Here is a 72,089-nt window from a genome sequence, read left to right on the forward strand (position 1 = left end):
GTAACAGAGCAGAAAATGCACTGACAGCTGTAGCACTTTGCGAATTAGTATATACATTCCCTTTGCCCTGCGAGAAAACGCAAGCCTCATTGTATTCCTGTAATTGCCACAGGCTCTGAAACTGGAAAGGCAATAGCAGTGGTGCAATTAGACTGGGAGAGCTAAAGATGGCAGGGGATACTTTCAACGTCAGATCACATGTTAAGCCTTCAATCCCATGTTTTGGAGGGTAAAGTTGATGGGAGGAGAGGTAATCAGTAGAGGTCACGTATCATGAAGACGTGAGTGGGAGTTAGCAGATATTAAACAGCATTATAGATATCTATCCGCATCAGCCTTATTATTCACGATTATCATTGTTTTCAACGTAGTAGTGACACCAATCAGAAATGCTCATCAGAAATCAATACTTCCATTTCAGCTAAGTTCTTTTCCTCTTTGTTGCCATTCACAGCGTTCAGTTTGTCAAATGACCACGAACCCGCAGTCTGACGTTTGAGCTTCACGTTGAACAATCTGACATCGACTGAACCCTTTGGGGAGACAACGCGTCCTTTGATGAACATTTTACCTTGCTATCTGACGACATTACATTCCGTATAAAACTGAACAAAATAGAACACAGAGAATTCTGTTCTAAAAATCCTTGAAAGTGTTCATCAATCTGAACTGGTACTTGGAAGTGTAGAGGTCCCTAGCTAAGATGTCCCGGAGGCACTACAAGCATTAGGAATCACAACTTATCAACTAGTCTGTCTGTCTCACATGCAGGTGAATAGCCTCAAGGCCTTCGTGAATGAATGCATGGATGATTGATGAACGATGAGGTAGACTCAACAGCTTGGACCAATACACACCAGACCTCTGTGGTCAGGTTACACGCAATGTGATCTGTCTAACAGATCTATCTAACAGAGGCTACGTCAACACTGCTAGCGTGTTAGTGTTAGCATAGAGCTAATTCTCCATTCACTACCAGTGTGTACGCTAATGCACTAACAGCGTCAAAAGTCCCCAATATGCTAACAAATAGACACCACTTTATTTGGAATGACAAGCCAGACAAAATTAAAAGGCCTATTTATATAATGAATATGGATTTGAGGGCAGAAATTATTCAATATTAATGCATTGGACCTCTCATTAAAGGCTTCAGTCATACAAAAACGATGCTTAAATCCGAACTGGTTCTCTAGCAGATTAGTAAGAATGGCTCACCCCGTGTTCAAGAATGGCCTTTTTCCCTTCATTCAGATTACAACTTCTCACTTCCTTTATTTGAAAATTAAATAATCTCCAAAACATTGCTATTTTTCCCCAGAAAGCTGGTTGCAATTTCAGTTTAATCCACCAGAAAAGACAGAACAAAAATTAGAACAAATATTATGGTTAAACTCAAATATACTAATTGATATAAAGAAAACATTATTTTGGGAGAAAAACAAACTTATACAGTGTAATGTTTGTAAATAATATCATAAATAGGAGTTATGTCACACATGCAGTTAACAAAAATATATGTAAAAGTCTGCTCTATCTAAAATGACAAACAACAGATTTTCGATGTACCGATTCCATGGCACATGGTTTATGAACTGATAAACAAAACAAAGCCGGATTCAAAACGTAGAGTTTTTCCATTTAAATTATTATACAAAATTATTGCAACCAGTAGAATGTTATATATATATATGGGGACTAAAACCGTCCCAGCTCTGCAGATTCTGCTGCGAAGAGACAGAATAATTAGATCATTTGTTTTGGTACTTCCCATACTGTATGTAGCTTGTTTATCTTCGCAGGTTCAGGAATGTATAAAAAACAGCACTGCTGTGTGATTTGAAAAGTCATAGTCAATCGACCAATAATATAATAGTACTCTTAGCAAATCAAAACTTGATGTTCTTCAGAGATAGATGGGAGGGGTTGAGGGTACTGTATCTGAAGGCTGGGACTAAAAACAAACGAAAGATAACTAATGTAAAATATGCTGTCCATAAAATGTATATATAGTATGTATAACTGGAAGTAGAAGCCTGCATTGCGTTGTTGTCAATTAGTTTACTCCAATTAGGGGAGGGGTGGTAGGGTTAGGGGAAAATAATAAAGAAGGAAAATATATTTTAAAATATATTTTAAAACAAATAGATGCAAACCGACTACGGAAAGGGAAAGCGACAATGTAAACACTTGTCTTTCCCCATATTAGATTTTCCATCATCTTCATTGTTTCTCGTGCACCAGGCGCATTTCAGACCCAGCGCTTCAATTTGCCACGCTGCCTTGCAAACTACAAGTTCATTTATTGCTGTTTATTACATTGTCATGTCAGATAAATTGATAACACGACACAACTTGTCCGCCGTCTTGTCGTCTCGTTGTTGCTATGGCAGTCTGATTAGGAGGTCAAGTGCGTTAACAGATGACAAATGTGGGAAATGGAAGATGAGATGTCATGTGTTCAAGTCTGTCCCTTGTTGCCGTTGTGGAATTAAAACTAGTACTCTGTAAAAGGTGTCATTGTAACCAGACACACCACCTGTCTTACTCTTCAGATCTGATATCCTCTTTACAAAAGACGGTGTTCTTGTTGGCATAAAGGAGGAGGAAGAGAAGAAGAGGAGGAGGAGGAAGATGAGGAGGAGGAGAAGGAAGAAGAGGAGGAGTAGGAGGAGGTAGAGGAGGAGGAGAAGGAGATGAGGAGTAGGTGGAGGTGGAGGAGGATGAGGACAAGAAGAACATAAGGAGGTAGAGGAGGAGGAGGACAAAAAAATATTAGGAAGATGAGGAAGATGTAGAGGAGGAGGACAAGGAAGAAGTGGAGGAGGAAGAGGAGGAGGTTGAGGAGGAGTAGGAGGAAGAAGAGGAGGAGGAGGAGGTGGTGGAGGAGGAGGAGGAAGAGGTATAGGAGGAGTATTGGGAAGAGGAGGAGGAGGAGGTGGTGGAGGAGGAGGAGGAAGAGGTAGAGGAGGAGTAGGAGGAAGAGGAGGAGGAGGAGGAGGTAGAGGAGGAGTAGGAGGTAGAGGAGGAGTAGGAGGAAGAGGAGGAGGAGGAGGAGGTGGAGGAGGAGGAGGAAGAGATAGAGGAGGAGTAAGAGGAAGAGGAGGAGTAGGAGGAGGGAGGCCTCAAGAATTAGAAGTGATGGTCCATGATAAAGGCTAGCAGGACACCTACAGTATTATTCTGATAATATTTGACCGCATCACCATCATACTATTCAGATACATATTTTTACTCTGAATGATTGAGAGTCAGAGGGATCTTGTTGACATGATGGAGGTGGAAGACAGTGGGTCATGGTAAAGGTTTACAGGCCAACACCATGGAGCCAAGAGTCCTACCATCATGGAATAAACACTTTCCCGCTGAGATTCATTCATTCATTCATGACCCTGACTGTTCTGCCTCCCTTGACAGAAGACCTTTGTTGCAGAAATCGTTCTTCGAGACCTGACCCTTCTCCTCGGCAAAGCGGTAAGGTTAAATGGAAGTTTGTTGATCATTGGGTTCAGGGTGTTCACAAAAGGTTGCAACCTAATCTTATGACATCAATGGCCTAAAAACATTTTGATTTAATATTCAATACAAACCCACATTTCTATGAAAACATTTGGACAGGTCGAGGCGTTGGTCAGATCTAACCCTGACCTTATATAATAATAACAGTAATGTTCCATACATTACATACCCTGTATCTCAGCATTGCAGGCCTTAAAACACTACAGGTCTTCAAACATGGCCCCCGAGCATCTCAAACCCAGGAGGCTTAAACATGACAGCAGCATTACTATACATTCACAAAGCCAGACAGTAAAATCTCCACACATAAAAGGCCGATATGACGGGGTACAGAAAGAGCTGACAGCAGTGTTCAAGCCCCCTATTTGAGTCACTTTGAAATGTTAGCGGATGCACCTTTACCAATCCTACAGGGATGAATCAACCTTGCTCTCCTATCTAAGACTGTACAACCAGCACACCTAGCATTACAATGGGGGCTACATCAAGAGACAGCCAAGCCTGAGTGACAGGTGCTTCCCTCTGCTTTAAAGCCTTGGTTCTCCGCTCATTTGCATGGCTGGGTTTCAGGTATGGCTCGTGGTGCCAGCTAGCTAATCGGGGCTCCCACCACCCCACTACCCTCTCCTCCCAGCACCCTTCCTACCCCAGGGGGACGAGGCGGGACGGGTGGTGAAATCCTCTTAATGGTGCACGCTCGCCCTCGTCTCGCGGGACGGGGGTGTGGCGTGGGGACGGTGTGTAGGGAGCGTGTGCCGAGGAGAGGCTGGTCTCTACAGGGACTGACCTTCCCCTTCACGCCGCCGCAGTCGTCCCATTAATACTGCTTTAATTACACAGAGTCAACCGGCCTCCCCCGTCTCCCCCCTCTTCCTCCTCCCCTCCGTCTCTCCCTCGCCACGGGGGAACACTCCCTCCATTACGGAGGAGAGAAAAAGAGGAGGCCAAACACTTCTCCCCCCGACAGAGAGAGGGATGAAGAAATACAATTTTCAACTCCCAGACTCTTTTCACAGATCAAATGATTTTTTTTCTTCTGTGGTGGCCGATGATGAAATGCAATCCATGAGACAAATTAGAAATGGGAGATATTATTTCTACAGGCCCAATCTTTTTCAAACACAGGGGCTGAAATCGGGAAATAGGCCTCTTGGTGCCTGAGAAGGAATGGGTGTTAGACAGATTGAACTCGAAATAAACTCTATCTAATCTGCAGAATATCCAGATGATATTTAAGGCCAACAGTCATAATTCCATCACCGGAATGGTTGGAGAGATCCCCTCTCTCAGAATGTTGTCCTTATTATGGAGAACCATCGTTAATCACAAGGCTTCCATGGAATCAGTGCTCAAGTATTCCAGAACTTTATTAGTGACCGATTACTGACCAAATATAATCAGTTAATTCCAGTGAGGAAGGTGATTTATGATTCCCAGGATTATGAAGTACAGTATATTTAACATGTGTAAGGTGATCCCTAAGCACCGCCTCTGACTCTTTGATTAATGTAGATTTAATTAAGCAGCACACTAATTAAGCAATAAATAATGACAAGGTGTGCATTTATGCGAAGATAATGCGACACCTCAGGTGAGGTGATACTCGGATAAGGCGTCCAATCAGATTGTGTGTTACTGATGAGTGTGGGGACAACAACAAAGGAAGATTAAATGAGTCCAGCAACAGTAGGCCTATGTGACCACTACATTTAAGCATGCGTAAATATTACCAGAAATGTATCTAACATGAACCTCTATTTATTTCTATTAAAAATGACCCAACTAAAGGCTAATATATAGGAGGGGTATATGAAATGTGACGTCCCACATCCCCATTAATCAAACATCTGTCCAGAACAACACAATCCTAAAAGAAGAAATAGCAATTTCCTCAGGGTTGGCGTCAGCAACATTTACACTTGTTTAAAGGAGATGGAGTCAGCTAGTCAGCTCATTGCCAAACCCTTGTTTTCTGATCAGCCCGGTCACACTTCTATTTGTAGTAAATACGCTTTGCTGCTCGTGTCAATGGCTCTACATACGTCGTTCTGATATGCGTATAAGAAGAGACCTATTTACTCTGATTAATGGCGTGTCTGGTGTGGGGCTGTGTGTAAGCGGCTCGCGTTGAGACATGGGTGACAAATAAATCTATCAATCTTAAGTGGAAGTGTAATCCCACAGAGCCATCACACAGAGCCATCACACAGAGCCATCACACAGAGATGCAACCTAAACACTTGATCAGCGCTCCCCCGGCCCCATAAACACACACCAGAGTTACCTTCTGGATACAACCTGGTCTCACTAGTTTTAAGTGAAAAATGTATGTTGATAACTGACTTTGAAATGCCAAATTTGGACGATTTTGTGCTTTCGGTATCACTCTTACCTGTCGTAGATCCACAAAGTATTTTAGGATATTGTGGATAATTATTTCAATTATGTACACACTACACTGGTCTCTCTCTGGCTCTGTCACTCAACAGCATGCAGAAATGAAGACATAGGCTACATCATGTTTCTGGAAACAGTTAAGAGAGGCCAACCAGCCCTACAACAGAGCCGCAGATGTCTAATCACTTTCATATGAATCTAATTCTCTAGCCTCAAACCTACACAAAACCACCCAGACCCATCCACCACCCAAACCCATCTGCCACCCAAACCCAGCTACCACCCAAACCCATCTACCACCCAAACCCATCTACCACCCAAACCCATCTACCACCCAAACCCAGCTACCACCCAAACCCAGCTACCACCCAAACCCAGCTTCCACCCAAAGCCATCCACCACCCAAACGCAGCTCTTCAATGGGCAGATAGCGAGTAGCAAACACTTTAAACCAGTAGCACTATGATAAATGAAGCCTCTGCATTCCTCTGCATGTCTTCCTCTGCAATAATACACCAGAGCTTTCAACGTCAGATCCAGTCCCTGCTTCCCAGTGGTCATCTGGGATTAAAAGAGAGAATCAGAGGCTCTGATCACATTTTAAATGACACGCTGTAGTAGAGCCGAGACGTATGTTTCCACCCAGGCACTTTGCTAAACTGTTAAGAGGTCCGCCTCACTACAAATGGAGGTTGAATTCAATAAAACCTCCCTAGCTGTTATTCAATTAAATATTTAGCACCCAAATTCAATTACGCAATAATGACTAATTCAGGAGCTCACTGATACATGCTACTCTGAAACAGAAAATCTGTCTCTGATATCCACCATCATTTTCAATTAAATAACACTCTCTGTTTAAAAACATCTAATTTGACCTATCGGTATGGTATTACACAATCACTATTGTCACAACAGGCTGAGAGGCAGGCAGTACATGTGAATTCCAGGAAATCATTTCATTCAACAACACACAAATTAATAGTCGCCGTAATATATTATACCGGTCGACCATACAGGGACAACGAGGGTAGAAGCGACCAATAGTCTCACGAATAAGTGATGATAAGGGAAACGAATAAGATCTCGCAGGGAAGGAAAACGATGATTATCTGGAATCACTAACCTCCCTCTAGTGGCGGCATCGCATTATCCAGCACCTTCATTCCTTATAAACATACTGTATCTATCACACACAATATGGACGCCATGAAAAAGAAGCTGGAAGCGCTATTGGTGGGGAATGCCAATGGTCTCATTACTTGTCATAGCACATTGTCAGTGGAAATTGCTTCTTTCAGGTTTTGTTTGCTCAGGCAATTACAATAAACTCTGGGCTTGACATGTTGTTTGCACAGATGTAGAGCATTAATAAACATGAGCTCTAATCGGAATTATTGAACCGCTCGCCATAATTCCGACAATGGATTTCGAACCCGGACGGACGGCCAGGCAGGGATGAGAGATGGTTGAGCGAGGAGAGGGGATGGAGGGGGGAAATAGCCGGGGATCCCAGGGACAGAGGGATGGATTGATGGAGCTCCGTTGGCTGGCCTTATCACTGGAGAATTCCTCTAATTAAATGTGCAGCCGTGGAGCGCGGCCCCACAGGTATTCCCACCACACAGCCCAGTCTGAGAGCTACTGCTGAGCCAAAGCCCCCAGCCTCAGAACCACTACCACCCCCACCACCACTACCACCACCACCACCACCACCACCACCACCACCACCACCACCACTACCACCACCACTCACAGACACACTGAGAGGAGTGACATTTGTCTACTCAGGATTTAACAAAGATGATAGAAAACTTGGGGAGGAAGAGAGAGATTTAGCATTTAACTAGGGTGGAGGCGCGTTCATATTTTTAAATGGAAGTTGTTGAAGGATAGGCCTATGCCAGAGGCCAGTGTGATCAACTCTACCTGAGAGATGGGACTGGGAGAATGACTATCAAACCTCAGCCATTAAACTTTCAAACTACAAGTCACCATTCATAATATCCTCATAATACAAGAGGCATTACAGTAGGTCTTTCTCACCCTAACAGCATGTCCTCTCCTCTCCTTCATAAAGAAAGGGTTTCCCAAAAAACCTGGAGAACGACTTCCCATGCAGAGGTGCAGAAGTGGGAATCTGGGAATATCTACAAGAGGAATGCGGGAGAGGCATTTTTGGTCTCCTTTTTTGTAAGAAGATATTGAAAGGGCATAACAGAGGGAGGGCTGGCTATTCTAATCAAAAAGTCTCCAAGGACTTTGATCACCAGCATCTTACCCAATGCAAATTACTGCACAGGGCGCCCCGACTTCCAGACATGCGAGAGAAACGGAACATACACAAAAAGCTGACAGAAAAGGAAAGCAGTCTTTTGTCAGTTCTTTGATTACAGTAAGGCTTTGTGACTGCTAAGCAGACTCTGACCACTACTACAAGACCTGAACACTGTGGGAAAGGTAGGGAGGGAGATAGATAGACGGAAAAGAAGGATAGAAAATAGTGAGATGGAGGGAAACAGGGCAGAGATAGACAAGAAGAGAGAGGGACAGATCGAGGCCACAAGTTCCTAAATCATGATCTTGGTCCCAGTGTTAGTATTTACATGAATCAATGTTATCACCGTATTAACGTATTTAGCCCATTTCACCACAAAACCAAACTCAATCACCCTCAACATAATCTGGTAGGACATGATGTTACCACACAGAACACTACACCAGCAGCATTCAGCTATTGGATGCTATTGAATGTTACGTGATAATAGTTAACATATTGAATCAACATTATGAGCCTTGTGTAAAAAGAAAAATGCTTTACACAATATGCAAATGACATGACAGGCATGAGGAGGGTGCACGCCGCTGGTGCATTGTGGGTAGGATACCACAGAAAGAGCTTCCCAGCTGAGTGTACGATATAGGCAGTCTATTGAGAGGAAATTGAATTAGCCTTTCTCAGTATTCATTTACAGTCAAGAAGATACACAATACCCCGACGCTGCAGCTATTTCTGCATCTGTCACTCATCTCTGTACCCCATACCGACACATCCTGAATGGCAACAAAGTGTTGAGGAATGTACCAGAGATGAAATCCCACTGAACATTGATTACATCGAGCATTACATTATTTAAAAAAAGTCATCATTATTTCATTATCAGCAGAGAGACACAAAGAGGTGGTTCGCAGCATCAGTTTTATGAAGACTGCTGAGGATGGGGTAGAAAGTTCTAGAAGGAACTGAGAGTAGCTAGCCAACAAAGAAGCAGTCCAGTTTGGGATGTGCTGCTAGGCAAGACAAGGCAGGGTTTCTGCTAATTGTATTGTTTAATCCCAGTATATTCCAACCTTCAAATGTTCCCTTCAAAATTAAAAGGGGGAATCAAAGAAAAAGGGAACTTGGAAATACTCCTGTTACACATTAGGAGGTACTGTAGCTTATTGTTACAACAGACAGAATGGGCTATTTTGTACTGTTTGATACAAACCACGCTTCCACTTAACAGTCCAATTAATTTTCTCCACATTATAATTTGTAGCGATATTGACTTAAAACTAGAGTCGTCAACGTACAGTCACAGGTTGTTCTAAATCAAAGTTGATTATGTGCAGGTTATTTGCATATCACTGTTTACTCCAGAATGTACAGTGAACACAGACTCCTTTGGGAGAGCCAGCTACGCAAACACCTTGGAGTAAACACAGCAACCGCCCGGTGACAATATGCAAATCAGCAAATTCATTAATTCTCACAAGCTCCGCCCCCGTGGAAGCCGCCTCGGTGCACTAGGTAGGGAATGGACTGCCATTTGGGATGTAGCCTATGTTACAGTGTCTACTACTACCTCAAAACAGCTCTCTGGCCATCAGAAGCAAAAGAACAGCTCATTTAAGTGTCCTACTTATCCAACAAGCTATCTTTCATATGATTCTCCATATCCAACGAGCTATCTTTCATATGATTCTCCATATCCAACAAGCTATCTTTCATATGATTCTCCATATCCAACAAGCTATCTTTCATATGATTCTCCATATCCAACGAGCTATCTTTCATATGATTCTCCATATCCAACAAGCTATCTTTCATATGATTCTCCATATCCAACGAGCTATCTTTCACATGATTCTCCATATCCAACAAGCTATCTTTCATATGATTCTCCATATCCAACAAGCTATCTTTCATATGATTCTCCATATCCAACAAGCTATCTTTCATATGATTCTCCATATCCAACAAGCTATCTTTCATATGATTCTCCATATCCAACAAGCTATCTTTCATATGATTCTCCATATCCAACAAGCTATCTTTCACATGATTCTCCATATCCAACAAGCTATCTTTCATATGATTCTCCATATCCAACAAGCTATCTTTCACATGATTCTCCATATCCAACAAGCTATCTTTCATATGATTCTCCATATCCAACAAGCTATCTTTCATATGATTCTCCATATCCAACAAGCTATCTTTCATATGATTCTCCATATCCAACAAGCTATCTTTCAGATGATTCTCCATATCCAACAAGCTATCTTTCACATGATTCTCCATATCCAACAAGCTATCTTTCATATGATTCTCCATATCCAACAAGCTATCTTTCATATGATTCTCCATATCCAACAAGCTATCTTTCAGATGATTCTCCATATCCAACAAGCTATCTTTCATATGATTCTCCATATCTAACAAGTTATCTTTCATATGATTCTCCATATCTTTCATATGAATCTCCTTATCCAACAGGCTATCTTTCATTTGATTCTCCATATCCAACGAGCTATCTTTCATATGATTCTCCAAATCCAACAAGCTATCTTTCACATGATTCTCCATATCCAACAAGCTATCTTTCATATGATTCTCCAAATCCAACAAGCTATCTTTCACATGATTCTCCATATCCAACAAGCTATCTTTCATATGATTCTCCATATCTAACAAGTTATCTTTCATATGATTCTCCATATCTTTCATATGAATCTCCTTATCCAACAGGCTATCTTTCACATGATTCTCCATATCCATCAAGCTATCTTTCATATGATTCTCCATATCCAACAAGCTATCTTTCACATGCTTCTCCATATCCAACAAGCTATCTTTCATATGATTCTCCATATCCAACAAGCTATCTTTCACATGCTTCTCCATATCCAACGAGCTATCTTTCATATGATTCTCCATATCCAACAAGCTATCTTTCACATGCTTCTCCATATCCAACGAGCTATCTTTCATATGATTCTCCATATCCAACAAGCTATCTTTCACATGCTTCTCCATATCCAACGAGCTATCTTTCACATGCTTCTCCATATCCAACAGGCTATCTTTCACATGATTCTCCATATCCATCAAGCTATCTTTCATATGATTCTCCATATCCAACAAGCTATCTTTCACATGCTTCTCCATATCCAACAAGCTATCTTTCATATGATTCTCCATATCCAACAAGCTATCTTTCACATGCTTCTCCATATCCAACGAGCTATCTTTCATATGATTCTCCATATCCAACAAGCTATCTTTCACATGCTTCTTCATATCCAACGAGCTATCTTTCATATGATTCTCCATATCCAACAAGCTATCTTTCACATGCTTCTCCATATCCAACAAGCTATCTTTCAGATGATTCTCCATATCCAACAAGCTATCTTTCATATGATTCTCCATATCCAACAAGCTATCTTTCAGATGATTCTCCATATCCAACAAGCTATCTTTCATATGATTCTCCATATCCAACAAGCTATCTTTCAGATGATTCTCCATATCCAACAAGCTATCTTTCATATGATTCTCCATATCTAACAAGCTATCTTTCATATGATTCTCCATATCCAACAAGCTATCTTTCAGATGATTCTCCATATCCAACAAGCTATCTTTCACATGCTTCTCCATATCCAACGAGCTATCTTTCATATGATTCTCCATATCCAACAAGCTATCTTTCAGATGATTCTCCATATCCAACAAGCTATCTTTCATATGATTCTCCATATCCAACAAGCTATCTTTCATATGATTCTCCATATCCAACAAGCTATCTTTCAGATGATTCTCCATATCCAACGAGCTATCTTTCATATGATTCTCCATATCCAACAAGCTATCTTTCATATGATTCTCCATATCCAACAAGCTATCTTTCAGATGATTCTCCATATCCAACAAGCTATCTTTCATATGATTCTCCATATCCAACAAGCTATCTTTCATATGATTCTCCATATCCAACAAGCTATCTTTCACATGCTTCTCCATATTCAACGAGCTATCTTTCATATGATTCTCCATATCCAACAAGCTATCTTTCATATGATTCTCCATATCCAACAAGCTATCTTTCACATGCTTCTCCATATCCAACAAGCTATCTTTCATATGATTCTCCATATCCAACAAGCTATCTTTCATATGATTCTCCATATCCAACAAGCTATCTTTCAGATGATTCTCCATATCCAACAAGCTATCTTTCATATGATTCTCCATATCCAACAAGCTATCTTTCATATGATTCTCCATATCCAACAAGCTATCTTTCATATGATTCTCCATATCCAACAAGCTATCTTTCATATGATTCTCCATATCCAACAAGCTATCTTTCATATGATTCTCCATATCCAACAAGCTATCTTTCACATGCTTCTCCATATCCAACGAGCTATCTTTCATATGATTCTCCATATCCAACAAGCTATCTTTCAGATGATTCTCCATATCCAACAAGCTATCTTTCATATGATTCTCCATATCCAACAAGCTATCTTTCATATGATTCTCCATATCCAACAAGCTATCTTTCAGATGATTCTCCATATCCAACAAGCTATCTTTCATATGATTCTCCATATCCAACAAGCTATCTTTCATATGATTCTCCATATCCAACAAGCTATCTTTCAGATGATTCTCCATATCCAACAAGCTATCTTTCATATGATTCTCCATATCCAACAAGCTATCTTTCATATGATTCTCCATATCCAACAAGCTATCTTTCACATGATTCTCCATATCCATCAAGCTATCTTTCATATGATTCTCCATATCCAACAAGCTATCTTTCACATGCTTCTCCATATCCAACGAGCTATCTTTCATATGATTCTCCATATCCAACGAGCTATCTTTCATATGATTCTCCATATCCAACAAGCTATCTTTCATATGATTCTCCATATCCAACAAGCTATCTTTCATATGATTCTCCATATCCAACAAGCTATCTTTCATATGATTCTCCATATCCAACAAGCTATCTTTCATATGATTCTCCATATCCAACAAGCTATCTTTCATATGATTCTCCATATCTAACAATGCCAATCTAGACCAGCGGATTCCAACCTTTTCTTTTTCAGGGACCACTAAATCACAGTCAAAAGCTCTTGAGGACCACCATTCAAGGAGTAGCTGAATGTTTTTTACATAAAATATCTAAGCGAGTACATTTTCTCAGTGTAACAGATTAAAGGCCCACTATTTACATTTTAGCCGACACTTTTATCCAGAGTGACATACAGGAGAAATTAGGGCTAAGTGCCTTAATCAGGGGCACAGACAGATTCTTCAGCTAGTCAACGCAGGGATTTGAACCAGCGACTTTTTGGTTACTGGTCCAACGCTCTTAACGGCTAGGCGACCCGCCATCACCTTTACGACACATGAATGTTTGTTAAACAATTTGCATTGTGAAAAGTAATGTACAACACCGTTAATACCCCCATCTTGCAACCCGGAGAGTGATGTTTGAACAGGTATAGAGCCAAGGTTGGAGATTTACTGCCACCTGTAGTTATGGAATGTTTGCTCACGAGTATATTTCATTGGCTGATGCCTCCTGATGACCTGGATGGAGTTATGCGATCCTTCCTTAACCCATAGGAAGTACCACTCGGTTAACTACTTCAAAACTGTGAATGTCCTCAATGGTGCTGCTCATGCTAAAACTGGCATTTGGGCGCTAAAGTTGTCTATCTAAGTCTATGGTTCCTTTCGTGCATATTTGGAAAGTCAAGATAAAAAAACTATTGTGTCTGTTCTCCAGCATTTTGGATTTGAGATCAAATGTTTCATATGAGACGAAAGAATAGAATGTCACCTTTAATTTTAGGGTATTTTTATACATACAGTACAAGTCAAATGTTTGGACACACCTAATCATTCAAGGGTTTTTCTTTATTTTCACTATTTTCTACATAATTCACTACATAATAGTGAAGACATCAAAACTGTGAAATAACACATATGGTGTCATGTAGTAAGTGTTAAACATATCTAAATATATTTTTGATTTTAGATTCTTCAAATTAGCCACCTTTTGCCTTGATGACAGCTTTGCACACTCTTGGCTTTCTCTGTATCAGTTTTACTGTTTAGAAATGAAAGCACTTTATGTATCTTGAAGAAATTATTTGGAGAAATTCACTTATAGTGTATAAAGTAGTCAAAAGTTTAGTATTTGGTCTCATATTCCTAGTACACAATGCCTACACTACATCAAACTTGTTGGATGCATTTGCAGTTTGCTTTGGATGTTTAGGATTATGTTTTTGGATCGACACAGATACATATTAGAATATTATTTTGCGCTAGTCGACTGTACCTTCACTATAACTCCAGTATTTTTCCTTCATTGCCTGTTCTCCATCTTCTTTTTAAATAGTGAGTCAATTTGTTTTCAGTACTATTATTTCCATGACTGATCAAAAGACATTTTCTAATGTTTTCTGCTGGCTCTCTCTTGTCTCTCTGCAGCAGACTTATGGTCAGCAATATGTTTGGAACATCGAATCGCAATAAAATCGCAGTAACGAAACGTAATACATAGAATCGTGAAAATTGCAAAACATATCGTATCGGCACCTACTTATATTATAAGGACCCTGGCGAATTAGCAGCCCTTGTGATAGTACTGACTGAAGCTACAATAGACGTAAAATCCCCTTTAATTGAATTCGACATTAGATTGTATTTATTAACCGCACCGATATTTACTCAGTAGCAAGCCGCCTCAGCTCATTACTCTGCTATAGATTTTCTTCTCTTGTGTGTTTACCTCTGCAACTTAATAACAAAGGCATTAGAAATTGTTTGTTTGCACCTGGCGTATAGTCATTTCTTCACGGCATTGGATTTAAGAATCGTCATTAACGTAACGAGCGGCTTTATTTTGATCAACAAAAAGTGATGTGTTGTTTCTTCCAGTGGGGGCTTCTGAGGGGAGGACGGCTCATAATAATGGCTGGAACAGAGCAAATGGAAAGGCAACACACATGGAAACCATGGAAACCATGTTTGAACCATGTTTGATGTATTTGACACCATTCCACTCCAGCCATTACCAAGAGCCCGTTCTCCCCAATTCAGGTGCCACCAGCCTCCTGTGGTTTGTTAATTTGTCAATGGTGTATATAACTGGAATATTGAATGGCTGTGTTCAGACCCCATTTGAATAAGGTGATATACAATGACATGGCTTACTTCGTTTGTATTTTGGTCGGTATTTACACGTTGTCTAGACGTCTGATATTGTTCAATAGGCCGCCGTCAGAAATCACTTCATACAATCCCACTGACAGTTTCTGTTGAGCAGAAGGGAAAATGCTCTCAAGTTGTATACTGTATAGTCGCGTCTGTTATGTGATGGCTGTGTGACTCCTGAACACTCTGTCCCAGGGGAAGATGGAGTGCGGCGAGCCTGAATAGACCAGGCCGCTTAGTTGAGTATTTGTATAATTAGCTTCTTCTGGTAGCAAAAATGCAAGGTTCACTCCATTCTCACACACGCACGAACGCGTGTGCACACACACACACACACACACACACACACACACACACACACACACACACACACACACACACACACACACACACACACACACACACACACACACACACACACACACACACACACACACACACACACACACACACACACACACACACACACACACACTTAACTTAACCCATAACTCATAACTCATCAGTGGCTGGGTCATTTATTTTCTCTGTTTTTTAATACGTTACAGCTGAGAGAGCGGCTTGCTGTATTTCTCTGCTGTTGGAGCGTTACGACACACAGGCAGGCCACTTCTGTATCAGACCCACCAACCTCCACTACAGGAACTAGTACAGCACAGAGTAGCGGATACCTGTGGTGCCTTTCATGGTTCAGGGCCTTTAATTTAAATGGGAAGTTGCACATATTTAACAGGAACATCCCTGGTAGGTAGAGGTGGTGGGGGTAGAGGGGGGAGTGTTTCACAAGGGGATGCCGATGATGGACTAGCCTCCTTCTCCGTGTGCGCGGTGTAGTGCAGCTAGGTCATCCATTTCCAACACGTCAGGACAGGGTTATGGATGGTTTAGTCCAGCCGTCAGCCCCGTTCAGCAACAGCCTCCGTTTGTTTGTAGCCATCATAGTAGGACTGTGATGTCACCTGTTGGAACGCTACAGATGTAGGATATTAATTTGATCACTCTTTTGTTGCTGTGAATTTTCCTGCATCGAGCTTCATGATACATTCACTGTAAAACTCACACTTGCACACAGTTAGCGCACTTTTTATGTACAAATGTAGGATCTTAATTTGAACCAGTTTGCTACATCAGGAAAATAATCCTGCACGAACAGGAAATGTGATTTATAATTAATGGACATTTTTTGTCAGGGTTAATAATTTTTTTGTTAGGGCAAATCAAGTCTGACATTTTAAAGTGGAAATTACCAACTTTTGGAGCCTTTTTAAACCTTCAATACACTCCAAGTTTACATTTCCTGCCGTGCAGGAACATTTTCAGCAACAAATGTAAGGCTCTGGTTTGCCAAGTCGATGTCGCCATCGTCCTTTGTGGAATCTTCTGGGTGATCAAATTAAGATCCTACATCTGTAGCAAGCTAATAGCCTAACCACCGATCAAGCAACATTATCAAGCAACACTATGTCAAATCCTGTTGCTGCTGAATTATTTTTGCTGTGACAATATAGGTCAAATTAAGATCCTACATCTGTATTACACGATCAACTTGCTATGAAATACATAGTACATATACAGTATCAAAGTATAGTAGGAGAGACTTACAGAGATTTACAGTTGGCCTAGTCTGTATTCTAGACCAGCTGTTATGTCTGTGTGAAATAAGAGAGAATTGCATGTTGAGGCCTATAGGCCTGCAGTTTTAATTCTAGACCTACCAGTGTATGTCTGGTCGGCATTGTATCCCATCTGTTCCGAGGTGCAGTCCTCAGGGCTCCAATAATGTGGTATCCTGATCAATACTCCGTGCCTCAAGAAGAATAGATCATTTATTTACAGGCCTGCCCCTGACTCAATCCCATTCTGTTGCACTCCCTGTTGAATCAGCATCCTCTTCCTCTCGAGGAACTCTCCCACCCCCCATGCTCACACACACTCACACTGCTATAGCGTTTGCCATTGAACTTTGACCCCTGACATTTGCTCCCTGACCCTCTGTCTGATGGCCTATCGATTATGTCTGGTGGTTGGCTGGGTAATTGTTGGCTTTGTAATTACTTCATGTGTTGTTTCAGGTGTACAAAAAGGCAACAAGATTTCACCCCCAAAATTACAAAAGCCACTTCAGCTCACAAAACACTTGTCCTATTTCAAGAGATTTGACCACAATTAATACAAAACAGCCCTCAATGGTGAGGAATCACAGATGTATCCATAACCTCATAGGTGAAATAATTACTTCCCGCTACATGATCATGTTGGAAATGAAAAGAGATAAAATACAACTGGCAAAAAGTCATCAGGCATGTTTTCTGGGTTCCCTGAAGGACCCTGTTAGAGGGATAGGGATTTGATGCTGTCACAGGAGGCACAGAGGGCCTGCTGCCAACCTCTGCCCAATTTCCTGGATTCATTGGCTGGGTAACCATGGGGAAATGAGTCCTTCTTCTCTGTTTGGGAGTTGTGGTGGGAGTTGTCATGGGATACACGATGCGTCGCCAGTGTCGGTCTCTGATCTGGTGATTTCAAATTAACCACTTACCATACATACAGTACATTTCAGAATTCAGTGTTTGTGTGTCTGTTTTGGGAGAAGCACTGTGTCCGTTGCCCAGTGCCACTCTCTGGGAAATTGATTTGTAATGTCTTAATTATGCATATTTATTCCACATTTGATTTCCTCTATATTTATTTTCCCCTCATAATATAATACATAAAAGTATAAGACAAAAAATACAGTAAACAACATTTCAGCGAGACAAATGAAAATAAGAAAAGTAATTTAAAAAAAGATAATAGCCTAAAACTTTGCTCCATTTGGAATGAGAAATGCATGATGCGTCTCAAAAGTTGACAAGACAATATAAGACCTGTTGTCAATCTATTTTAAAATGAAAGAGAGGCTCTTTGACTTCAGCCATTGATACACGTCCATGAAAGATCTCAAAACCCCTCAGCAAATTGAGTTTGTTGTGTATACAAGTAGCTGCCAGATTTAATATTGAATGGATGATCCAAAATGGATTTTTGATCCAGAGAAAATGAGGGAAGATGTCTAACAAAAAAACAAAAAACAAAAAAAATCCATAACCCTCTAAAGCCAAAATCCCGATCCCAGGTGTATAATATTTTTTCTTCCTTCGCTCGGTCTTTTCCCTTTGACGAGTTGTTTTCATGTAAAGAAAAACCTATAGGGTTGACCTCCGTGCCAGTTTGCCTTAGGCAATCCACAGATTGCAAGTTTTCAATGCCTCATCCTTGGGGGGTGAATCCAAATCAAACCCCATCAATATTTCAGTTCTATTTCTTGCTCCATGGACCTCTTGCTAATACACTTGGCTCATCTGCAAGCAAAGCCTGCATGTTTACACATGCCACTAAACTGTCACGGTTTTAAATTCAGCCTTGCTCTGTGTGCCTAATGAGAGAAGCAACAGACTACTGTCCATATTGCATATTTAAATACATAGCCAAGGAACAGAACCATTTCCATTTCATCCTAACTCAACATCTCAGAATTATTCCTGTCAATATTTTTTTAAGAGCTTTCTGTAAAAAAAAATCATTAAAAAATAGTTTTGCTCTTAACTAATGTTAAAGAAACTGGGGTGGAATTCAGAAATTCTGCCCCTCCAATAAGGAGAATCTGGTTAAAGTGAAAAAATAAGTGAAGTAGAGAAGTCTTTGGAGATGCTTCTAGACATCTGTTCGCCATCTGAAGGCACCTGGAGCAAGGCCAAGGATACTCCCAAACTAAAATCACTTCATTATGAAGGAATAATCATTTTATATTCAGCTCCGAGCAACCATCACATTGATGGGAACAATCTCACTAAGTCAGAGTCCATTATACAGAAAAAACACATTTTCGAAAAATACATTTTTTTTCACAGGTAACTGCAAACACTATACACAGCTTATACATGTATATTTATAGCTTGTGTACACCAAATGAGACTGTACAGAAACGGTAGCCACATTATACAACTAGTAGGACCCAGCAGTAGATGCAATACCACAAATAAGTTAACTATTTGTTTCAATAGCAAATCTCTCATTTTCTGTAGAAAGAATGCCATACAGTGTGTGTCTTTGGTTAAATTAAAGAATCAATACGTGATCCCCTTGAGCTTTTTGGCTTTGAGAAATTATCAATAAAAAAAAGCTTTTAGCGAGAAAATACAAAACAAACCAAAAAAAGACAACAGACAGTGGCTTAACAGTTTTAATTGTTGCTAAAACAAAGGGATAGAGCTGCTATAAGAGGATCACTGGGCTGACTACCCCACTATCACACACAATACTTGAACATTAACAATGAGAGTGGTGAAAAAACACTTTTGGATACGTTCCAGGGATTGAGTTTTACACCCTCGGTTCAAATAAACACATACTCACACAGACACCATCCATCTAGATCTAGGGGACAATGTCAAGGACATTTTAAAACTGTTATCACACTCAATGATTGGAGGATGTTTGATACACAAACAACAATTAATTTATTCACACATTAAGATCTTCAAGTCCGGAGTATGGCTAATAAACTGTGACTGCAGACCAAAGCACACATTTCGGCCCAGGTCCTTGACAGAGTAGTTTGTTAGCACCTCCTCTACCTTGGTGCAATGACAAAGACAATGTACCTTCCTGCACTTCCTTAACTGCACTGGGTCATTCAGTACACTTCTGTAACTGCACTGGGTCATTCAGTACAGTTCTGTAACTGCACTGGGTCATTCAATACACTTCTGTAACTGCACTGGGTCATTCAGTACACTTCTGTAACTGCACTGGGTCATTCAGTACAGTTCTGTAACTGCACTGGGTCATTCAATACACTTCTGTAACTGCACTGGGTCATTCAGTACAGTTCTGTAACTGCACTGGGTCATTCAGTACAGTTCCGTAACTGCACTGGGTCATTCAGTACAGTTCCGTAACTGCACTGGGTCATTCAATACAGTTCCGTAACTGCACTGGGTCATTTAATACAGTTCCTTAACTGCACTGGGTCATTTAATACACTTCTGTAACTGCACTGGGTCATTCAGTACAGTTCTGTAACTGCACTGGGTCATTCAGTACAGTTCCGTAACTGCACTGGGTCATTCAATAAAGTTCCGTAACTGCACTGGGTCATTTAATACAGTTTCGTAACTTCACTGGGTCATTCAATACAGTTCCGTAACTTCACTGGGTCATTCAATACAGTTCCGTAACTGCACTGGGTCAGTTAATACAGTTCCTTAACTGCACTGGGTCATTTAATACAGTTCCGTAACTGCACTGGGTCATTCAGTACACTTCTGTAACTGCACTGGGTCATTCAATACACTTCTGTAACTGCACTGGGTCATTCAGTACAGTTCTGTAACTGCACTGGGTCATTCATTACAGTTCTGTAACTGCACTGGGTCATTCAGTACAGTTCTGTAACTGCACTGGGTCATTCATTACAGTTCTGTAACTGCACTGGGTCATTCATTACAGTTCTGTAACTGCACTGGGTCATTCAGTACAGTTCCGTAACTGCACTGGGTCATTCAGTACAGTTCCGTAACTGCACTGGGTCATTCAATACAGTTCCGTAACTGCACTGGGTCATTTAATACAGTTCCTTAACTGCACTGGGTCATTTAATACACTTCTGTAACTGCACTGGGTCATTCAGTACAGTTCTGTAACTGCACTGGGTCATTCAGTACAGTTCCGTAACTGCACTGGGTCATTCAATAAAGTTCCGTAACTGCACTGGGTCATTTAATACAGTTTCGTAACTTCACTGGGTCATTCAATACAGTTCCGTAACTTCACTGGGTCATTCAATACAGTTCCGTAACTGCACTGGGTCAGTTAATACAGTTCCTTAACTGCACTGGGTCATTTAATACAGTTCCGTAACTGCACTGGGTCATTCAGTACAGTTCCGTAACTGAACTGGGTCATTCAATACAGTTGTGTAACTGCACAGGGTCATTTAAAACAGTTCCTTAACTGCACTGGGTCATTTAATAGAGTTCCGTAACTTCACTGGGTCATTCAATACAGTTGTTCAACTCTGCACTGGGTCATTCAATACAGTTCCTTAACTGAACTGGGCCATTCAATACAGTTGTGTAACTGCATTGGGTCATTCAATACAGATGTTCAACTTCACTGGGTCATTCAATACAGTTTCGTAACTCCACTGGATCATTCAATACAGTTGTGTAACTGCACTGGGTCATTCAAAACAGTTCCGTAAGTGCACTGGGTCATTCAACAGAGTTGTGTAAATGCACTGGGTCATTCAATACAGTTGTTCAACTGCACTGGGTCATTCAATACAGTTGTATAACTGCACTTGTATCATTCAATACAGTTGTGTAACTGCACTGGGTCATTCAATTGAGTTGTGTAACTGCACTGGGTTATTCAATACAGTTGTGTAACTGCACTGGGTCATTCAATACAGTTGTGTAACTGCACTGGGCCATTCAATACAGTTGTGTAACTGCACTGGGCCATTCAATACAGTTGTGTAACTGCACTGGGTTATTCAATGCAGTTGTGCAACTGCACTGGGTCATTCAATACAGTTCCGTAACTGCACTGGGTCATTCAATACAGTTGTTTAACTGCATTGGGTCATTCAATAGAATTGTGTCACTGCATTGGGTCATTCAATACAGTTCAGTAACTGCACTGGGTCATTCAATACAGTTCCATAACTGCATTGGGTCATTCAATACACTTGTGTATCTACACTGGGTCATTCAATACAGTTCTGTAACTGCACTGGGTCATTCAATACAGTTCTGTGACTGCACTGTGTCATTCAATACTGTTGTGTAAGTGCACTGGGTCATGCAATACAGTTTTGCAATTGCACTGGGTCATTCAATACAGTTCTGTAACTGCACTGGGTCATTCAATACAGTTGTTCAACTGCACTGAGTCATTCAATACAGTTGTGTAAGTGCACTGGGTCATTCAATACAGTTTTGTAACTCCACTGGGTCATTCAATACAGTTGTTTAACTGCACTGGGTCACTCAATACAGTTGTGTAACTGCACTGGGTCATTCAATACAGTTGTGTAACTGCACTGGGTCATTCAACAGAGTTGTGTAAATGCACTGGGTCATTCAATACAGTTGTGTAACGGCACTGGGTCATTCAATACAGTTGTTCAACTGCACTGGGTCATTCAATACAGTTGTATAACTGCACTTGTATCATTCAATACAGTTGTGTAACTGCACTGGGTCATTCAATACAGTTGTGTAACTGCACTGGGTCATTCAATACAGTTGTGTAACTGCACTGGGTTATTCAATACAGTTGTGTAACTGCACTGGGTCATTCAATACAGTTGTGTAACTGCACTGGGCCATTCAATACAGTTGTGTAACTGCACTGGGTTATTCAATGCAGTTGTGTAACTGCACTGGGTCATTCAATACAGTTCCGTAATTGCACTGGGTCATTCAAAACAGTTGTTTAACTGCATTGGGTCATTTAATAGAATTGTGTCACTACACTGGGTCATTCAATACAGTTCAGTAACTGCATTGGGTCATTCAATACACTTGTGTAATTGCACTGGGTCATTCAATACAGTTCTGTGACTGCACTGTGTCATTCAATACTGTTGTGTAAGTGCACTGGGTCATTCAATACAGTTCCGTAATTGCACTGGGTCATTCAAAACAGTTGTTTAACTGCATTGGGTCATTTAATAGAATTGTGTCACTACACTGGGTCATTCAATACAGTTCAGTAACTGCATTGGGTCATTCAATACACTTGTGTAATTGCACTGGGTCATTCAATACAGTTCTGTGACTGCACTGTGTCATTCAATACTGTTGTGTAAGTGCACTGGGTTATGCAATACAGTTGTGTAACTGCACTGGGTCATTCAAAACAGTTCTGTAAGTGCACTGGGTCATTCAACAGAGTTGTGTAAATGCACTGGGTCATTCAATACAGTTGTGTAACTGCACTGGGTCAGTCAAAACAGTTCTGTAAGTGCAATGGTCATTCAATACAGTTCCGTAATTGCACTGGGTCGTTCAAAACAGTTCCGTTACTGCACTGGGTCATTCAATACAGTTGTTCAACTGCACTGGGTCATTCAATACAGTTGTATAACTGCACTTGTATCATTCAATACAGTTGTGTAACTGCACTGGGTCATTCAATACAGTTGTGTAACTGCACTGGGTTATTCAATACAGTTGTGTAACTGCACTGGGTCATTCAATACAGTTGTGTAACTGCACTGGGTTATTCAATACAGTTGTGTAACTGCACTGGGCCATTCAATACAGTTGTGTAACTGCACTGGGCCATTCAATACAGTTGTGTAACTGCACTGGGTCATTCAATACAGTTGTGTAACTGCACTGGGTCATTCAATACAGTTGTTTAACTGCATTGGGTCATCCAATAGAATTGTGTCACTACACTGGGTCATTCAATACAGTTCAGTAACTGCACTGTGTCATTCAATACTGTTGTGTAATTGCACTGGGTCATTCAATACAGTTGTGTAAGTGCACTGGGTCATTCAATACAGTTATGTAACTGCACTGGGTCATTCAATACAGTTATGTAACTGCACGGGGTCATTCAATACAGTTCTGTATCTGCACTGGGTCATTCAATACAGTTCCGTAAGAGTACAGGGTCATTCAATACAGTTCTGTAAGTGCAATGGTCATTCAATACAGTTCCGTAATTGCACTGGGTCGTTCAAAACAGTTCCGTTACTGCACTGGGTCATTCAATACAGTTGTTCAACTGCACTGGGTCATTCAATACAGTTGTATAACTGCACTTGTATCATTCAATACAGTTGTGTAACTGCACTGGGTCATTCAATACAGTTGTGTAACTGCACTGGGTTATTCAATACAGTTGTGTAACTGCACTGGGTCATTCAATACAGTTGTGTAACTGCACTGGGTCATTCAATACAGTTCTGTAACTGCACTGGGTCATTCAATACAGTTCTGTGACTGCACTGTGTCATTCAATACTGTTGTGTAAGTGCACTGGGTCATGCAATACAGTTCCGTAACTGCACTGGGTCATTCAGTACAGTTCCGTAACTGAACTGGGTCATTCAATACAGTTGTGTAACTGCACAGGGTCATTTAAAACAGTTCCTTAACTGCACTGGGTCATTTAATACAGTTCCGTAACTTCACTGGGTCATTCAATACAGTTGTTCAACTGCACTGGGTCATTCAATACAGTTCCTTAACTGAACTGGGCCATTCAATACAGTTGTGTAACTGCATTGGGTCATTCAATACAGATGTTCAACTTCACTGGGTCATTTAATACAGTTTCGTAACTCCACTGGATCATTCAATACAGTTGTGTAACTGCACTGGGTCATTCAAAACAGTTCCGTAAGTGCACTGGGTCAAATCAAATCAAATCAAATCAAATTTTATTAGTCACATACACATGGTTAGCAGATGTTAATGCGAGTGTAGCGAAATGCTTGTGCTTCTAGTTCCGACAATGCAGTAATAACCAACAGTAATCTAACCTAACAATTCCACAACTACTACCTTACACACACACACAAGTGTAAAGGGATAAAGAATATGTACATAAAGATATATGAATGAGTGGTGGTACAGAACGGCATGGCAGATGCAGTAGATGGTATAGAGTACGGTATATACATATGAGATGAGTACTGTAGGGTATGTAAACATAAAGTGGCATAGTTTAAAGTGGCTAGTGGTACATGTATTACATAAAGATGGCAAGATGCAGTAGATGATATAGAGTACAGTATATACATATGAGATGGGTAATGTAGGGTATGTAAACATTGTATTAAGTGGCATTGTTTAAAGTGGCTAGTGGTACATTTTTACATAATTTCCATCAATTCCCATTTTTAAAGTGGCTGGAGTTGAGTCAGTATGTTGGCAGCGGCCGCTAAATGTTAGTGGTGGCTGTTTAACAGTCTGATGGCCTTGAGATAGAAGCTGTTTTTCAGTCTCTCGGTCCCTGCTTTGATGCACCTGTACTGACCTCGCCTTCTGGATGATAGCGGGGTGAACAGGCAGTGGCTTGGGTGGTTGTTGTCCTTGATGATCTTTATGGCCTTCCTGTGACATCGGGTGGTGTAGGTGTCCTGGAGGGCAGGTAGTTTGCCCCTGGTGATGCGTTCTGCAGACCTCACTACCCTCTGGAGAGCCTTACGGTTGTGGGCGGAGCAGTTGCCGTACCAGGCGGTGATACAGCCCGACAGGATGCTCTCGATTGTGCATCTGTAGAAGTTTGTGAGTGCTTTTGGTGACAAGCCGAATTTCTTCAGCCTCCTGAGGTTGAAGAGGCGCTGCTGCGCCTTCTTCACAACGCTGTCTGTGTGGGTGGACCAATTCAGTTTGTCCGTGATGTGTACACCGAGGAACTTAAAACTTTCCACCTTCTCCACTACTGACCCGTCGATGTGGATAGGGGGGTGCTCCCTCTGCTGTTTCCTGAAGTCCACAATCATCTCCTTTGTTTTGTTGACGTTGAGTGTGAGGTTATTTTCCTGACACCACACTCCGAGGGCCCTCACCTCCTCCCTGTAGGCCGTCTCGTCGTTGTTGGTAATCAAGCCTACCACTGTAGTGTCATCCGCAAACTTGATGATTGAGTTGGAGGCGTGCATGGCCACGCAGTCGTGGGTGAACAGGGAGTACAGGAGAGGGCTCAGAACGCACCCTTGTGGGGCCCCAGTGTTGAGGATCAGCGGGGTGGAGATGTTGTTACCTACCCTCACCACCTGGGGGCGGCCCGTCAGGAAGTCCAGGACCCAGTTGCACAGGGCGGGGTCGAGACCCAGGGTCTCGAGCTTGATGACGAGTTTGGAGGGTACTATGGTGTTAAATGCTGAGCTGTAATCGATGAACAGCATTCTCACATGGGTATTCCTCTTGTCCAGATGGGTTAGGGCAGTGTGCAGTGTGGTTGCGATTGCGTCGTCTGTGGACCTATTGGGTCGGTAAGCAAATTGGAGTGGGTCTAGGGTGTCCGGTAGGGTGGAGGTGATATGGTCCTTGACTAGTCTCTCAAAGCACTTCATGATGACGGAAGTGAGTGCTACGGGGCGGTAGTCGTTTAGCTCAGTTACCTTAGCTTTCTTGGGAACAGGAACAATGGTGGCCCTCTTGAAGCATGTGGGAACAGCAGACTGGGATAAGGATTGATTGAATATGTCCGTAAACACACCAGCCAGCTGGTCTGCGCATGCTCTGAGGACGCGGCTGGGAATGCCGTCTGGGCCTGCAGCCTTGCGAGGGTTAACACGTTTAAATGTTTTACTCACCTCGGCTGCAGTGAAGGAGAGCCCGCAGGTTTTGGTAGGGGGCCGTGTCAGTGGCACTGTATTGTCCTCAAAGCGGGCAAAAAAGTTGTTTAGCCTGTCTGGGAGCAAGACATCCTGGTCCGCGACGGGGCTGGTTTTCTTTTTGTAATCCGTGATTGACTGTAGACCCTGCCACATACCTCTTGTGTCTGAGCTGTTGAATTGCGACTCGATTTTGTCTCTGTACTGAGACTTAGCCTGTTTGATTGCCTTGCGGAGAGAATAGCTACACTGTTTGTATTCGGTCATGCTTCCGGTCACCTTGCCCTGGTTAAAAGCAGTGGTTCGCGCTTTCAGTTTCACGCGAATGCTGCCGTCAATCCACGGTTTCTGGTTTGGGAATGTTTTTATCGTTGCTGTGGGTACGACATCGTCAATGCACTTCCTAATGAACTCGCTCACCGAATCAGCATATTCGTCAATATTGTTGTTGGACGCGATGCGGAACATATTCCAATCCGCGTGATCGAAGCAGTCTTGAAGCGTGGATTCAGATTGGTCGGACCAGCGTTGAACAGACCTGAGCGCGGGAGCTTGTTGTTTGAGTTTCTGTTTGTAGGCTGGAATCAACAAAATGGAGTCGTGGTCAGCTTTTCCGAAAGGGGGGCGGGGGAGGGCCTTATAAGCGTCGCGGAAATTAGTATAACAATGGTCTAGTGTTTTTCCAGCCCTGGTAGCACAATCGATATGCTGATAGAATTTAGGGAGTTTTGTTTTTAGATTAGCCTTGTTAAAATCCCCAGCTACGATGAATGCAGCCTCAGGGTGTGTGGTTTCCAGTTTACAAAGAGTCAGATAAAGTTCGTTCAGGGCCATCGATGTGTCTGCTTGGGGGGGAATATATACGGCTGTGATTATGATTGAAGAGAATTCCCTTGGTAGATTATGCGGTCGACATTTGATTGTGAGGAGTTCTAGATCAGGTGAACAGAATGACTTGAGTTCCTGTGTGTTGTTATGATGATCACACCACTTCTCGTTAATCATAAGGCATACCCCCCCGCCCCTCTTCTTACCGGAAAGATGTTTGTTTCTGTCGGCGCGATGCATGAAGAAACCAGCTGGCTGCACCGACTCCGTTAGCGTCCCTTGAGTTAGCCATGTTTCCGTGAAGCAGAGCACGTTGCAATCCCTGATGTCTCTCTGGAATGCTACCCGTGCTCGGATTTCATCAACCTTATTGTCAAGAGACTGGACATTGGCGAGTAGTATGCTAGGGATTGGAGCGCGATGTGCCCGTCTCCGAAGCCTGACCACGAGACCGCCTCGTTTTCCCATTTTTCGGCGTCGCACAGGGTCGCCGGCTGGGATCAGATCCATTGTATTGGGTGGAAGGCAAAACACTGGATCCGTTTCGGGAAAGTCATATTCCTGGTAGGAACGATGATGAGTTGACGTTAATCGTATATTCAGTAGTTCCTCCCGACTGTATGTAATTGTGTCACTGCATTGGGTCATTCAATACAGTTCAGTAACTGCACTGGGTCATTCAATACAGTTCCATAACTGCATTGGGTCATTCAATACACTTGTGTATCTACACTGGGTCATTCAATACAGTTCTGTAACTGCACTGGGTCATTCAATACAGTTCTGTGACTGCACTGTGTCATTCAATACTGTTGTGTAAGTGCACTGGGTCATGCAATACAGTTTTGCAATTGCACTGGGTCATTCAATACAGTTCTGTAACTGCACTGGGTCATTCAATACAGTTGTTCAACTGCACTGAGTCATTCAATACAGTTGTGTAAGTGCACTGGGTCATTCAATACAGTTTTGTAACTCCACTGGGTCATTCAATACAGTTGTTTAACTGCACTGGGTCACTCAATACAGTTGTGTAACTGCACTGGGTCATTCAATACAGTTGTGTAACTGCACTGGGTCATTCAACAGAGTTGTGTAAATGCACAGGGTCATTCAATACAGTTGTGTAACGGCACTGGGTCATTCAATACAGTTGTTCAACTGCACTGGGTCATTCAATACAGTTGTGTAACTGCACTGGGTCATTCAATACAGTTGTGTAACTGCACTGGGTTATTCAATACAGTTGTGTAACTGCACTTGGTCATTCAATACAGTTGTGTAACTGCACTGGGCCATTCAATACAGTTGTGTAACTGCACTGGGTTATTCAATGCAGTTGTGTAACTGCATTGGGTCATTCAATACAGTTCCGTAACTGCACTGGGTCATTCAAAACAGTTGTTTAACTGCATTGGGTCATTCAATAGAATTGTGTCACTACACTGGGTCATTCAATACAGTTCAGTAACTGCATTGCGTCATTCAATACACTTGTGTAATTGCACTGGGTCATTCAATACAGTTCTGTGACTGCACTGTGTCATTCAATACTGTTGTGTAAGTGCACTGGGTTATGCAATACAGTTGTGTAACTGCACTGGGTCATTCAAAACAGTTCCGTAAGTGCACTGGGTCATTCAACAGAGTTGTGTAAATGCACTGGGTCATTCAATACAGTTGTGTAACTGTACTGGGTCATTCAATACAGTTCTGTAACTGCACTGGGTCATTCAATACAGTTCCGTAAGAGTACAGGGTCATTCAATACAGTTCTGTAAGTGCAATGGTCATTCAATACAGTTCCGTAATTGCACTGGGTCGTTCAAAACAGTTCCGTTACTGCACTGGGTCATTCAATACAGTTGTTCAACTGCACTGGGTCATTCAATACAGTTGTATAACTGCACTTGTATCATTCAATACAGTTGTGTAACTGCACTGGGTCATTCAGTTGTGTAAGTGCACTGGATACAGTTGTGTAAGTGCACTGGGTCATGCAATACAGTTGTGCAATTGCAATGGGTCATTCAATACAGTTGTGTAACTGCACTGGGTCATTCAATACAGTTGTGTAACTGCACTGGGCCATTCAATACAGTTGTGTAACTGCACTGGGCCATTCAATACAGTTGTGTAACTGCACTGGGTCATTCAATACAGTTGTGTAACTGTACTGGGTCATTCAATACAGTTCTGTAACTGCACTGGGTCATTCAATAAAGTTCCGTAAGAGTACAGGGTCATTCAATACAGTTCTGTAAGTGCAATGGTCATTCAATACAGTTCCGTAATTGCACTGGGTTGTTCAAAACAGTTCCGTTACTGCACTGGGTCATTCAATACAGTTGTATAACTGCACTGGGTCATTCAATACAGTTGTGTAACTGCACTGGGTCATTCAATACAGTTGTGTAACTGCACTGGGTCATTCAATACAGTTGTGTAACTGCACTGGGTCATTCAATACAGTTCTGTAACTGCACTGGGTCATTCAATACAGTTCTGTGACTGCACTGTGTCATTCAATACTGTTGTGTAAGTGCACTGGGTCATGCAATACAGTTGTGCAATTGCAATGGGTCATTCAATACAGTTGTGTAACTGCACTGGGTCATTCAATACAGTTGTGTAACTGCACTGGGCCATTCAATACAGTTGTGTAACTGCACTGGGCCATTCAATACAGTTGTGTAACTGCACTGGGTCATTCAATACAGTTGTGTAACTGTACTGGGTCATTCAATACAGTTCTGTAACTGCACTGGGTCATTCAATACAGTTCCGTAAGAGTACAGGGTCATTCAATACAGTTCTGTAAGTGCAATGGTCATTCAATACAGTTGTGTAACTGCACTGGGTCATTCAATACAGTTGTGTAACTGCACTGGGCCATTCAATACAGTTGTGTAACTGCACTGGGCCATTCAATACAGTTGTGTAACTGCACTGGGTCATTCAATACAGTTGTGTAACTGTACTGGGTCATTCAATACAGTTCTGTAACTGCACTGGGTCATTCAATACAGTTCCGTAAGAGTACAGGGTCATTCAATACAGTTCTGTAAGTGCAATGGTCATTCAATACAGTTCCGTAATTGCACTGGGTTGTTCAAAATACAGTTCCGTGTCAACTGCACTGGGTCATTCAATACAGTTGTGTAACTGCACTGGGTCATTCAATACAGTTGTGTAACTGCACTGGGTCATTCAATACAGTTGTGTAACTGCACTGGGTCATTCAATACAGTTGTGTAACTGCACTGGGTCATTCAATACAGTTCTGTAACTGCACTGGGTCATTCAATACAGTTCTGTGACTGCACTGTGTCATTCAATACTGTTGTGTAAGTGCACTGGGTCATGCAATACAGTTGTGCAATTGCAATGGGTCATTCAATACAGTTGTGTAACTGCACTGGGTCATTCTCTACAGTTGTGTAACTGCACTGGGCCACTCAATACAGTTGTGTAACTGCACTGGGTCATTCAATACAGTTGCGTAACTGCACTGGGTCATTCAATACAGTTGTGTCAACTGCACTGGGTCATTCAATACAGGTCCTGTAACTGCACTGGGTCATTCAATACAGTTGCGTAACTGCACTGGGTCATTCAATACAGTTGTGTCAAGTGCACTGGGTCATTCAATACAGTTCCGTAACTGCACTGGGTCGTTCAATACAGTTGCGTTACTGCACTGGGTCATTCAATACAGTTCCGTTCAACTGCACTGGGTCATTCAATACAGTTGTATAACTGCACTTGTATCATTCAATACAGTTGTGTAACTGCACTGGGTCATTCAATACAGTTGTGTAACTGCGCTGGGTCATTCAATACAGTTCTGTAACTGCACTGGGTCATTCAATACAGTTCTGTGACTGCACTGTGTCATTCAATACTGATGTGTAAGTGCACTGGGTCATGCAATACAGTTGTGCAATTGCAATGGGTCATTCAATACAGTTGTGTAACTGCACTGGGTCATTCAATACAGTTGTGTAACTGCACTGGGCCATTCAATACAGTTGTGTAACTGCACTGGGCCATTCAATACAGTTGTGTAACTGCACTGGGTCATTCAATACAGTTGTGTAACTGTACTGGGTCATTCAATACAGTTCTGTAACTGCACTGGGTCATTCAATACAGTTCCGTAAGAGTACAGGGGCATTCAATACAGTTCTGTAAGTGCAATGGTCATTCAATACAGTTCCGTAATTGCACTGGGTTGTTCAAAACAGTTCCGTTACTGCACTGGGTCATTCAATACAGTTGTTCAACTGCACTGGGTCATTCAATACAGTTGTATAACTGCACTTGTATCATTCAATACAGTTGTGTAACTGCACTGGGTCATTCAATACAGTTGTGTAACTGCACTGGGTTATTCAATACAGTTGTGTAACTGCACTGGGTCATTCAATACAGTTGTGTCAACTGCACTGGGTCATTCAATACAGTTCTGTAACTGCACTGGGTCATTCAATACAGTTCTGTGACTGCACTGTGTCATTCAATACTGTTGTGTCAAGTGCACTGGGTCATGCAATACAGTTGTGCATATCTGCACATGGGTCATTCAATACAGTTGTGTAACTGCACTGGGTCATTCTATACAGTTGTGTAACTGCACTGGGCCATTCAATACAGTTGTGTAACTGCACTGGGCCATTCAATACAGTTGTGTAACTGCACTGGGTCATTCAATACAGTTGTGTAACTGTACTGGGTCATTCAATACAGTTCTGTAACTGCACTGGGTCATTCAATACAGTTCCGTAAGAGTACAGGGTCATTTAATACAGTTCTGTAAGTGCAATGGTCATTCAATACAGTTCCGTAATTGCACTGGGTCGTTCAAAACAGTTCCGTTACTGCACTGGGTCATTCAATACAGTTGTTCAACTGCACTGGGTCATTCAATACAGTTGTATAACTGCACTTGTATCATTCAATACAGTTGTGTAACTGCACTGGGTCATTCAATACAGTTGTGTAACTGCACTGGGTCATTCAATACAGTTCTGTAACTGCACTGGGTCATTCAATACAGTTCTGTGACTGCACTGTGTCATTCAATACTGTTGTGTAAGTGCACTGGGTCATGCAATACAGTTGTGCAATTGCAATGGGTCATTCAATACAGTTGTGTAACTGCACTGGGTCATTCAATACAGTTGTGTAACTGCACTGGGCCATTCAATACAGTTGTGTAACTGCACTGGGCCATTCAATACAGTTGTGTAACTGCACTGGGTCATTCAATACAGTTGTGTAACTGTACTGGGTCATTCAATACAGTTCTGTAACTGCACTGGGTCATTCAATACAGTTCCGTAAGAGTACAGGGTCATTCAATACAGTTCTGTAAGTGCAATGGTCATTCAATACAGTTCCGTGATTGCACTGGGTCGTTCAAAACAGTTCCGTTACTGCACTGGGTCATTCAATACAGTTCCGTTACTGCACTGGGTCATTCAATACAGTTGTTCAACTGCACTGGGTCATTCAATACAGTTGTATAACTGCACTTGTATCATTCAATACAGTTGTGTAACTGCACTGGGTCATTCAATACAGTTGTGTAACTGCACTGGGTTATTCAATACAGTTGTGTAACTGCACTGGGTCATTCAATACAGTTGTGTAACTGCACTGGGTCATTCAATACAGTTCTGTAACTGCACTGGGTCATTCAATACAGTTCTGTGACTGCACTGTGTCATTCAATACTGTTGTGTAAGTGCACTGGGTCATGCAATACAGTTGTGCAATTGCAATGGGTCATTCAATGCAGTTGTGTAACTGCACTGGGTCATTCAATACAGTTGTGTAACTGCACTGGGCCATTCAATACAGTTGTGTAACTGCACTGGGCCATTCAATACAGTTGTGTAACTGCACTGGGTCATTCAATACAGTTGTGTAACTGTACTGGGTCATTCAATACAGTTCTGTAACTGCACTGGGTCATTCAATACAGTTCCGTAAGAGTACAGGGTCATTCAATACAGTTCTGTAAGTGCAATGGTCATTCAATACAGTTCCGTAATTGCACTGGGTCGTTCAAAACATTTCCGTTACTGCACTGGGTCATTCAATACAGTTGTTCAACTGCACTGGGTCATTCAATACAGTTGTATAACTGCACTTGTATCATTCAATACAGTTGTGTAACTGCACTGGGTCATTCAATACAGTTGTGTAACTGCACTGGGTTATTCAATACAGTTGTGTAACTGCACTGGGTCATTCAATACAGTTGTGTAACTGCACTGGGTCATTCAATACAGTTCTGTAACTGCACTGGGTCATTCAATACAGTTCTGTGACTGCACTGTGTCATTCAATACTGTTGTGTAAGTGCACTGGGTCATGCAATACAGTTGTGCAATTGCAATGGGTCATTCAATACAGTTGTGTAACTGCACTGGGTCATTCAATACAGTTGTGTAACTGCACTGGGCCATTCAATACAGTTGTGTAACTGCACTGGGCCATTCAATACAGTTGTGTAACTGCACTGGGTCATTCAATACAGTTGTGTAACTGTACTGGGTCATTCAATACAGTTCTGTAACTGCACTGGGTCATTCAATACAGTTCCGTAAGAGTACAGGGTCATTCAATACAGTTCTGTAAGTGCAATGGTCATTCAATACAGTTCCGTAATTGCACTGGGTCGTTCAAAACAGTTCCGTTACTGCACTGGGTCATTCAATACAGTTGTTCAACTGCACTGGGTCATTCAATACAGTTGTATAACTGCACTTGTATCATTCAATACAGTTGTGTAACTGCACTGGGTCATTCAATACAGTTGTGTAACTGCACTGGGTCATTCAATACAGTTCTGTAACTGCACTGGGTCATTCAATACAGTTCTGTGACTGCACTGTGTCATTCAATACTGTTGTGTAAGTGCACTGGGTCATGCAATACAGTTGTGCAATTGCAATGGGTCATTCAATACAGTTGTGTAACTGCACTGGGTCATTCAATACAGTTGTGTAACTGCACTGGGCCATTCAATACAGTTGTGTAACTGCACTGGGCCATTCAATACAGTTGTGTAACTGCACTGGGTCATTCAATACAGTTGTGTAACTGTACTGGGTCATTCAATACAGTTCTGTAACTGCACTGGGTCATTCAATACAGTTCCGTAAGAGTACAGGGTCATTCAATACAGTTCTGTAAGTGCAATGGTCATTCAATACAGTTCCGTGATTGCACTGGGTCGTTCAAAACAGTTCCGTTACTGCACTGGGTCATTCAATACAGTTCCGTTACTGCACTGGGTCATTCAATACAGTTGTTCAACTGCACTGGGTCATTCAATACAGTTGTATAACTGCACTTGTATCATTCAATACAGTTGTGTAACTGCACTGGGTCATTCAATACAGTTGTGTAACTGCACTGGGTTATTCAATACAGTTGTGTAACTGCACTGGGTCATTCAATACAGTTGTGTAACTGCACTGGGTCATTCAATACAGTTCTGTAACTGCACTGGGTCATTCAATACAGTTCTGTGACTGCACTGTGTCATTCAATACTGTTGTGTAAGTGCACTGGGTCATGCAATACAGTTGTGCAATTGCAATGGGTCATTCAATGCAGTTGTGTAACTGCACTGGGTCATTCAATACAGTTGTGTAACTGCACTGGGCCATTCAATACAGTTGTGTAACTGCACTGGGCCATTCAATACAGTTGTGTAACTGCACTGGGTCATTCAATACAGTTGTGTAACTGTACTGGGTCATTCAATACAGTTCTGTAACTGCACTGGGTCATTCAATACAGTTCCGTAAGAGTACAGGGGCATTCAATACAGTTCTGTAAGTGCAATGGTCATTCAATACAGTTCCGTAATTGCACTGGGTCGTTCAAAACATTTCCGTTACTGCACTGGGTCATTCAATACAGTTGTTCAACTGCACTGGGTCATTCAATACAGTTGTATAACTGCACTTGTATCATTCAATACAGTTGTGTAACTGCGCTGGGTCATTCAATACAGTTGTGTAACTGCACTGGGTTATTCAATACAGTTGTGTAACTGCACTGGGTCATTCAATACAGTTGTGTAACTGCACTGGGTCATTCAATACAGTTCTGTAACTGCACTGGGTCATTCAATACAGTTCTGTGACTGCACTGTGTCATTCAATACTGTTGTGTAAGTGCACTGGGTCATGCAATACAGTTGTGCAATTGCAATGGGTCATTCAATACAGTTGTGTAACTGCACTGGGTCATTCAATACAGTTGTGTAACTGCACTGGGCCATTCAATACAGTTGTGTAACTGCACTGGGCCATTCAATACAGTTGTGTAACTGCACTGGGTCGTTCAAAACAGTTCCGTTACTGCACTGGGTCATTCAATACAGTTGTTCAACTGCACTGGGTCATTCAACAGAGTTGTGTAAATGCACTGGTTCATTCAATACAGTTGTGTAACGGCACTGGGTCATTCAATACAGTTGTTCAACTGCACTGGGTCATTCAATACAGTTGTATAACTGCACTTGTATCATTCAATACAGTTGTGTAACTGCACTGGGTCATTCAATACACTTGTGTAAGTGCACTGGGTCATTCAATACAGTTTCGTAACTCCACTGGGTCATTCAATACAGTTGTTTAACTGCACTGGGTCACTCAATACAGTTGTGTAACTGCACTGGGTCATTCAATACAGTTGTGTAACTGCACTGGGTCATTCAACAGAGTTGTGTAAATGCACTGGGTCATTCAATACAGTTGTGTAACGGCACTGGGTCATTCAATACAGTTGTTCAACTGCACTGGGTCATTCAATACAGTTGTATAACTGCACTTGTATCATTCAATACAGTTGTGTAACTGCACTGGGTCATTCAATACAGTTGTGTAACTGCACTGGGTTATTCAATACAGTTGTGTAACTGCACTGGGTCATTCAATACAGTTGTGTAACTGCACTGGGCCATTCAATACAGTTGTGTAACTGCACTGGGTTATTCAATGCAGTTGTGTAACTGCACTGGGTCATTCAATACAGTTCCGTAACTGCACTGGGTCATTCAAAACAGTTGTTTAACTGCATTGGGTCATTCAATAGAATTGTGTCACTACACTGGGTCATTCAATACAGTTCAGTAACTGCATTGGGTCATTCAATACACTTGTGTAATTGCACTGGGTTATGCAATACAGTTCTGTGACTGCACTGTGTCATTCAATACTGTTGTGTAAGTGCACTGGGTTATGCAATACAGTTGTGTAACTGCACTGGGTCATTCAAAACAGTTCCGTAAGTGCACTGGGTCATTCAACAGAGTTGTGTAAATGCACTGGGTCATTCAATACAGTTGTGTAACTGCACTGGGTCAGTCAAAACAGTTCTGTAAGTGCAATGGTCATTCAATACAGTTCCGTAATTGCACTGGGTCGTTCAAAACAGTTCCGTTACTGCACTGGGTCATTCAATACAGTTGTTCAACTGCACTGGGTCATTCAATACAGTTGTATAACTGCACTTGTATCATTCAATACAGTTGTGTAACTGCACTGGGTCATTCAATACAGTTGTGTAACTGCACTGGGTTATTCAATACAGTTGTGTAACTGCACTGGGTCATTCAATACAGTTGTGTAACTGCACTGGGTTATTCAATACAGTTGTGTAACTGCACTGGGCCATTCAATACAGTTGTGTAACTGCACTGGGCCATTCAATACAGTTGTGTAACTGCACTGGGTCATTCAATACAGTTGTGTAACTGTACTGGGTCATTCAATAGAATTGTGTCACTACACTGGGTCATTCAATACAGTTCAGTAACTGCACTGTGTCATTCAATACTGTTGTGTAATTGCACTGGGTCATTCAATACAGTTGTGTAAGTGCACTGGGTCATTCAATACAGTTATGTAACTGCACTGGGTCATTCAATACAGTTTTGTATCTGCACTGGGTCATTCAATACAGTTATGTAACTGCACTGGGTCATTCAATACAGTTATGTAACTGCACTGGGTCATTCAATACAGTTCCGTAACTGCACTGGGTCATTCAATACGGTTGTGTATCTGCACTGGGTCATTTAATACAGTTGTGTAACTGTACTGGATCATTAAATACAGTTTTGTAACTGCACTGGGTCATTGAATTCAGATCTGCAACTGCACTGGGTCATTCAATACAGTTCTGTAATCGCATTGGGTCATTCAATAGAGTCCTGTAACTGTAATGGGTCATTCAATACAGTTGTGTAAGTGCACCGTGTCATTCAATAAAGTTCCGTAACTGCACTGGGTCATTCAATACAGTTCTGTAAATGCACTGGGTTATTCAATACAGTTCCGTAACTGCACTGGGTCATTTAATACAGTTGTGTAACTGTACTGGATCATTAAACATAGTTTTGTAACTGCACTGGGTCATTGAATTCAGATCTGCAACTGCACTGGGTCATTCAATAGAGTCCTGTAACTGTAAAGGGTCATTCAATACATTTGTATAACTGCACTGGGTCATTCAATACAGTTATGTAACTGCATTGGGTCATTCAATAGAGTCCTGTAATTGTAATGGGTCATTCAATACAGTTGTGTAACTGCACTGGGTCATTCAATACAGATGTGTAACTGCACCTGGTCATTCAATACAGATGTGTAACTGCACTGGGTCATTCAATACAGATGTTCAACTGCATTGGGTCATTCAATGCAGTTACACAACTCCACTGGGTCATTCAATACAGTTGTGTAACTGCACTGGGTCATTCAATACAGTTGTGTAACTGCACTGGGTCATTCAATACAGTTGTGTAGCTGCACTGGGTCATTCAATACAGTTGTGTAGCTCTACTGGGTTATTCAATACAGTTGTTCAACTCCACTGGGTCATTCAATACAGTTCTGTACTGGAAAACTCAGACAGGTTCAGAGCAGTCATATTTATTGCACACATGCAACATACACTCTTAGAAAAAAGTATTCCAAAAGAGTTCTTCGGCTGTCCCCATAGGAGAACCCTTTCATGTAGAACCCTCTGTGGAAAGGATTCTACATGGAACCCAAAACGGTTCTACTTGGAACCAAAAGGGTTCTTCCTGAAACCAAAAAGGATTCCTCAAATGGTTCTCCTATGGGAAGAGCCAAATGACCATTTTAGGTTCTAGATATCACCTTTTTTTCTGTTCTCTACCTCATTAATTGTTAGTTAGAGTACTGTGAGCATCGTAGATGGTGAATGATGTTAGTTAGAGTACTGTGAGCATCGTAGATGGGGAATGATGTTAGTTAGAGTACTGTGAGCATCGTAGATGGTAAATGATGTTAGTTAGAGTGCTGTGAACATCGTAGATGGTGAATGATGTTAGTTACAGTACTGTGAGCATCGTAGATGGTGAACGATACAAATGGACAACATACGACCATGTGACTACTGTGACATAAAATGTGGGTGTCGTGTTTAGTCTATCGACAGGCGGATGGGGAGCTGGGGATGGATAGGCCACTAAGTTGTGTTTAAGTGACATCACTAATAGGATTAGCATCGGTACACAACAGGGAGAAGAGATCCAAACAGACAACAGGGAGAAGAGATCCAAACAGACAACAGGGAGGAGAGATCCAAACAGGCAAGAGATCCAAACAGACAACAGTGAGAAGAGATCCAAACAGACAACAGAGAGAAGAGATCTAAACATACGACAGAGAGGAGAGATCCAACAGACAAGAGATCCAAACAGACAACAGGGAGAAGAGATCCAAACAGACAGCAGGGAGAAGAGATCCAAACAGACAACAGGGAGAAGAGATCAAACAGACAACAGGGAGAAGAGATCAAACAGACAACAGGGAGAAGAGATCCAAACAGACAACAGGGAGAAGAGATCCAAACAGACAACAGGGAGAAAAGATCAAACAGACAACAGGGAGAAGAGATCCAAACAGACAACAGGGAGAAGAGATCCAAACAGACAACAGGGAGAAGAGATCAGACAGACAACAGGGAGAAGAGATAAGCCAGACAACAGGGAGAAGAGATCCAAACAGACAACAGGGAGAAGAGATCCAAACAGACAACAGGGTGAAAAGATCAAACAGACAACAGGGAGAAGAGATCAAACAGACAACATGGAGAAGAGATCAAACAGACAACAGGGAGAAGAGATCAAACAGACAACAGGGAGAAGAGATCAAACAGACAACAGGGAGAAGAGATCAAACAGACAACAGGGAGAAGAGATCAAACAGACAGCAGGGAGAAGAGATCCAAACAGACAGCAGGGAGAAGAGATCCAACAGACAACAGGGAGAAGAGATCCAAACAGACAACAGGGAGAAGAGATCCAAACAGACAACAGGGAGAAGAGATCCAAACAGACAACAGGGAGAAGAGATCAAACAGACAACAGGGAGAAGAGATCCAAACAGACAACAGGGAGAAGAGATCAAAAAAGACAACAGGGAGAAGAGATCCAAACAGACAACAGGGAGAAGAGATCAAACATAAAACAGGGAGTAGAGATCAAACAGACAACAGGGAGAAGAGATCCAAACAGACAACAGGGAGAAAAGATCAAACAGACAACAGGGAGAAGAGATCAAACATAAAACAGGGAGAAGAGATCAAACAGACATCAGGGAGAAGAGATCAAAACAGACAACAGGGAGAAGAGATCAAACAGACAACAGGGTGAAAAGATCAAACAGACAACAGGGAGAAGAGATCAAACAGACAACAGGGAGAAGAGATCAAACAGACAGCAGGGAGAAGAGATCAAACAGACAACAGGGAGAAGAGATCCAAACAGACAACAGGGAGGAGAGATCAGACAGACAACAGGGAGAAGAGATCAAACAGACAACAGGGAGAAGAGATCAAACAGACAACAGGGAGAAGAGATCAGACAGACAACAGGGAGAAGAGATCAAACAGACAACAGGGAGAAGAGATCCAAACAGACAACAGGGAGAAGAGATCCAAACAGACAACAGGGAGAAGAGATCAAACAGACAACAGGGAGAAGAGATCAAACAGACAACAGGGAGAAGAGATCCAAACAGACAACAGGGAGAAGAGATCAAACAAACAACAGGGAGAAGAGATCAAACAGACAACAGAGAGAAGAGATCAAACAGACAACAGGGAGAAGAGATCAAACAGACAACAGGGAGAAGAGATCCAAACAGACAACAGGGAGAAGAGATCCAAACAGACAACAGGGAGAAGAGATCAAACAAACAACAGGGAGAAGAGATCAAACAGACAACAGGGAGAAGAGATCCAAACAGACAACAGGGAGAAGAGATCAAACAGACAACAGGGAGAAGAGATCAAACAGACAACAGGGAGAAGAGATCAGACAGACAACAGGGAGAAGAGATCAAACAGACAACAGGGAGAAGAGATCCAAACAGACAACAGGGAGAAGAGATCAAACAGACAACAGGGAGAAGAGATCCCTACAGACAACAGGGAGAAGAGATCAAAAAGACAACAGGGAGAAGCGATCAAACAGACAACAGAGAGAAGAGATCAGACAGACAACAGGGAGAAGAGATCAAACAGACAACAGGGAGAAGAGATCAAACAGACAACAGAGAGAAGAGATCAAAACAGACAACAGGGTGAAGAGATCAAACAGACAACAGGGTGAGAGATCAAACAGACAACAGGGAGAAGAGATCAAACAGACAACAGGGAGAAGAGATCCAAACAGACAACAGGGAGAAGAGATCAAACAGACAACAGGGAGAAGAGATCAAACAGACAACAGGGAGAAGAGATCAAAACAGACAACAGGGAGAAGAGATCCAAACAGACAACAGGGAGAAGAGATCCAAACAGACAACAGGGTGAAGAGATCAAACAAACAACATGGAGAAGAGATCAAACAGACAACAGGGAGAAGAGATCAAACAAACAACAGGGAGAAGAGATCCAAACAGACAACAGGGAGAAGAGATCAAACAAACAACAGGGAGAAGAGATCCAAACAGACAACAGGGATAAGAGATCAAAACAGACAACAGGGAGAAGAGATCAAACAAACAACAGGGAGAAGAGATCAAACAAACAACAGGGAGAAGAGATCCAAACAGACAACAGGGAGAAAAGATCAAACAGACAACAGGGAGAAGAGATCAGACAGACAACAGGGAGAAGAGATCAAACAGACAACAGGGAGAAGAGATCAAACAGACAACAGGGAGAAGAGATCCAAACAGACAACAGGGAGAAGAGATCAAACAAACAACAGGGAGAAGAGATCAAACAAACAACAGGGAGAAGAGATCAAACAGACAACAGGGAGAAGTGTCACGTTCCTGACCTGTTTTCCTTTGTTTTGTATTCATTTTAGTTGGTCAGGGCGTGAGTTGGGTGGGTTTGTCTATGTTTGTATTTCTATGTTGGGAGTTTGTGTTCGGCCTGGTATGATTCTCAATCAGAGACAGCTGTCAATCGTTGTCCCTGATTGAGAGTCATACTTAGGCAGCCTGGGTTTCACCTGTGTTTTGTGGGTGTTTGTTTCCTGTGTCAGTGTTTGGACCACACAGGACTGTTTAAGGTTAGTCACGTTTGTTATTTTGTAGGTTTAAGTGTTTTCTTGTTGTTTCATTAAATCATGAACACTTACCTCTCCGCATCTTGGTCTGATCCATGCTCCTCCTCGTCTGAGGAGGAGAACGACATTGACAGCCTTAACAGAAACACCCACCACAACAGGACCAAGCGGATTGAGGAAGGAAGGCAAGAACAACAGCAATGGGGAAAAGAGGAATGGACTTGGGAGGAGATCCTGGACGGCAAAGGACCCTGGACTCAGCCAGGGGAATATCGCCGTCCCAAAGCGGAGCTGGAGGCAGCGAAAGCGGAGAGGAGGTTCTATGAGGCAAAAGCACGTAAGAGCGGCTGGAAGCCCGAGAGGCTCACCCAAAAATTTCTTGGGGGGAGGCTAAAGGGGAGTGTGGCGAAGCCGGGTTGGATACCTGAGACAACTCCCCGGGCTTGCCGTGGAGTGAGAGGGCGTCGTACTGGTCAGACACCGTGTTATGCGGTAAAGCGCACGGTGTCCCCAGTACGCGTGCTTAGCCCAGTGCGGGCTATTCCACCTTGCCGCACTGGGAGGGCTAGGTTGGGCATCGAGCCGGATGCCATGAAGCCGGCCCAACGTATCTGGCCTCCAGTACGTCTCCTCGGGCCGGTGTACATGGCACCAGCCTTGCAGGTGGTGTCCCCGGTTCGCCTGCATAGCCCAGTGCGGGCTATTCCACCTCGCCGCACTGGCAGGGCTACGGGGATCATTCAACCTGGTAAGGTTGGGGAGGCTCGGTGCTCAAGAGCACGTGTCCTCTTTCACGGTCCGGTATATCCGGCGCCACCTTCCCACCCCAGCCCAGTACCATCAGTGCCGACACCACGCACCAGGCTTCCAGTGCATCTCCAGAGCCCTGTTCCTCCTCCACGCACTCTCCCTATGGTGCGTGTCTCCAGCCCAGTGCCTCCAGTTCCGGTACCACGCACCAGGCCTATAGTGCGTCTCAGCCGGCCAGAGTCTGCCGTCTGCCCAGCGGTGCCTGAACGGCCCGTCTGCCCAGCGGTGCCTGAACGGCCCGTCTGCCCAGCGGTGCCTGAACGGCCCGTCTGCCCAGCGGGGCCTGAACTGCCCGTCTGCCCAGCGGCGCCTGAACTGCCCGTCTGCCCAGTGGCGCCTGAACTGCCCGTCTGCCCAGCGGCGCCTGAACTGCCCGTCTGCCAAGCGCCTTCTGAGCCATCCGTCTCCCCAGCGCCATCTGAGCCATCCGTCTCCCCAGCGCCGTCTGAGCCATCCGTCTGTCCCGAGCCGTTAGAGCCAGTCGTCAGTCAGGATCTGCCAGGGCCGCCAACCAGACAGGATCTGCCAGAGCCGCCAACCAGACAGGATCTGCCAGAGACGCCAACCAGACAGGATCTGCCAGAGACGCCAACCAGACAGGATCTGACAGAGACGCCAACCAGACAGGATCTGCCAGAGCTGCCAACCAGACAGGATCTGCGGGAGCCGGCAGCCAGTCATGAGCGTCCAGAGCCGTCCAGCCAGGACCAGCCAGAGCCGTCCAGCCAGGACCAGCCAGAGCCGTCCAGCCAGGATCCGCCAGAGCCTTCCGCCAGCCAGGATCCTCCAGAGCCTTCCGCCAGCCAGGATCCTCCAGAGCCTTCCGCCAGCCAGGATCCTCCAGAGCCTTCCGCCAGCCAGGATCCTCCAGAGCCTTCCGCCAGCCAGGATCCTCCAGAGCCTTCCGCCAGCCAGGATCTGCCAGAGCCTTCCGCCAGCCAGGATCCGCCAGAGCCTTCCGCCAGCCAGGATCCGCCAGAGCCAGCCAGCCAGGATCCGCCCCTCAGTCCGGTGCTGCCCCTCAGTCAGGTGCTACCCCTCAGTCTGCTACTGCTCTTTAGTATAGGGGGATTGACATGGAGGGTGGACATTTTGAGGAGGCCACGGAAGCGGGGGTTGACTATGGTGGGGTGGGGACCACGACCAGCGCCAGAGCCGCCACCGTGGACAGACGCCCACCCAGACCCTCCCCTAGACTTTGTGCTGGTGCGCCCGGAGTTCGCACCTTAAGGGGGGGGTTCTGTCACGTTCCTGACCTGTTTTCCTTTGTTTTGTATTCATTTTAGTTGGTCAGGGCGTGAGTTGGGTGGGTTTGTCTATGTTTGTATTTCTATGTTGGGAGTTTGTGTTCGGCCTGGTATGATTCTCAATCAGAGACAGCTGTCAATCGTTGTCCCTGATTGAGAGTCATACTTAGGCAGCCTGGGTTTCACCTGTGTTTTGTGGGTGTTTGTTTCCTGTGTCAGTGTTTGGACCACACAGGACTGTTTAAGGTTAGTCACGTTTGTTATTTTGTAGGTTTAAGTGTTTTCTTGTTGTTTCAATAAATCATGAACACTTACCTCTCCGCATCTTGGTCTGATCCATGCTCCTCCTCGTCTGAGGAGGAGAACGACATTGACAGCCTTAACAAGAAGAGATCAAACAGACAACAGGGAAAAGATATCAGACAGACAACGGGGAGAAGAGATCAAACAAACAACAGGGAGAAGAGATCAAAACAGACAACAGGGAGAAGAGATCCAAACAGACAACAGGGAGAAGAGATCAGACAGACAACAGGGTGAAGAGATCAGACAGACAACAGGGAAAAGAGATCAGACAGACAACAGGGAGAAGAGATCAAACAGACAACAGGGAGAAGAGATCCAAACAGACAACAGGGAGAAGAGATCCAAACAGACAACAGGGTGAAGAGATCAAACAAACAACAGGGAGAAGAGATCCAAACAGACAACAGGGAGAAGAGATCCAAACAGACAACAGGGAGAAGAGATCAAACAGACAACAGAGTGAAGAGATCAAACAGACAATAGAGAGAAGAGATCAGACAGACAACAGGGAGAAGAGATCCAAACAGACAACAGGGAGAAGAGATCCAAACAGACAACAGGGAGAAGAGATCAAACAAACAACAGGGAGAAGAGATCCAAACAGACAACAGGGAGAAGAGATCCAAACAGACAACAGGGAGAAGAGATCAAACAGACAATAGAGAGAAGAGATCAGACAGACAACAGGGTGAAGAGATCAAACAAACAACATGGAGAAGAGATCCAAACAGACAACAGGGAGAAGAGATCCAAACAGACAACAGGGAGAAGAGATCAAACAGACAACAGGGAGAAGAGATCAGACAGACAACAGGGAGAAAAGATCAAACAGACAACAGGGAGAAGAAATCAGACAGACAACAGGGAGAAGAGATCAAACAGACAACAGGGAGAAGAGATCAAAACAGACAACAGGGAGAAGAGATCAAACAGACAACAGGGAGAAGAGATCAAAACAGACAACAGGGAGAAGAGATCAAACAGACAATAGGGAGAAGAGATCCAAACAGACAACAGGGAGAAGAGATCAAACAAACAACAGAGAGAAGAGATCCATACAGACAACAGGGAGAAGAGATCAAAACAGACAACAGGGAGAAGAGATCAAACAGACAACAGGGAGAAGAGATCCAAACAGACAACAGGGAGAAGAGATCAAACAAACAACAGAGAGAAGAGATCCATACAGACAACAGGGAGAAGAGATCAAACAGACAACATGGAGAAGAGATCAAACAGACAACAGGGAGAAGAGATCAAACAAACAACAGAGAGAAGAGATCAAACAGACAACAGGGAGAAGAGATCCAAACAGACAATAGGGAGAAAAGATCAAACAAACAACAGAGAGAAGAGATCAAACAGACAACAGGGAGAAGAGATCAAACAGACAACAGGGAGAAGAGATCAGACAGACAACAGGGAGAAGAGATCAGACAGACAACAGGGAGAAGAGATCCAAACAGACAATAGGGAGAAAATATCAAACAAACAACAGAGAGAAGAGATCAAACAGACAACAGGGAGAAGAGATCAAACAGACAACAGGGAGAAGAGATCAAACAGACAACAGGGAGAAGAGATCAAACAGACAACAGGGAGAAGAGATCAAACAGATATATTCTATATAGTGTTAGGACTTATTCAGATAAGTTAGTGAGATGCTGTCAAATAGATCACTTTTAACCATGCATATGTTCTCCATAGCTTTTAGGAGATTTCTACAGTAACTATATTTTACTGCGTTTTTTGGCAGTCAAGTAAATGTACTCACACTTGTGGTCAAGTTCAAAGCAAGGCAGGCCTGATATCTGATCAGTTAATATTGTACATCAACCTGTCTCCTCAGAAGCTGTGAGTTTATCAGCAGTCTAAATCTGCCCTGTACTCTCTGTTCAACAATAGGATGGGAGGAAATTGATGGTAGCTTGCAGTCTGAGAGGGAGACACAGACAGGGGTTAGCTTCCTGCTGCAATCCATTCTGGCTAATCACCTGGAGCCGTGAAAGAGCCATCATTCCCTCGCGTCCTCTAAACACCACCCAACGAAGCTGCTCAATGACAAAGTACAGCTGTTGACAGCCAAGTGTCCCTTCAGCAATGATCAACTATCATGTTTAACAACTGATTTTCTACTTTGCAATATTAATGAAGCTCTCTCTCTCTCTCTCCCCCCTTGAAGAAGGGAGACATTTTTCTCCCCCAAAATATTTTATGTCAACTATTCATGAGAGAGTAGCCGCTAAATCATGCGTCTGAGAGAGAGAGGATCGAATGCAATTACCATTAGAGCTGCTATCTGAACAGCCCCTCTCTCTCTCTGCTGTTAGGCCCACTGCAGCTGGCCCTCAGTGCTCTCCCCTCTCTCTCTCTCTGCTGTTAGGCCCACTGCAGCTGGCCCTCAGTGCTCTCCCCTCTCTCTCTCTGCTGTTAGGCCCACTGCAGCTGGCCCTCAGTGCTCTCCCCTCTCTCTGCTGTTAGGCCCACTGCAGCTGGCCCTCAGTGCTCTCCCTCTCTCTCTCTGCTGTTAGGCCCACTGCAGCTGGTCCCTCAGTGCTCTCCCCTCTCTCTCTCTCTCTGCTGTTAGGCCCACTGCAGCTGGTCCCTCAGTGCTCTCCCCTCTCTCTCTCTCTCTCTGCTGTTAGGCCCACTGCAGCTGGCCCTCAGTGCTCTCCCCTCTCTCTCTCTCTGCTGTTAGGCCCACTGCAGCTGGCCCTCAGTGCTCTCCCCTCTCTCTCTCTCTCTGCTGTTAGGCCCACTGCAGCTGGTCCCTCAGTGCTCTCCCCTCTCTCTCTCTCTCTGCTGTTAGGCCCACTGCAGCTGGTCCCTCAGTGCTCTCCCCTCTCTCTCTCTCTCTCTCTGCTGTTAGGCCCACTGCAGCTGGTCCCTCAGTGCTCTCCCCTCTCTCTCTCTCTCTGCTGTTAGGCCCACTGCAGCTGGTCCCTCAGTGCTCTCCCCTCTCTCTCTTTCTGCTGTTAGGCCCACTGCAGCTGGTCCCTCAGTGCTCTCCCCTCTCTCTCTCTCTGCTGTTAGGCCCACTGCAGCTGGCCCTCAGTGCTCTCCCCTCTCTCTCTCTGCTGTTAGGCCCACTGCAGCTGGCCCTCAGTGCTCTCCCCTCTCTCTCTCTCTGCTGTTAGGCCCACTGCAGCTGGTCCCTCAGTGCTCTCCCCTCTCTCTCTCATCTGCTGTTAGGCCCACTGCAGCTGGCCCTCAGTGCTCTCCCATCTCTCTCTCTCTGCTGTTAGGCCCACTGCAGCTGGCCCTCAGTGCTCTCCCCTCTCTCTCTCTCTGCTGTTAGGCCCACTGCAGCTTGTCCCTCAGTGCTCTCCCCTCTCTCTCTCTCTCTGCTGTTAGGCCCACTGCAGCTGGTCCCTCCGTGCTCTCCCCTCTCTCTCTCTCTCTGCTGTTAGGCCCACTGCAGCTGGTCCCTCAGTGCTCTCCCCTCTCTCTCTCTCTCTGCTGTTAGGCCCACTGCAGCTGGTCCCTCAGTGCTCTCCCCTCTCTCTCTCTCTGCTGTTAGGCCCACTGCAGCTGGTCCCTCAGTGCTCTCCCCTCTCTCTCTCTCTGCTGTTAGGCCCACTGCAGCTGGTCCCTCAGTGCTCTCCCCTCTCTCTCTCTGCTGTTAGGCCCACTGCAGCTGGTCCCTCAGTGCTCTCCCTCTCTCTCTCTCTGCTGTTAGGCCCACTGCAGCTGGCCCTCAGTGCTCTCCCCTCTCTCTCTCTCTGCTGTTAGGCCCACTGCAGCTGGCCCTCAGTGCTCTCCCCTCTCTCTCTCTCTCTGCTGTTAGGCCCACTGCAGCTGGTCCCTCAGTGCTCTCCCCTCTCTCTCTCTGCTGTTAGGCCCACTGCAGCTGGCCCTCAGTGCTCTCCCCTCTCTCTCTCTCTGCTGTTAGGCCCACTGCAGCTGGCCCTCAGTGCTCTCCCCTCTCTCTCTCTCTGCTGTTAGGCCCACTGCAGCTGGCCCTCAGTGCTCTCCCCTCTTCTCTCCAGCCTCTGTGTGCATGCAATTTAACCGACCAGATCAATAGGACCAGGCAGTTAGCAGGCCGACAACTCCCTTCAAGTGCCTCACAGGACACACTAACGTTTTCCCCTCCACCAAGTAAATGTCAAAACATCCCACCGTTTCACAATTCTGGGGAGAAATTGTTCTTGTGAAACACTATTGACATACTTTAACCCACATCTCCCAGCTTCCACGGAGGGGGAAAGTCAATTCTCATTTGGAGAGGTGTTGTGTATGTCGTACCAGTGTGTGAGCATGTGTCTGTGCTCTCCTGCCGAGCTGACTATAGCTCCAAGATCACAGAGGTCTGGCGGCTGGACTGTCAGGGTCAAGGGGTCAGAGGTCAGGCATTGGCCCAAGGTCGTGGTGAGAGCAGGACATCTCTGGAGGGTTGCCTTCATCTCCACCATGGCCTTGAACAGGATCGATACCATTAAAAAGTCTCTCTCTCGCTCTCTCTCATATATCTCCTGTTCTTTCATAATTTTTTGGGGGAGGGCTGTGTCTTATTCCTTATTCACTTTTTTTCATGAATCCATTTAATCGTACCTCGCTTCGTTCTTCCTCTCTTTTCTTGCTTATGAAGGAGCTGGTCTAATCTTGATACCGAGCCCGTCCCTGCCGTCCTCTCCTCTCTCCGGGCCCGCGCTGTGAGACTGGACAAGCAGAGATAAACTCAGGCCCGATATTGTTTGAGCAGCATTTTTATTAAGCTGGCTCCTCTCCTTAATATTTGCATTGCTGCATCTGAGGGTCTAACACGGCATTAGGCAATTACACACATGACCAAGTCGATAGCCACAGAAAATAGCAGAAAAGCCTTTATCATTCCAGCAAGAGAGTATTGCCAATTCTGTGGCCCTAACGCTAACATCGTTTGCATTTCAATTAAAAGAAGGGTGGAAATAGTGGTGTTTTATTCAAATTCAGCGTGCTAAGAAAGAGCAGCAGAATTCAACCAGAATAAAGCATTTTGGTACCGTAACAATAAAGAATATGACACAGGCCAGGAATTTCAGTTTCACCAAATGCAATATTTGCTTGTTGACTTCCATGGGAAAAATCAGACAATATGAGACTGTAGCAATAATTAAAAAGCAATGTAGAGTTAAATAGATCAAAACAGGATGCCCATTTCTCTTGTCCTCATAGAGAGAGGTATTACTGAATATCACTGAGTGGGTATTTCATGTCCTCAAAACAAAACCGAGAATAAAGGAGAAACGTCAGACTAAACATCGCCGTTTTCCCATCAACTTCTTCAAATTCCAATCAAGATTGCGCTTGTTTCCCCCAAGTCTTCGATCCCCATCTTCAATCTTAGCTTGACAGACGCAACTGAAGTGACCAATAAACCTGGGATTTTTCAAACGAGCCGAGGATGACCTTGTAAACAAACCAACAAACAGACACACACAAACAACACAAGAGGAGACCAATCAGTGGAGTAGAATAAGAGTTTGGAGAAGGACAAGAAGAAGAGGAGGAATCTCTCCCTCTTTGAAGCGTCTACCCAACCGTACCCCCTGTAGGCACGCCTGCACCGCCGAGATCAAGATGCTGCCGGCGTGCATGGAAGATCATGGGTGGCTTTGATAATCACTCCCATACTCCTTCTAAAACAAATGCAATTACAAAGTTAATTGTGTTCAAAGTTGAAGCTGAAGGGAAGAGAAGTCAGCAGCTTGACTTTGCTGACGGAGCAACGAGAGCTGGTGGAGAATAATAGGATCTGGTGGGGAGAGGAAGAGGGCGGATGGAGGGGTGTTAAGACGGGGTGTGGGGTGTGTCAGGGGGGTAGAGGGGGTGTTTGGGGAGGGTGATGAGCATTCGGAGGCGGAGGCGACATGGTGCTGAGGGATACGGCAGACACAGCCACCCCGTTTGACCTGCCATTTATCAGAGGATAAACAGGACGTCACCTGAGCCGCATCCCGCGACTCCATTGGTCGGAGGCCCTGTTTAGTATGCGGGGGCCATTGCGGGGCCGGCGCTCTCCGTGCACACACCACGTCGCCTCCATCACAATGAATTATTGGTCGGAGCAATGATCAATTTGAGCCGGACGCATCCCTAGCAATAGTCAGAGAGAGAGAGGGAGAGGGGGATAGAGAGATGAGGAGGGGTGGAGGGGTGGAGGAGGGAAGAATCGTGGTGCGGGTGAGAAACGTTATGACTTAAGGATGGTGGTGGTGGTGGTGTTTCTGAACATGGCAGAGATGGGGTGAGAAGAGAGGAGAGAGGGGGGGGTGACAACAGATGTGCCTTCCTTAAAAAAAGGCCTGTTTAATGGTGGCAGTGAAGTGTATCGTGTAGCCTGAGGTGCTAACAGTAAATATGACAATATCACAAGATGCTCCCTGCAAACACCATTCCTTGGTTCCCCGAGAGTCAATTCCCTTTCCCCTGTGGTGCTGTGTGTTAATGGAACTAACTCTGGCGAGAAAGAAAATATATACCCGGGCCAAATATTTCAAATACTAAATTCACTGAGAGGCCTTCTTTGAAACACATTATGGTCAACTTAAGTCATGATGGAACAGAAAGTAAATCAACAAGCCTCCATCAGGAAGAAATGGCACTTTAAAGGAGCTTTCTGGAGAATAATAGCCACGCCAGGGATTGCATTTGGCTTCCTGTGGTGCCAGGGTGTCTTTGGTGCGCTCAGTCATTTCAGAGAGAGCAGTGGTGCCGTCCCACCCTGGGCGCTGTACAGATGGGCTCATGTGTGGAGAAATGAGCTGCGAGCAATCACTCTCTCTCTTTTCTGTCGTTCTCTCTCTCTTTCGTCTTCTATCATTCTCTCTCTCTCCATCCCTCTATTTCCCTCTCTCCCTCTCTCCCCCCTCCGTGGCTGTGTCCTGGGGCTGCGGATCGAGTGGCGTCTCAGTGCAGTGACAGTAGGGAGCTCTGTGGGAGACCGGGGGAACGAGCTCACCGAGATGCAGGAGCCCATCTCAGGCTTGTGCTACCAGAAAATCTGCCCCTTCACGCTCGGGCGCGTGCTAAGACACACTGATGAGAAGCGTGATGGGAAGATGTTACTGAAGAGACACGCACCTTCTGTTTTTAGTCTTGTTTTTGGGAGGGAGGGAGCACATCTGATCACAGTCAGTAGCTAGTAGCTAGAGATCTGGAAAGCTACAGACTACACTTAGATCGTCTTGCTTTGCAGTGACCTAGCTGCCATACTGTTGTAGATGCCAGGTTACCCTGCCTCAAATCACCAATGAGTAGTACTGAGTTGTATGGCTACCTGACTGTTCACAAGGCCCAACAATACCACAAGGAACCTTACTTCTAAGAGGAAGCCAGTAGCTGAACTCTATGTTAGTATCTGTTAAGTGAGAGCCTGTCCCCTCCTTCCTCAGGTCCAGCCAGACGGATGGTATTTTCTCCCTTTGCACAGCAGAAATGAAAGACAGAGAGAGAGAGAGAGAGAGAGAGACACACACGAGTGCTCAAGGGGCGTACAACTTGATTTCATGCTACTCAAAGTCAAACCCGTCCTGGTAAATCCCTGTTGAGCCCCCAAGTTTTTTGTCACATCTTAATTGATGATTCATGATGATTTAATCAGATCAGTGTCCAAAGCAATCACACAGATAAGTGGTCTGGGAAGCCCAGGGTCTTTGGAGACCGAGGCGGAGAGGTCCCCGGGTCAGAAGTTAAAGTTTCATTTCAGGAAATGGGACCAGAGTCAGCATTCTCCCTCTCTCTCCCCTTCTCTCTCTCTCTCTCTCTCTCTCTCGCTCATCCTCCTCTCTCCAGCAGTCTGGGACCGCCGCCCTATCAAATTCACATGCATCCTGGTTTAAATGACAAACTAGGTACCTGAGGAGGGAAGCGTTCAGTGGGAAACACTGCTGTAAGGAGATGTGAGCTGTGTGCTGCCATGCAACACTGTTTGATTGTGAATAAGATTATTGTTCTATTGATTGGACCGCGGGTAGTTACACAGTTTATACGGCTTCTTTCTGTAGGATGTCTGGGGTTGTTGTTTAATTGAGGACTGTTTCTCTGGTTGGATTTCAGGTCATTATACTCTATGTAGATTTTAGTTTGAGATTAAACGCAGCACATTGACCTTGGATCGGCTCAGTGTGTCTGTGTGTGTGTGTGTGTGTGTGTGTGTGTGTGTGTGTGTGTGTGTGTGTGTGTGTGTGTGTGTGTGTGTGTGTGTGTGTGTGTGTGTGTGTGTGTGTGTGTGTGTGTGTGTGTGTGTGTGTGTGTGTGTGTGTGTGTGTGTGTGTGTGTGTGTGTGTGTGTGTGTGTGTGTGTGTGTGTGTGTGTGTGTGTGTGTGTGTGTGTGTGTGTGTGTGTGTGTGTGTGTGTGTGTGCGTGCGCTTGTGAATGTGTGTGCAAGCAAAGGTGTGTTTGTGTGTGTGTCCTGACTTTGCTCAAGGAGATGTTCTCCCTCAGAGGGGGTGCTGAAAGCGGGTCGGATGGGGTGGGGTATAAACAAGGACATGCCAGGCACTGCCCTGCACCGCCATGCTCTGCACGACACAGTCATTTACAAACACACTCTTGGCTTAAACTCAGTGGCTATTTTCTCCCTTTACCTCTGGTGTGAGAGAAGCTAAGTCCAGTCTAGTCCAGAGAGCGAGAGTCAGTCCAGCAGGTGACTGGCTAGTGTACATAGAGCCAGCTGCAGCCGTGTTACGATGAAAAGAACATGTCATAATCTCTCTCTAAGAGTCTCTCTCAGATCCTATCAGTCGCCCAAATTCCAGGAGAGCATCAGTCTCCATCGAGGGGAAGGGTGGAGGGGGGGGGTGGGGTGAAACCTGAACAATTGTGCTGCTTGCTGCGATTAAGCCTTGGCTACAGTTCATTTGGAGCGTTGGTTGGTTTCCCCCCTCAGCTCCCCTATCTGGGAGAAATTCAATAGACTAACCTTAAGAATTTAATTGATGCTGCCAACCGGATTACAAAAAGCGCGGCCCGACGGAGGCCAGGGACGGCTGATTAGCAGTGGGGTAATTGTTAATTGATTGATGTATCTCCTTACCTCCCTCTATGGGCCTTTTAGAAAGTGTTTTGTTTGCTGCCGGGCCGGCTCGCTACAGCTGGACAGCACATTACCATACATCTTGCTCTCTTCAACACAACGGTTCCCTCCGCTTTGTGTGAGTGGGATGGGAAGACAATGGGCAGCTAAGTGTGGTGGGTTTGAAGTCGGGGTTTGATACGGGGGCAGTCCATCCCGTCGTGGATGCCACACACAAAAGACACTGACACCCCGCTCGCTCTCCTTCTCTCAATCTATTTTCTCTAACTCTCCCATCCTCTTTCTTCTGTTTCTCCTTGTGTGTGTGTCATTAGTGGGACTATGACCGACCCCATTCCTCCACTCTGGTTTCACTCTTTTGAAAATTATATTCTAGATAAGATTAAAATATTGTCATTACTGTCCACGAACATCGAAATACACTACCGGTCAAACGTTATAGAACACCTACTCATTCAAGGGTTTTTCTTTATTTTTACTATTTTCTACATTGTAGAAAAGTAGTGAAGACATCAAAACTATGAAATAACATATATGGAATCATGTAGTAACCAAAAAAAGTGTTAAACAAATCAAAACATACTTAACATTTGAGATTCTTAAAGTAGCCTCCCTTTGCCCTGATGACAGCTTTGAACACTGTTGGCATTCTCTCAACCAGCTTCATGAGGTAGTCACCTGGAATGCATTTCAATTAACAGGTTTGCCTTGTTAAAAGTTAATATGTGGAATTTCTTTCCTTCTTTCCTTAATGTGTTTGAGCCAATCAGTTGTGTTGTGACAAGGTAGAGGTGGTATACGGAAGATAGCCCTATTTGGTAAAAGACCAAGTCCATATTATGGCAAGAACAGCTCAAATAAGCAAAGAGAAATGACAGTCCATCATTATTTTCAGACCTTTGAAAGTTTTGTCAAGTGCAGTCGCAAAAACCATCAAGCTATGATGAAACTGGCTCTCATGAGGACCACCACAGGAATGGAAGACCCAGAGTTACCTCTGCTGCAGAGCATAAGTTCATTAGAGTTACCAGCCTCAGAAATTGCAGCCCAAATAAATGCTTCACAGATTTCAAGTAACAGACACATCTCAACATCAACTGTTCAGAGGAGACTGCGTGAATCAGGCCTTCATGGTCAAATTGCTGCAAATTAACCACTACTAAAATGACACCAATAATAAGAAGAGACTTGCTTGGGCCAAGAAACATGAGCAATGGACATTAGACCGGTGGAAATTTGTGCTTTGGTCTGGAGTCCAAATTGGAGATTTTTGGTTCCAACCGCCGTGTCTTTGTGAGATGCAGTGTGAGTGAACGGATGATCTCCGCATGTGTATTTCCCACTGTAAAGCATGGAGGAGGAGGTATGAAGGTGTGGGGGTGCTTTGCTGGTGACACTGTCTGTGATTTATTTAGAATTCAAGGCACACTTAACGAGCATGGCTACCACAGCATTCTGCAGCGATACGCCATCCCATCTGGTTTGGGCTTAGTAGGATTATCATTTGTTTTTCGACAGGACAATGAACCAACACACCTCCAGGCTGTGTAAGTACTATTTTACTAAGAAGGATAGTGATGGAGTGATGCATCATATCATCCGACCTCAACCAAATTGAGATGGTTTGGGATGAGTCGTACCGCAGAGTGAAGGAAAAGCAGCCAGCAAGTGCTCAGCATATGTGGGAACTCCTTCAAGACTATTGGAAAAGCATTCCAGGTGAAGCTGGTTGAGAGATTACCAAGAGTGTGAAAAGCTGTCATCAAGGCAACGGGTGGCTATTTGAAGAATCTCAAAAATAAAATATATTTTGATTTGTTTAACAGTTTTTGTGTCACTACATGATTCCATATGTGTTATTTTATCATTTTGATGTCTTCACTATTATTCTACAATGTAGAAAATAGTAAAAATAAAGAAAAACCCTTGAATGAGTAGGTGTTCTAAAACTTTTGACCGGTAGTGTAGGTCAGATAAGGTTTGCAATGAATAACTTCAATCAGACACCCTCTCACCCACACAGGGGGGAAGAACTAGTGGTGATTAACAACTCACGTCCTGTTATAAATCAAAGGGAGAAGATTCAGGCCTCCCTCTCCAAATTCACCAAAGGAATGTGTTTTGTCTCAACAGACCTTTTTCCCCCTGAAACTCTAACACGTTCAAAAGTGAATACCGGAACAATATTTCTAACATAGAACATGGGGAATGTTCAGAGGCGATCTATAAAACACTAAAGTCATTTTGTTTGTTATTTTGTGATGTATTTAAACATTTTATAAAGGAAGTACTGTAACTTGGAAAGTATACCCACTACATGTAAGAAGTTTCTATACTATGCGTTGTGCATGTAATATGACAAATTATGAAAGTGTTTTTGTTTAAAAACTATATACATGAGTAAAGAAATGAACATACCAGACCAGAAAAGCATCAAGCTGCAGCTGCACGTTTATAGTGGTTTGAACTGTGAATCTCAACACGAGGTAGAGACGATAAACTCACCTCTCGGACAATCACTGGTACGGCTGATTAGCTGTCCTACGTAAAGTATCTTCGAAAGAAAATCCTGTACTCTGCTTTAACCTTCGATACGGCTGGCTAGCCTATCGTCAAAGAAGCATCTTCAAGAGCGAATGGAAGGGGAAAAAACTACGTAGTTCTGTTCAGGACTACACGACAAGCCACCGGATACCGGACAACTACAAAGTGAACAACAGTAGAAGACTTGTTGGAACCCTTTTGGACAATCAGTGCCTTACAAGTGTGCCATGAAAAGGCCCATCTCCCTTTCCAAGGCGGCCTTGTCCACCGAGAGAGAACCAAGGCATTTCACGTAAATACATTCATGATTTCTTACTCAAAGCGGGTTCGTGTGCAAAGTACATGGTAACTGTAAGTGAGAGTAGTTTCTGAAAGTACCAATGTGAAGTGTCTCTGTCCCTCTCTATCTCACCCTCTCCATGTCTTTTGTAACAAGCAGCCATATTGTTGTCAATCCGCTAGGGACCTGTTTTTAACGTATTAAGTGTGTATGCTTATCCTGTGTTACCATTTAGTTAGCTAGTAAATAAATAATTAAACCAATTTGTGTAGTACAGAATCATAAGTAAGGCTCGGGTTTTTGCAGATGCAAGGAGGTTACGACTGTTCAGAATTATGATATGATACGAGGTTATGATTAATAGGTTGACTGTTTATAGATGTGATAGGTAAAATACCTTTTAGAGTTTAATTCGGGAGATGGTGACTCTTTAAAGAACTGCTCTCGTGGTGCCCCAGATCCTAATGAGTTAATTGTTACATGATTCATTTAATCGGGTAACAATTAAACATAGCTAGGTAATTCGATAAATAACAGTCTTCAGATTAATGTTAAAGTCAAATCACGACAATATTAAAGATTGTATCTTACATTCATGTATCGTACTGTATTGTATTAACGCAGAGAGCGACAGAGAGAGAGAGAGAGAGAAACAGAGAGCGAAAGAGAGAGAGAGAGACAGAGAGAGAGACAGAGAGAGACAGAGAGAGAGAGAGAGAGAGAGAGAGAGAGAGAGAGAGAGAGAGAGAGAGAGAGAGAGAGAGAGAGAGAGAGAGAGAGAGAGAGAGAGAGAGAGAGAGAGAGAGAAAGAAAGAGAGATAGAGAAAGATAGCAGGACAGACAGAGACCAAGAGAGAGAAACAGAGAGAGAGAGAGAGAGGGGGATAGAGTCAGAGACAGATATGTAGAGGGAGACGTGTGTGTGTAAAATGACGCAGTGGTAATTCAACCCTGATTGGGTTCACCAAACAGAAACAATTGCTCCATTATCCCCTGTCTCAGCGTCGACAAGGGGCCGTTTCATTCCCCTTTCACTCAGTGTGAAAAGCTCCCAGTCTCCCCCTGTCAGACCCAGGAACTCAGGTAGCAATACAGTACCACCGCAGACAGCTACTTCTGTTCTGGCCTGAACATCCCCAGTCAACAACATCACCACCGGTTACCAAGCGCTCTCTCTCTCCCACTTTGGCACAACTGTCGGGTGGTCATCCAGTGATTACATGGTAACTTGGCAAGCAGAAGAAAATCCTGTGATTAAAGCTCTTAACACTGGCACAGGCCCTCCACGGGACGGAAGGGAAGAGAAGGGGAGGCCCCAATCTAGCTCTGTTCAATGGGGCCCATTAACGAGGGCCCAGCCAAGAGACAGACCCATATGCCACAGGTCCATATGACAGAGATCAGTCACACATACACAGCAACGCGCACGCACAAATGCATGCTCGAACGTACAGACGGATGCACAGGCACGCATGTGTAGCATGGGGATGTGGGAAGCTTACTACTCAAACTGAAGTGTCCCCACTTCCACCAGCAAATAGCCAGCGTTTCATGTGGCGCAACTTGGTAAGACGCTTCAGGAGGGTGGTCACGTGCTACCAAAGCAGAGGTCCTGTGTCCTGGGGAAGCGGTACTAGCTAAACAAGCAGCGTGACATCCTTTACATACGCAAACACATACATACATACAAAGATCATATGTTCAAAGAGCTGCCATACTGGTATTTCTGTAGCTAGCTGCACGGCCCTGTAGGTGTAAGATATGTAAGGCAGTATAACTAACTCTGTAGCACCATGTGCAGGTGAGCAATGGATGAAGTGTTGCTAAAGCATGGCTGAGATACACAGTATGCAGCTATAACGCTAATCATGCCCTTGAATATATATAACACTATGAACATTTAAACACTGTTTTGATCGTAGACTTGAGGAGGAGGAGGGGTTGAGAGCATTGATCCAACAGCTCATCATCAAGGCTACCTAGTCCAAGGCCGTGGAGCTGAGCTCTACTGCAGTCAGGTAGTGTTCAGCACACCAGTCATATGTACAGCATCACAGATAGCACACCTACTGGTTTGAACAAATCCTAAACAAATCAGTCATCTCTCTAATGAATAACGGAGGTTAAAGCTACTGTACTGTACAGTATGTATCTAAGGGCTTCTCAACACGACAGCGTTAAGGAGGGTTTACAGTAGTCATTGACGCCCATTCTACAGCTGTAATCCAGAGCGACAAAAGCCCATCACGGGAGGTCGCGGCTCTCTCTAAACTCCTCGTCGATGGGGTTCTACTACACATCCGCCATCGTCCGTCCTACATCCCTCTCTCCATCCCTCTCAGCGGAGGCCTTGGAAAGTGCACTCCACGTTGAACTGCCGTTGAACTCCTCACAAATTAGTTTGAGTTTTTAACAGCAGCCAAGCTGAATTTTTTTTTAGATTAAGGTTTCCCTTGGAGATATTGAAACTGCCTCCATGCTGGCTATGCCTCTGGGGGTATGGTCCTATGGTTATTAATGATTATTTACACATGCTTCCTTCTGTCTTTTATTGTTGGCTTGATTAAATCAGATATTGCCAAGGAGGCAGTTTTTCAAGAGCAAGGAAGAAGTTTAACACTTTTCTTTTGTTCAAGGACTTTCACTTACTGTTCTTTTCATCCCTGAATCTACAGTTCTACAGTTCTATAGTTCTACAGTTCTATAGTTCTACAGTTCTACAGTTCTACAGATTTTGCTCCGTAGTGAATTTCTAAATACTGTTAATGAACATGATAGTTCAGCAGTACAAATACAGATACAGCTGTAGGATGTTCATTTAATCACCCTGTTGCAGGACTTTCCTGCAATGCAGGAAATGTAAAACATTTAGTGTATGAAGTTTTAAAAAGGCTTCCACTTTGATATTTCAGACTTGATTTTCCCTCACAAAAAATCTATCAACCCCTTCAAAAATATCTTTCAATTGCAATCCACATAATAATTCACGTTTCCTGTTGCTGTAGGATTATTTTCCTGCTGTAGCAACCTGGCTCAAATTAAGATCCTATATCTGTACAAATACACAACCCATCTTTATCCTCTGAAGCCTAGTCTCCTCCATACCTCTCTAACATCAAAATATTTCATGGTGTCCGTGCTTTCATTGGAATATTAGCCTCTTCTGTGGAAATAGATGTAGGATCCTGGACCCGTGGACCTCATCATCCTGGACCCGTGGACCTCATCATCCTGGACCCGTGGACCTCATCATCCTGGACCCGTGGACCTCATCATCCTGGACCCATGGACCTCAACATCCTGGACCCGTGCACCTCATCATCCTGGACCCGTGGACCTCGTCATCCTGGACCCGTGAACCTCATCATCCTGGACCCGTGGTGGACCCGTGGACCTCATCATCCTGGACCCATGAACCTCATCATCCTGGATCCGTGGACCTCATCATCCTGGACCCGTGGACCTCATCATCCGGGACCCGTGGACCTCATCATCCTGGACCCGTGGACCTCATCATAATTTCACAGCATAATAAATAAAATAATGGCTATACCGAATGGTCATGAGGAACGTGTTTCAGTGGTATTCATAATTGTTATATTGAATGGTCATGAGGAACGTGTTTCAGTGGTATTCATAATTGTTATATTGGATGGTCATGGGGAACGTGTTTCAGTGGTATTCCTAATTGTTATATTGGATGGTCATGGGGAACGTGTTTCAGTGGCATTCCTAATTGTTATATTGGATGGTCATGGGGAACGTGTTTCAGTGGTATTCCTAATTGTTATATTGGATGGTCATGGGGAACGTGTTTCAGTGGCATTCCTAATTGTTATATTGGATGGTCATGGGGAACGTGTTTCAGTGGCATTCCTAATTGTTATATTGGATGGTCATGGGGAACGTGTTTCAGTGGTATTCCTAATTGTTATATTGGATGGTCATGGGGGATGTGTTTCAGTGGTATTCATAATTGTTATATTGGATGGTCATGGGGAACGTGTTTCAGTGGTATTCATTACTGTTATATTGTTTGGTCATGGGGAACGTGTTTCAGTGGTATTAATAATTGTTATATTGGATGGTCATGGGGGATGTGTTTCAGTGGTATTCATAATTGTTATATTGGATGGTCATGGGGAACGTGTTTCAGTGGTATTCCTAATTGTTATATTGGCTGGTCATGGGGAACGTGTTTCAGTGGCATTCCTAATTGTTATATTGGATGGTCATGGGGAACGTGTTTCAGTGGCATTCCTAATTGTTATATTGGATGGTCATGGGGAACGTGTTTCAGTGGTATTCATTACTGTTATATTGGTTGGTCATGGGGAACGTGTTTCAGTGGTATTCCTAATTGTTATATTGGATGGTCATGGGGAACGTGTTTCAGTGGTATTCCTAATTGTTATATTGGATGGTCATGGGGAACGTGTTTCAGTGGTATTCCTAATTGAAATACATGATTCAGACAGCTTGTTTCTGCACTGAACCACATCTGATTGGTCATTAAGTAATTATGAACGCTTATGCAAATAAAGCACTTCTCAAAAAGCAGCTCCTCTTCTCCTCGCATGAAATGAATCACACGAGCCGCGTGTTGAAGCTAAGCATTGAAGCAGCTGCAGGACGGTCACTTAAGTCTTCCCACCGAGATATGAAAGAAGTGATGAGACATTAATGATGCCTGGGGGATTCCTCAGGAGAGAGGGATTCAAAGAAGAGAAGAGAGAAGTGAGAGAGCCTAATACTCTCCTCTTTCGTGCGTTCGCTTATTGCCTTTAATAAAATACAAAAAAAAAGAGAGTCGCTTAGACTTAGAAGTCTCCCTCTCAGAACAAGCCGGAGCATTTTGCAGCAATTACAGATAGATTGGGGATTTAGATATGTGGTCCATTAGCAGGTAATTTCCTCGTCTTTAGTTCCGAGGAGAGTGTTTCACACTGAGATCTCTCTAATCCTGTAAATAATAGCTGCCGTGTGTTTTGCTGCAGTGTGGAGGAGAGAGGCGTGTGTCCCTGACTGACATCTGAGTGACATTGAAGCGGAGAGGATAGTCTATGGGAGATAGAACGGTGATGTACATCTAAAGGTGGTGAGATGTAATGAGATGTTGAACGAGAAACACATGCTGAACATTTTGACCTCTCTGAACATAGCCAAACCAATCAATCAATTGAAATTTCGGAGAAAAATTGTCCTACTGTATACATGCATTAATTTGGGAAACCCTATAAATACACACATAAAACACACATAAGCACTGAAAGACAAAAAGGTCCAATTAAACCAAACAAAAACACCAATAAAAATGTCTAAAGGCCCCAGTCCAAGTTAATGTTAATGTACCATAAAGGAGACACTAATAGTGGGGTCCTGAGAGCGTGTGTATCAGTGGAGGGGTAGATGGTAGTGCCCCCCAGAGGCCCGGCCCAGGGTGAGACCAGCTACAGAGGTGGCATTAATCACCCTCCCTCCATCCATCCATTACCTGGATCATTGCTCCTCTTATCACCCTACAGACTCCTGCAGGGCCAAGGGCCAACAGAGCTAACGCCATACTGGGACGTGTAGGCTCTTTTCATCTCTCGCAGAGTGAGCAATCTCTCTCTCTCTCTCTCTCTCTCTCTCTCACTCTCTCCAGTGAATATTAGATGATGGTACTCTGCATAACATTACGAATCACAGGATTTGATAGATTCAATAGATGGTTGTTTTAATAGAGAGGCTGATCGCTCAGGTACAAAGCCATTGTTCTTGGAAAGGGAACACTTGCTACCTGGTTTAATGTCATCAGATCCCTTACAAAACGGGGCGGTACGTTTCCTGTGTTTATACGGGAATATGTCATGCTAAAAAGCTTACCTATCCATCTTCCACCTCTCTTTTTCCCTCCTTTTTCTAATCTCCCCCTGTTCTCTCCTCTCTTTATACATAAGAAGGAAGGTTAGCTGAAATCTCCACGGATCAATTAAACGGTGGACCTGCCCTTCAGAGGAAGACACTGCGGTATGTTGGGGGGTGGAGGGAAGAGGGGCGGAGGACGAGGGGAGCGGCATTTATTTGCATATCAGCGCAGCATCACACACAAAGCGAAGAGGAGATAGAGCACCAGTCCCTGTAATAACTCAGCCTCCTCTTGGCTGCCGTCCTGCAGCATCTTCTCTCCTGGCTCCTTGTCCTAATAGGGCGTCTCTATGGGACGACAGGCAGCCCAGCTATTAGGAGCTGTCAATCTGGCTGGAGGGACTGTTTGAGTCTGGTGCTGCTGGGGTAAAACCAGGCCCTAAGGAGCTAGAGCTGGGGAATCAACGTTCCCCTGGCTGTACCCCTCACCCCCTCTGTGGTACAGGGACCAGTCTGGAAGGGACAGCTGTTGGGAGGACAGGGACAGCATATATTCAAACACAGACAACCCCTCCACCCCTCTCTCCAGAGATCAGGGACCTGTCCAGAGTGACAGCCAGTCTGGAAGAGGGAGGAGAGAGAGGGGGGGGGGAGGGGTGAAGGTAAACAGACAGGGAGTCAGACTCAGGGAACATCCATTGTCCGCAGTCGTCAAACAAGACAAATATTTATAAAATAACTACATAATCTAATCACTTCTAGATTGTGATATATTTGATGTTATATGTAACTCCAAAATAATTTTATTCAAGAAAATGATAGCAAAAGACAGACTTTGTATTAGTCTCCTTTAACATCAAGGATTTCTTCTGACAAGTTTCCAAGAGAGTCTAATTTTGGAGAGAAGATTGTCATTGATGTAGAGATAATCCTAGGTGTCACGCTGAGTGATACACGGTGAAAGCTCCAATATGTTCTCTGTCCTCGGGCCAAATAAAGAAATTAAATAATGACAAACACAAGTCTTTTCTCATGCTGCTGCTTGCATGGCAGTAGGTTCACATAATCAAATTGGTGTCTCTAATCTACTATAATGACAGTGACCCCTGCCTGTGGTGTGTGTGTGTGTGCACATTGCGGTGGTTCGTGCGCACTCGTATGTGTGTGCATCCATATGTGTGTTTTTATGTCTGCGTATACAACCTCTTCTTCTCTGTCTCTCTCTCCACCTCTCCTTTCTCCCCCATCCACCCCCACCCCCCCTACCTCCCTCATGTATTTGTAATGAGGTGTGGGCTTTATTGACTAAGAGTGTAGATATGAATATCCCTCTCCCCCTATTCTCTCTCCCTATTCTCTCCCCTTCATTAGGAGGGGATAAGGCATGTTTATTATGTGTGTATTGATTAGTGTTGATTGTGAGGAAGGGGCCCCGAGTGAGCCTCATTACTGTTCAAAGATGGAAGTGAAGAATGGAAATCCCTGCAGGTCTAGAGTATAGAGGTCTGGACACTAGAGTCTAACATCAGGCCCAGTGTCTGTCCCTGCAGACCCTAAGATCTGGAGTATAGAGGTCTGGAGACTAGAGTCTAACATCAGGCCCAGTGTCTGTCCCTGCAGACCCTAAGATCTGGAGTATAGAGGTCTGGAGACTAGAGTCTAACATCAGGCCCAGTGTCTGTCCCTGCAGACCCTAAGATCTGGAGTATAGAGGTCTGGAGACTAGAGTCTAACATCAGGCCCAGTGTCTGTCCCTGCAGGCCCTAAGGTCTGGAGTATAGAGGTCTGGAGACTAGAGTCTAACATCAGGCCCAGTGTCTGTCCCTGCAGACCCTAAGATCTGGAGTATAGAGGTCTGGAGTATAGAGGTCTGGAGTATAGAGGTCTGGAGACTAGAGTCTAACATCAGGCCCAGTGTCTGTCCCTACAGACCCTAAGATCTGGAGTATAGAGGTCTGGAGTATAGAGGTCTGGAGACTAGAGTCTAACATCAGGCCCAGTGCCTGTCCCTGCAGGCCCTAAGGTCTGGAGTATAGAGGTCTGACGTCAGGCTCATGTCCTCTGGATGGTGAAGGTACAGACAGACACACCACTGTGCCTCAAAGGGCTGGACTGGGTGAGTGTCTGTCTTTTGTTTTGTAGCAGCGACTGAAGAACTTAAGGCTAGCTCATATAACTGATGTTACCATGTATTACCTGACATTTTCAGAGAGCTACTATTTTCATCTATTCTAACAATGTACAATCTTATTTCCTAACTTAAATGTTGTCTTTAATTCTGCCTTTTAAGGTTACAATACAAAAAATGTCCATACTTTGCACTTGCGTAAACACTATGCAAATCGATCCTTTTGTCTTGAATAGTGCACTACTTTCGGTATGATGTGTTTGTCTCAGTATAGTGATGAGGTGTCCCCTGGGCTTGCCCACTCCTCCCAGATATGAAGGAGCTAGTGGACGGGTACAGTGTGACTGGCAGTGTTGGAGAGGCCATCCAGTCGATGCCATGTTGTGAGAAATCTGACCCTTGACCCCACCTAGAGCTGCACCGCAATACTCCAAAGCTATAATGCCTGTTCTTAACCAGAAGAGCCCTCCAACCACCATGGAGTAGAAGTCCATCAGAACACAGCAGTTGTTGTTAATTGTACACCTATAACTTAGAGAGGGACAATGCACTCGGCTAATTTGTTTGCTGGCATCGTTGCTTCCTGTCTCTAACAACACTGTTGACATGGTTGATACCTATTCTAGACTGTGGCATCTCGTTTTCGTAATGGCCGATGGTGGACGTCCTCTCGGGTACTCGGGGATGGAGCTGGAGAGTGATAGTTTTGGCAGGGCAGCTCCTAACCGCCTGCTAGAGTGGCACAGTTTGCAGGACACATCAATTTGTTCCCTGCTATTGTGAGAGGGGATCTTTCTGGCTGGGATCCAACCACGGGTCCCACCTCATCAGCATTTCTTTGTTATCGGGCCGGGGCCGGTTCTGTGAGCGCTCCTGTAGAGTTATGCGCCATCTGGGTTCCGTTTGCTTCCCCCACTGCCTTCACCGAACACAAATTAAAACTCAACCTGGAGAAGAAAAAAAATCCCCTGCAAAAAGAAAACAATAAGCTTGTTTTTAATCTGGCTCTGCCTTCGGTTTTCAAAAGGCAAAGGCCTCTTTCTAAAACAATGTCCCCCCTCTTTCTGTTTTCTCTCCCTTCTTTAATGACATGAGCACTGATGGAAGCAGTTCTTTGAGGTTGACATTCAAATAATGACATTTGAATGATGTCTGTGTATCAGAGAGATAATAGCCCGGTGATGCTTTTGTTGTCCAGACTGGCTGACTGACTGACTGGGCCTGGGCTCAGGTACAGGAGTAATGTGTCCCTCAGCACATTACAAAGCACATTGATACACTTTTATTGAAATTGTTTAACTGTTAATTGTTTGATAAGAAATAATTATGAACTGTTTAAATGTCACTTTAACAGTAAAGTCATCAAATAAAAACATTACTAACAGTGACTAATAACATGAATAAATGAATATCACATAAATATCCATTCTATATTTAAGCAATAAGGCACGAGGGGGTATGGTATATGGCCAATATACCACGGCTAAAAGCTGTTCTTAGGCACGGTGCAGCGCGGAGTGCCTGGATACAGCCCTTAGCCGTGGTATAATGGCCATATGTCACAAACCCCTGAGGTGCCTTATTGCTATTATAAACTGGTTACCAAAGTAATCAGAGCAGTACAAATAAATGTTTTGTCATTCCCGTGGTATACGGTCTTATATGAGACGGCTGTCAGCCAATCAGCATTCAGGGCTCGAACCACCCAGTTTATAATGTGTCGTAACATACAATTTCACCCCTTAAAGACAATGTTGTATGGCTACATCACTAATCATTAATTATAGTGAGTTTTACTTCATAATATATTATAGAACATTAAAAATCCTTAGTTGAGTATAATTTCTAAGCTGTGTATGTATATTTTGTAGGTTGTTGTTAAATGTACACTGTGCTATGAGCAATGCATGCAGTGTGTTGCATTTCAATAGAAAACTCCGGAACATGTTAACCTTCAGCTATCATGCACTTATTCTGGATAAAATATGCATTGGGAAGATGTATTGTCTATCAGTAAATGGGTTGCAATGTAAAAGAAAAGCCACCTTCTAGCAGGAGAATCATTCCTGCTTTGCTTGTCAAAGTTGGGATCTAAAATCAGAATAATCCATCATGTTGGCATATGAAAAATTATTGAATTCACTTGGAGGAAATGTATTCACGAATGGCGCGGAGTAAACCATGGTTTAACAAAGGCATTCTAAAGTCAGCGTTAAGGGAAGGTCTACAAGGATGCAAAACAAGGAAGGGAAAAGGAGTGATGGAGGGGACAAGCGGGAAGGGGCAGAGAACAAAGAGAGGCAGAGAGAGGTAGAGCTCTGCCCTCCAATTATCAGACCCGACCATCTGAGGGCCCCTTGTAGCCACGCTAGAGCTGCATATTACATATCACACGTAACATATTGAAACATACGCTGCACACATACTGAAACTGCTAACTAGCCATTAGGGCTGTCAAACTAGGGCTATCAAACTAGGGCTATCAAACTAGGGCTATCAAACTAGGGCTATCAAACTAGGGCTATCAAACTAGGGCTATCAAACTAGGGCTATCAAACTAGGGCTGTCAAACTAGGGCTATCAAACTAGGGCTGTCAAACTAGGGCTATCAAACTAGGGCTATCAAACTAGGGCTATCAAACTAGGGCTATCAAACTAGGGCTATCAAACTAGGGCTATCAAACTAGGGCTATCAAACTAGGGCTGTCAAACTAGGGCTATCAAACTAGGGCTATCAAACTAGGGCTATCAAACTAGGGCTATCAAACTAGGGCTGTCAAACTAGGGCTATCAAACTAGGGCTATCAAACTAGGGCTGTCAAACTAGGGCTATCAAACTAGGGCTATCAAACTAGGGCTGTCAAACTAGGGCTATCAAACTAGGGCTGTCAAACTAGGGCTGTCAAACTAGGGCTATCAAACTAGGGCTATCAAACTAGGGCTATCAAACTAGGGCTATCAAACTAGGGCTGTCAAACTAGGGCTGTCAAACTAGGGCTATCAAACTAGGGCTATCAAACTAGGGCTATCAAACTAGGGCTATCAAACTAGGGCTATCAAACTAGGGCTATCAAACTAGGGCTATCAAACTAGGGCTATCAAACTAGGGCTATCAAACTAGGGCTATCAAACTAGGGCTATCAAACTAGGGCTATCAAACTAGGGCTGTCAAACTAGGGCTATCAAACTAGGGCTGTCAAACTAGGGCTATCAAACTAGGGCTATCAAACTAGGGCTATCAAACTAGGGCTATCAAACTAGGGCTATCAAACTAGGGCTATCAAACTAGGGCTGTCAAACTAGGGCTGTCAAACTAGGGCTATCAAACTAGGGCTGTCAAACTAGGGCTATCAAACTAGGGCTATCAAACTAGGGCTATCAAACTAGGGCTATCAAACTAGGGCTGTCAAACTAGGGCTATCAAACTAGGGCTATCAAACTAGGGCTGTCAAACAGAATCAGTCGGTTGACAGAGATCAACAACATTTCGCCATTGATTATTGGGATGTTGGGGATTTTTTTGTAAAGACCAAACAAACTCGAGGCTATGAAACAGATTTTTTCAGGCAGAAATGTAACCTTTTTTACAGGTCGGTGTTACAGTTTCTGGCTTCCTCTATGGGTTTGACACAAGTAGTAATAGGTACAAACGACCAGTTAGAAACTACAGTCCAACTCCAACGTTTATGTTTATGCAAATGACACCCCCCGTTAGATTAGATACATGAGCCTGTATTGGCATGTGAATATAATACACATTGAGGAATGTGAAAGGGAGACGAAGTGGAAAATTAGATGATTGGTAAAGTATGTTCGGTATGATAAGCTGAAATTGTGTTTGTGTAAGAAGTCCTTGCAAGGCCCATCCATATATATTTCACTATACTAAACCTCTTTAGAACCGTTGATGATAGGCCCAACACAGAATTGAGTTTCTTTACCATTATTGTTTTACTGAAAGATATCAGAATTGTACTCTATCATATATTAAAGTTTATAATTAATTTCATTTTCTACGAGAAGACGGCAGCGGGAATGAAATGTTTGAAGACTGAGCTGTACATGCTGATGCTTTTAACGCTCCATTTTAAACCTGCTGACATTTTGGACCAGGTCTCTTTTAAAAAAAACATTCAACCTTTATAAATAACCCTGATACATAAAGGTTAAATGAAATAGAATAAAACATTTAAACCGGTCAGGAGATGCAGAAGTGATGGTGCCGGAGGACCCACTGTAGGCTACCTATCCCAGAAGGCAGTAGACCCAGCGTGCTCTGAGTGCCTCATCATGTTCACAGCATAGGGCCATAGGAGGGCCCACGCAACAGCAGGGAGCCCTCTTGCTGTTACTGGGTTGGCAAGAAGCAGGGGTGTGGAGTGGACAGAAACATAACCCCAGAGCACTGTGCTGGGGCAATACTCAAGCATATAGAATAGAATAGACTATAATAGAATAGAATAGAATAGAATGGATTAAAATAGATATCCGACAGGGCATAGTTTGGGAGAATCTCAATTGCATGCTCCTCGTGTCCTCTCGCCTCGCCTCCTCAAAACCCATTGGATGAGAAGATCAGAGGGGAGGGACCTATGATAAGGAGGCAAGGAGAGAGGACGGGAGAAGTATGCTATTGAGATTCTCCCTTTGTCTCTCCATAGAATCTACAGTACAGTAGAGTGGGACAGACACTGAACTTGACCAGTGTTTCTAGGTTCATCCCTCAATATATAGTATGAAATATATAATTTACAATTCATCAATTTATATTGATTATCATCAAAATGGTAATGAAGTCAAAGAGTCCAGCTGGTCTTGTGGTTGGTTGTAGCTGTGTTCTTTGAAGCGAGGGGCAATGTCACCTCACTAAACTAATTATGTTCTCCTTCAGGTCAAGCCCAAGGTCAAGGCTCTATACACAACTGTGTTACTGAAAACACTAGTGATGGGGAAAAACGTATTATAAAACATTACAAAGTTACATATTGCAATATTATTTTGGACAATACTATATCGACACTTTGACTCCCAGTATTGATTTGTAAAAAAATCAAATAAAATAAAAATAATAATAATATACAGTACCAGTCAAAGGTTTGTACAAACCTACTCATGCAAGGGTTTTTCTTTATTTTTACTACTTTCTACATTATAGAATAATAGTGAAGACATCAAAACTATGAAATAACACATATGGAATCATGTAGTAAGCAAAAAAGTGTTAAACAAATCAAAATATATTTTTGATTCTTCAAAGTAGCCACCCTTTGCCTTGATGACAGCTTTGCACACTCTTGACATTCTCTCCTCCCCTACATCTACACTGATTGAAGTGGATTTAACAAGTCACATCAATAAGAGATCATAGGGGCTTCCGGGATGGTGCAGAGCTGATCAGTCGCATCTTTTTTAGCTCCGCTACAAATTTGAAATAAATCATGAAATAAGTTCACCCTTAACCTTAATGTACCAGGAAAGGCAGTAATTGTTTATTAGCTTTCAAAACCCACAACACCAACAAAGAAAAGTCACACCAAAAAGCCACACTTAACGAGTGAAAGTGTTGAGTCTGAGAACGAAGGCGCCGGGCTAGCTTCATGTGCTAGTGGTGGAAGCAGGACTGAGGCGATTAACACGTGCAGTGTCGTTAGCTTTGAAGATATCCTCAAGGCCATCAAAGATATGAATGCAGAATTCTCTATCAAATTCGAAAATGTAATGTCTGCAGTGGACAATGTAAAAGAAGATGTCAAAGAATGTGCTGGGCAAATCTCTCAGGCTGAGGTACACATCTCTGGAACCGAAGACAACATTATATCCCTGCAGGCAATGACCACCACTCTTGAGGAAAAGATTGAATCGCTTACCTCTAAACTAGTTGATTTGGAGGGCCGCAGCAGGAGATGGAACTTGAGACTAGTACATCTCCCCGAAGGCGCTGAGGGGAGTGATGCTTGTGTCACGCTGGTATAAAGGATTTGGAGACAGGTGCAGGAATACACAATAGGGGTTTTTAATACACCCAAAACAAACATGTATACTAAACACTGGGCTGTACCCAAACAAAAGAGCGAGGGTAAACTTCGTTGAACGAAACTGGACGATACCCATAATACACAATATATATAGCACGCAGCATAACAGCTGCACCAACGCATAAGTACTCACACGACCAGCGGACATGGCCGGTGTTGTAGACCTCCGGAACTGGTGAACAGAATGAGCAGCAGTACCGGGGGTATCCGTGACAGCTTGCTCATTCCTAGAGCGGTGGATTCCCGAAGCTCTGGAGATGGAGCCACTCTGCTCTCCTTTGATCATTGAGAGAGCTCATCGGATTTCTGACCCACGATCCGACCCCAACACACCCCGAGGGCTCTGATAATGAAGTTCTTAAACTATAAAGATAAGATGCGCGTGGTGAATGCAGCCAGGGTGAAAGGGAGAGTACTCTAAGACAACTCTCAACAAGTTATGTTCTTCCCAGATCTCTCCATGGAAGTCCACAAGCAGCAGAAATGCTTTGACAGTGTCAAGTGGCGGCTACGTGCTAAGGCTATCCGGTATGGAATCTTCTTTCAAGCGCGCCTGAGGAAACACTAGCCGAGGCGGAGAAGTTTCTTGAGAAGCTAGGCAGAGGTGTGGAAGCGGAGCAATGCTAAAGAAGAGGGAGTAGCAACGTAAAGTTTTACCAATTTTTTTGACATTTTTAGAACTTTTGCTTTCGGTTTTGTCTACATTTAACATTTACATTTAAGTCATTTAGCAGACGCTCTTATCCAGAGCGACTTACAAATTGGTGCATTCACCTAATGACATCCAGTCTAAACAGGTATTTAAAGTTTGAGCCAGTTCACTGTGTTATAATTTATCTAGTAACATAGTAGCACTGTCTATTGAACTATAATAACATGGCCAGTTTACAAGTAGGCCTTATTATCATTTTATGAAACTATGCTTTTATGCATCGGAACATCCTAGTGCGGATTTGTTTTATTTAGACCTATATGAGGCTAGACCACGCTGATCTTATACTCTGGCTCACTCCTGGTATTTTGTTTGGGTCTTTGTTAAATGGTGAACACAATATAGTGTAATGACAAGTGGCGGGGCAGAAGGTGTACAGAGGGGGAAAAAACGCAGAAGCAGAGTCAGCTCCTCACGTGTGTGGATCTGTTGAGCACCTTATACGGAGTGTCGCTAAGAGGGGGAGGGGGAGGTCTGTTAGAGACTTTGGGGTAAGAGGGTTAATCACACGCTCGTGGTTGATTGTTAGGCATGTGTTTTTGTACGTTGCCGTGCTTTAAAGCGTCCTTTGTGTTTTTGTTTATGGTGGTAACAGAGGTCTGTTGGTATATTATTGTTGATCCAATGTGCTCTTATGGGGCAATGTTTAAGTTCAAGTGTCCCTGGTCATTTTGATGACTCATAGTGTTAAGGTTAAATTTACATCCTGGAACTGTAGGGGATTCAATAAAATCGCCAAAATAAAAACAGGTAATAAGTAGATTAAAACCACTTCAGGCGAAGATCATATTTTTGCAAGAATCACATCTATTATCTGGCGACATTCCTAAGATATGCAAGAGGTGGCCTGGGCAGGTCATTGCAGCCTCATTTAGTTCACATGCAAGGGAGTTATTACTCTTATCCATAAGTCCATTCCATATCAGATATTGCAAACAAGTTGTGATCCTCCGGCAGATATAT

This window comes from Salvelinus alpinus, chromosome 10, assembly GCF_045679555.1.
Source record: "Salvelinus alpinus chromosome 10, SLU_Salpinus.1, whole genome shotgun sequence".
Classification (NCBI taxonomy): domain Eukaryota; kingdom Metazoa; phylum Chordata; class Actinopteri; order Salmoniformes; family Salmonidae; genus Salvelinus; species Salvelinus alpinus.